Genomic DNA, 72,089 nt, shown 5'->3' with positions numbered 1-72,089 from the left:
GGAGAACCTACCCATCATCCAATATATTTGTCAATGGAAGCTTCTTGTATGCATTTCATAAGTAGGTCATGGTATAGTATAAACCCCACAAAAACATGTGGTGTCTTGTTGGTTGCATTCCTCAACAATTTATCCAACTGATTGTGATATCATTTTCCATGATAAGCTCTTTATGAATGAATTTTCTCGCAGTGCAATGATCAAGCCTATTACACGTTTGTTTTCTCCACAATTACATCCAAGGAAGGAAGCAATAATTTCCCCCAAATAGATTGTTGTTCATATACCCCCAATTTTTTCAGGCCTTGTTCATTCTTCTCCAACTATGGATATTTGAGATATCATTTTGTAAAAGCATCTTTAGAGTTGTTTTTCTAATAGGGAATTGTTAAGGCTAAGATGATAGACCATATATTTAAAAATTATTAGTATCTTTTTTAATAATAAGGAAATATTTTAGCATAAAGTTTAAACTTTGTAGACATATAGAGTCTAATACATATAATTCATGAGAACCACTTGTTAGATTCAAATCTCATGTAAATAATGCAACTTAGTATGGTCTATGTATCTTCAAAATTCATGCCCTTTCATACAAATTTGATCGAGTTGGGATTTCTACTAAAAAAATAATGGATTTCCAAAAGAGTCATATTTTGACATCACTATTATATGAGAATGACCAATACAAGAAAGAGGTGTTCTTATGCCAAATGGTAGCTATGAAGTAGGGCATGGACATTTATCAAAGCTTAAAAGAGAGGAGGAATTCATCACCTACTTAGTTACAATTGCCCCAATATACATGTATGAAAAATGCAGAAGCATTGATATAACATTTCTTAGTAAAATGACTTAATAAATTTTGATTATTTTAAATGTCATAATTGTGTCAAATGTACAAAACGGGTTTGGTAAAAAATCTATAGAAATTCTAGAATTTAATGGATATACAAAAGATATAAGAATATATAAGAGAATATAAATATATCTTTATTTAATTCAATTCTTGTGTGTGTGTGTGTGTGTGTGTGTGTGTGTGTGTGTGTGTGTGTGTGTGTGTGTGTGTGTGTGTGTGTGTGTGTGTGTGTCTAATTAAATAAAGATTGTTAAAATTTATCAGAATTGAATTAAATTAAAACTATGGACCTATTTCTATCTTTTACATTTCTTGGTGTACTCATTGCAGACTAAGGTGTGATTGCTAGTAATAAAGCAAATGTAAGATAGTGAGAAGACTAGTGTCAACCCGTCATGGCTAGAAGCCCCATACCTTCTATTGGCCATGCTTTATACTCGTGACTTTTTGTACCTTGAGGTAGTCATGACATGCGGAACATTGTTAGTGTCTTTTAAGTATTAAATGAGTATTTAAAAAGAATTTTTATTCCATACTTTTACCAATACTTATCCTTTTTATACTTACCTTTTTCTCATTTGCTAAAGTTTGAACAATATTTAATTTATATATTTTAAATTATTTTTTTATAAGAGAGTATAAATTCTTTCTAAAAAATTAATAAATTAAAATTATTCAAAAAAATAGTTTTTCTATAATATGTAGATATAAGGTTGAATGAAAATTGTTATTTTTAAATTAATAAATTTAGAAATTAGTTATGAAGAACTATGGAAAAAATTAATTAATTTAATTAGTAAATAAAAGTTAACTATTACAATTGAAATTTTTTGAGTTTTAGAATAATTTATTTAATATAGGATTATATATATATATATATATATATCTTTGATTGGTATAGGGTCAGAGCCTTTATATTATATTAGATGCTTAAAATAGTTGCAGAGTTCTCCATTGAAATGGGTACTGGAAGGAAAGAATGGAGTAAGAAAACCTCCAGTCTTGCCCAAGAATAAAGTCCTTTAGTATACAAATTTTAAAAGGGGCATATACCCCGATATATGAGATTTTGAGCATTTGCTACTAGAATTATACATTGACTATAATTACATTTCTTTCTAGATCTTTAAGCATATATTTCAGAATCAAGAACTTATTGATAAGCAAGGTGATATACTCCTTGCTTCAAGTATTCTTCCTTAGATAGTGCTTTGATACTTATCTCCATGCAAAAAACCTAACTTCCAATAGGGTGTTAGTAGCAAAAGCCTAAATGATTAAAAGAAAGAGAGAAAGTCATGAATTTATAGGAGGATAAACTAGGGTAACATAATTCATCTCTAACACATTACTTTGTGATCTAATTACTTGCTTTGTGGAGTTTGTTAATAATTAAATTTATTTCCTACTAATCTATGTTTACCATGTTATATACTAGCTACATTCATTTAGCTTAATTTGAAGCTTGAGCTGATCAACTAAGAAGTTTAAATAAGCCATACATTTTTGGTTGGAAATTTGGCTAAGTTATAAGGTTAAAAATAGCTCTTAGTTATTCAGCTTTACTTAGTTTTCACTAAGAATGAAAGGATTGGCAATGTGAAAATCTAGATGTTGAATAGGAGTGGATACTAGTTATAGATGTTGTGAATACAAAGACACTCTCAACTGAAATAGTTCATCAATTGAGTGAAGCTATTAAGAATCATTCTAATAAATGAATCAAAGGAAGGAACTGATGAAAACAAAGCATATTTCTAAAAACCACCTAGAAACATAAGTTTAATTTGTATTAGGTGTTAAAAGGTTACAATTTATACGCAACACCCAATTCTTACATAAGTGGATATATACTAGATATCTACAGGAGAGAACAACAAGAGGAGGGGAAAAAACAAGAATCCAAAGAGACCCTTGAAGACTAAGAAGCCACAGCCCTAATAACGAATAAGGCCCAAAATAGAGGATGTACCTAAAAATGCCCAAAAGGGAAAATAAACCATATAACAGTAAGGGCTCACAAAATAGAAAGATATATCTAGCTAGCGGCCGAGGGGAGAAAAATTTGGCATCTTATTGAAGACCCAAAACTTTTGGAGCTACTAATAACCTAGCAGTTAACATTCCTTCTTCCAAAATACCATGATAATTTCTGCTATATCTTTCGAGTTCTTAATCTTGAAGCTTGATGGGAATTTGAAGGTGCTCCTTTCCCTACTAGACTTGTCCTAATTAGGGAGGCAGAATTCCAAAGCTGCAAGGTTGTCAGAGTTTGACTCCTGGCTGAATGTAGGAATTGAAGATGTTTAGGTAATGTCAGAGCCAAGCCTTACTGTGGTCTTATATAATGCCTCTCCACCTGAGGAGAAAATTGAGAAAATTAATTAACAAAAAATAAATATGTACATTGTATAGAATTGAAAATTTATAATTATTTTATGTTTAAGGTTAATATTAGCATTACTTAGTAGTATAATATAAACTTTTAATTTTTACTTTTAAATTTAAATAATTTAAAAATTAGAAGAATTAAATTTGTTATTGTATGTAATTGGAGCTTTGAAATGATGTTATGGTTAATATTATTTAACACACTTTTTAACTTATTTATTATTTAATATTACTTTTATCTACTATTTTAATTTTAAATTTATTTGTTAATTAATTTTTAATAATAGTTATAGATATATATTGTTGGATATAATTGTTCAATTGTGTGTTGTCTTTGATGTTACACAAATTACATATCAGTTATCAGTTAGAGCCTACCAAGCTCAGATGGTCAGCAAGGAAAAAGACAAAGGTTACCGAGTTTAGAAGGTTAGCAAAAAAAGGTTTAGTGTCTACCGAGCATTTTTAGGCTTTACCTTGCATAGGTAGTTGCTACCGAGCTTTCAAGGTTTAGCAAAGGAAATTCAATTGTTACCAAGCTCACTCAGTCATCAAGAGAAAACAATGTAGGAAATAGGTGTTACCAAGCTCACTCAGTCATCAAGAGAAAATAGTGCAAGAAACAGTTCTAACCGAGCTTTCATGGATAGTGAAGGAAATCTAGTTCTTACTGAGTTAACTCGACAGCCAAAGGATTTTGTGGCTTTTGTAGTGTTAACCGAGTTAGGATGGTTAACTCAGGAAATTGTTTCTAGAAGCAGTATTTCTGAGCAGGGTGAGTCAGTGAAGGATTTCATTATTTTGTGAAATAAAGTTTATTAGTTTAATGTAATATTTGTAGCCGACCGATATATGGTTTATTGTAAATGTAACTTGTGAATGACCCGACTTGATAATCTGAATGGTATATACAAGAGGTCAAGTTGCGAATTCTAAGTGTGTGATGGATGTGAATGAGAGAAGAAGGACTAAGAATGAATTTTGAAGGATGATCAGAGATCATTGAGGAGTAGAAAAGCTATATTTAATCAAGAAGGATCTAATAGTACAAAATGGAGATCTGTTATCAGCAAATTTAGTTGCATCTTATTCAGGTCAATTCATTGTTACTTTCTAACCATTGTAGCAGTGATTTTAAATCTCTTAGCAGAGTTGGTTTAACCGTCATTTTATAAATCCTCTAACAAGGTGCTAGTTTAGTTGAATTGTTCTAAAGACCTCTAGCAAGGCCACTCCTAATAGTGTGATTAAATCTTCTAATAGGGTCACACCTAACAGTGTGTATTGTAACCTTTAATAGCATTGGCTCCTAATAGGGCTCATTTCAAAAGAGTGAAAAATTGGTAGCTAGTTACTTGGTGATTTTTCCCATATTAGGTTTCCACATTAAATTTTGTGTCTCTTGTGTTCATTTTATTTAACTTTTGCATGCATATTAATAATAATGAATGTTAGATGATCAGTAACTAATTAGTCTACTGAGTTACAACATTCTTACAGTGTTTACCAAGTATTAGCAGTAAATAAGTATTTAAGACATCTAAGGGATCTGTGGATTTATTTTTGAGGTAACTGATTCACCCCCCCTTGGCCCCCCCTCTCAGTTACTCCATCTATAATTCCAACAATTTGTATCAGAGCTTTTGGTTCTTGCTGGAAAAGATTTCAAGGATCTAAGCCAAAGGTCAAGATGTCTTATAAGAGGGAAATTACAAGACTTAACAGGGACAACTTCTTAGCATGGCAAGGATTGATGAGACTTCATCTAGCTTCCATTGGTGAGATAGAGCTAAACTACCTTGATGGAAAATATGCAAAACCTTCTGGTACATTATCTATCAATGATATTCCTGAAAAGAAGACTCACAACAACATGATGATAGATATAGCATCTGCTCTGAGTTATGAAGAATTTGATGACATCAAGGATTGCAAAACCAACTTTGAAATGTGGAACAAGATGGAAGAGACCTATGGAGGAGCTGATAATGTGAGAAGAGCCAAAGAAAAAAGTTTGAGAGGACAATTTGGTCAAATGAGGATGAGAGAGGATGAAAACATTACAAACTATGTTGAAAGAGATAAAGCATGTGTTAGTGCAATCAAAACATCTAGAGGAGATATCAAGGAGAAGACAGTTATAAGTAAAGATCTTAGAACTCTACTTCCCATTTATGCAATCAGAGTCTCTACAATTCAAGAAAAAAGATGTGAAGCAAATCATAAGATAAATATAGAGGCCATAGTTGGAAAATTGATTGCATTTGAGCTAGACAACTATGATAATTATGTTCCAGCTACCAAGAACATTGAATCAGCATTTGAAGCCAAGCTTTCACTCAAAGATAAAGGAAAAAAGTTAAAGGATCCTCAATCAGATAGTGATGAAGAATCTGAAATAGAGTTCAAATAGTGATCTTGAGGTGGTTGAAGCTCTGCTAGCAAAGAAATATTCAAGAGGCAAAGGAAACTACAAAGATAAGGTTCCACTAATCTATTTTTCTTGTGAATAAATTGGACATATTGTTGCTAGGTGCCCAAATAAGAAGAACAAGGATGAGAAGAAAGGTCACAAGGGCAATAGCAAGAAAGACTTCAAATCATTCAAGGATAAAGGTAAGAAAACATGTTTCATGGCTAAAGATTCTAATGATTTTGATGATGAAAAAGAAGATGAAATTGTTTACATAGCTATAAAGGATGAATCTAATAATGATGAAGAAATGGCACTCATTTCTCATGTGAGCAAAAATGATACATGGATCATAGATAGTGGTTGTTCTCATCACATGACTAGTGATAAAATTAAGTTTGAACACTTTGAAGACTATGACGGTGGTAGTGTAAGATTTGGTAACAATGAACCTTGTTGTATAAGAGAAGGAAGAATCTCACTAACCAAGGAACTTGTATGTGATAATTCATATTGGGTAGAAGGACTAAAGCATAATCTGCTGAGTGTGGCATAGCTACTCAATAATAGATTCAAAGTGGAATTTATGCATGGAAAGGCAAGACTGCTGGACGGCAAAGGAAAGTTGATTAGACCAGGCACTCAAACTAAAGGTAACTTGTTTTATCTTGAACTTGGTGAATGTTCATGTTTTATTTCTCAAGTTGAAGAAAGTTGGTTATGGCATAGGAGGTTGTGTCATGTAAACTTTGACAACTTGGTAAAAATAGGTAAATTTAAGAAAGTAAGAGGCATTCCCAACATAAAGAAACCTGAGGTTGGTCTATACAAGAATTGTCAAATTGGCAAGATGGGAAAAACTAGTTTTAAAAGCAAGAACTATCAGACTAAAGAAATTTTAGAAATTGTACATAGTAATTTATGTACACCTATTGGCATTGAAAGTTATACTAGTGAAAAATTATTCATTCTTTTTGTTGATGATTATTCAAGAACAATGACTATCATGTACCTAAGAGAGAAATTAGTAGCATTTGAAAAGTTCAAATCGTATTTGACCAAAGTGGAAAAGGAAACAGGCAAAAGACTAAAATGTTTAAGGTCTAACAAAGGTGGTGAATTTGTTTCACATGAATTCAATAACTTTTCCATTGAAAGAGGAATCAAAAGATAGGTTTCAGCACCAAGAACTCCTGAACAAAATGGAATAGCTAAAAGAAGGAACAAATCTATCATGGACTGTGCAAGAACCTTAATGATTGAGAAAAGCATTGCTATCAAATACTGGAAGGAAGCTATCAGCACTGCAATTCATACCTTGAACCAATTACAACTAAAAAAGGACTCATTCAAGACCCCCTATGAGTTATGGTATGGCTACAAACAAAATGTAAGTTACCTAAAAGTATTTGGAAGCAAATGTTACATTTTGAAAGAATCTAGAAAAGGTAAATTTATTGTAAAGGGTGATGAAGGAATATTTTTGAGATATTCTTGCAAAAGTAAAGCATATAGATGTTTGAATCTATCTACTCACAAAGTCATAGAAAGTGCACATGTGAAAGTTGATGAATTTGCAGAAAGAACTAAAGAAGAAAGCAAAAGGGAACCTAAAGACTATAGGAGATTTGTTTACATTGAACCTGATACAATGCCAAATATACCTATTAATCGAGAATCTTCAACTCTAGAGTCTTCAGTAATTGATTCATAGGAAGTTCAAACTGAGCTAATGCCTACCATATTGCAAGAACCCGAGTTGCAAATAGAAGCTACCAAATCAACATCTACTGAGCCTGAGAAACTAGATCCAGAACCAAAAGTTGAGACACAAAAGCATAACAATGCAAGCCATTCAAAAGGCAAGGAGCCTGTGTTAGCCAAGTATGTTAGGAAGCATCATGCACCAGAGTAGATCATTGGAGATAAATCAGAAGGAACAATGACAAGAAGTAAGTTGAAAGGCACTTGTTTACTTGCTGATTTTGAACCTAGAAATTTCAAAGATGCATTAGAAAATGAAAGTTAGATTGAAGCCATGAATGAAGAGATATAACAAATAGATAAAAAAAAAACATGTACTCTTGTACCTAGACCTAAAGACAAAAATGTAATTGGAACTAAGTGGGTATTCAAAAACAAGTTAAATGAAGATGGTAAGATGTCAAGGAACAAAGCTAGACTAGTATGCAAAGGATACTCTCAAGAAGAAGGTGTAGACTATGGAGAGACTTTTTCTCCTATTGCAAGATTGGAAGGTGTTAGAACCTTACTTGCATATGCTGCATACAAAGGATTCAAAGTTTATCAGATGGAAGTCAAGTCAACATTTCTCAATGGCATATTGGATGAAGAGGTTTACATTGAACAGCCTGAAGGTTTTGTTGATCCAAACAAGAAGGACATAGTCTAAAAACAACATAACGCATTATATAGTCTAAAACAAGCACCTAGAGCATGGTATGAAAGATTGCATAACTATCTTACTGAGATTGGTTTTCAAAGAACTAATGATAATAGTAGTTTGTACATAAAAGAAGGACCAGATAATAAGATTGTTTTAGTAGAGATATTTGTAGATGATACTTTGTTCACAGGAAATGATGATCTTTGCAAAGAATTTTTAGAATAAATGAGCAAGGGATTTGAAATTTCAATGTTTGGTGAAACCAAATTCTTTGTTGGTCTTCAAATCCAATAGTGTAAGAATGGCATCTACATAACTCAATCTAAATACATTAAGGAGATACTGAAAAAGTTAGGTATGGAAGACTGCAAACTAGTTGGGACTCCTATGTGTACTGGATTGAAACTTACCAAAGATGATGAATCAAAGAAAGTGGATCAGATATTGTATATATCCATGATTGGAAAGTTGTTGTATGTAGTGCATACAAGACTAGACATTGCCCTTTTAGTAGGAATTGTGGCAAGATTCTCGGCAAAACCAAAAGAAAATCACATGATGGCAATCAAAAGGATCATGAGATACTTGAAAGGAACTGAAGATTATGGATTATGGTATAAACTTGGAGGAAATCTAGATTTAAAAGTGTTCACTGATGCAGATTGGGAAGGGAATGTTGATGAAAGAAAGAGTACAAGTGGAGGAGCTTTCTTTCTTGGAAAGAAGTTGGTTTCTTGGACAAGTAAAAAGTAGTACTGTACATCCCAGTGCACAACAAAGGTTGAATATGTTGCAGCAGCAGTAAACTACTCAAACATTGTATGGTTCAAACAATTATTAGAAGGTATGAAGCAAGAAATCAAAGAACCTGATATAACAATGTATGGTTCAAAACAATGTAACTTGTGAATGAGCCGACTTGATAATCTGAATGTTAAATACAAGAGTTCAAGTTGTGAATTCTAAGGATGTGAATGAGAGAAGGACTAAGAGCAAATTTTGAAGGTTGATTAGAGATCATTGAGGAGCAGCAAAGCTATATTTAATCAAGAAGGATCTAATAGTACAGAATGGAGATCTATTATCAGCAAATTTAGTTGCATCGTATTCAGGTGAATTCATTATTACTTTCTAACCATTGTAGCAGTGATTTCAAATCTCTTAATAGAGTTGGTTTAATAGCCATTTTGTAAATCCTCTAACAAGGTGATAGTTTAGTTGAATTGTTCTAAAGACTTCTAGCAAGGCCACTCCTAACAGGGTGATTAAATCCTTTAACAGAGTCATAGCTAACAGTGTGTATTGTAACCTTTAACAGGGTTGGCTCCTAACAAGGCTTACTTCAAAAGAGTGAAAAATTGGTAGCTAGTTACTCGGCGGTTTTTCCCATATTGGGTTTCCACATTAAATCTAGTGTCACTTGTTTTCATTTTATTTAACTTTTGCATGCATATTAATAATAATGAATGCTAGATGATCAGTAACTAGTTAATCTACTGAGTTACAACATTATTATAGTGTTTATTGAGTATCAACAGTAAATAAGTATTTAAGACATCTAAGGGATTTGTGGATTTATTTTTGAAGTAACTGATTCACACCGCCGCCCCCCTCCCCCCTCCTCTTAGTTACTCCATCTATAATTCCAACTATATGTATGTATGTATGCATGTATGTATGTATGTATGTATGTATGTATGTATGTATGTATTTATGTATGTATGTATGTATTTATTTATTTATTAGAACTTTTCATTTAAGGTTGAAAATTAATTTTTGTTTATTAAGTAAAAAAATTGATGACATTTATTTATTTAATTTTATGTAATTTAAAAGTAACTATATGAAAATCTAAATTATATATTAAAATTTATTAATAGATTTAGATTTTATTTTGGTGTGACCTTATGAGTATAGCTAACACATTTTTCTTTTTCTAGTCAATGTATTCTCTTTATAATTTTTCATTTCATTTCATTCCATTTATTATTAATTTTTACATTCATTAATTCAAAAATTTAATCTTTTATTAATTCATCAATTGATTTAATAATAATGAATTTCAAATAAAAAATATAAACATATTTTAAAAGAGTTTATATTTTCTTAAATAATTAAACACACTATAAATAAAATTGTGCCCAAACTTTTATTAAATGTATTTTGTTATACAATATCTCATACTAAGAGAAGAACTAAGTATAGAAAATAGTTTGAAATAAAAAAATGAGGTACTCTTTTAAAAATTAAAGATGCTGACAATATTTCTTCATTTTGCACACCTATTGTGGTTGAGATCAGAGTAAAAAATATGATACATGGAAGGCATACCAATTTTGGGGACTAGCTATCCTCCAACAAAATCCCCATGGCCTAAGTGTTACATACCATCCATATCCATAAGTCTCGCTATGTCCCATAACACAACTGGAATGACAATGCTCATGGGTGTTAGATCCTTCAATGTGACACCTCTGATTTTCTTGATATCATCTTTTTTGGTGTCCTAGACTGTAGCAACTATCAATAACATGCTTAGTCCAAATAGTGTCATCCTAGCTATAGTTAGGTAGTTGCAGTCAAAGTTTCCCTAACTTTGACCAATAGATAACCCATGGCTAAGGTTTTTTGGAGTGAAAGTTTCCCCAAATATCCTCCTACAATATCTTCATTCTTATGCTGTCTATTTGTAAAAGTTGAACATATTTTTGACCTTCACCTAGTGCAAATACTAATGAGAAGAATGGTCCCAAGAAGAAAGTGAAGGAGCTTCAAATTAAAAAAATACTAGTGCCCAATTTGTCCATCGTGTCACTTCACCTTTGTCAGTAGGGTGTGATACTTCACCTTTGTTGATAGGGTTTCTTCTTCATTTTTATCTTAATATATTACTCTTGTAGTCACCACTTTGGGTATTTTATTTATCTCAATTCTTTGAGGAAAACACTAAAAAATATAGAAAAATGCCAAACAATACTAAAAGATAGAGCAAACAATTTTGATCTTCTACTTCACTAAATGAAGAATTTTCACTGAAAAATGTTTGCTGTGAGTACTGCACATAAGACTTGCTCAAATAAACTTGACTAGCAATAGTTTTTCCATAGACATCCCTAAGCCTCTACACGATTGTTTCCATACAAGCACCACAATCCATCAAAGACAAGTCCCCCTCGCACTGCACATATTGATGGACATACCCTATCTTTGAATCCCCTGAATTTGACAGACAGAAGCCATTTCTTCCGAAGTTCCACTTAATATGCCTTCAATCCATAAAAAAAAAATTCCATTTTTCAAAAGGGTATGCAGAGTACTATTTATTGGTATACCAGCACCAACAATTGTCTCATTAAAGATGTGTGTAAGAGATCTTCTTTGTAGATCCCTCAATTTTAAGTATTGAGCTAGTCTTTCATTGGCATTTTTTATAACTTTTATAGAGAGGAGGCAATGTCAAGAGAGGAATGAGAACAAACATAATTCTTCATCTTCTAGGTAATCTACTAATCAAATATTGGAAATCATGAATACTATCTACAACCTATATATATATATATATATATATATATATATATATCATATTTGATGATCTTTTCAAGTACGATTTTTTCTAGTTTAAAATGTAGGATTTACTTTTTTTAAATTTAGTACTATTTTATTAATCTTTTTACAGCAGTAGAATCAAGAAAAAGGTAGTATATATCATGCGTCAAAGATTTATAGGATCTAAAGAGGGGCACTAGATTCAGAGAATATAAACTTGTTGAAATTGGTTCTTCAATTTTTTTAATCTTGATTCTTGAAATGCACTTAAAATCTTGATCATCACAACATAGTCTATTGAGAATGGAATGAAGAAGCTAATCAAAGAGGGAGATTGTAAAGAGATATTGTTGAGAACATACAAGTATGACCAATATGCTTCAATCATTGTTTTTTCATTGATGTCAAACCTGCTATTTGCCAATAAGACAACTGCTTATATGATTTAAGTACTATTGCTTAGATGATTGATGAAGAGGATTTGATCAAAAGATGTAACAGTAGCACCTAGAGTAAAGGTTGAGTTATGATTATGTAATGAAGTGCAAGAATCAATTAAGATAGTGATGAGATGATGTATTAATAATCTACTTAAAGTTACAAAGGCTAGTTACACTAAGAAAGTTTAGAAGAACAAAAGTCCCACAACGTTTGTTTGTCAAGCTTAATTGACTGTATAGTAGGTTCCGAGAAAAGTCAATGTAAGTCAAGTAGAAAATTAATTAGAGCTGAGTAAAAGTTCATTCTAGTGTATGTCGAGTAGAATAGTGGATGTCAAGTAAAGTTTAGTTGATGTTGAGCACCAGTAAACTTTTTTTTGTGCCAAGTAATTTGTACAATGGGTGTTGAGCAATGCAGTATGTGTCAAGCATTAGAAGTAAGATAATGTCAAGTTGTTGCATTATTTAAAAGATTGTGAATTCGATGAATTTGAGTTGACAAGTTTGTTTTCTTGGATTATGTGAACTAGGTGGAAGATAAGGATGATGAGTTGTGGCACAAACTTCAAGGTAAACCATTTTTAGGTGAATTCAAAGTGGATTCTAGGAGAAGTTTATAGAAGAGATATGGAATTTGGGATAGATATATTGTACCCTACCTAATCTATCTGAACCCTAAATTGGATGATGGAGAATGAGCCAGAAACTATCTTAATTTTCTATTTATAGGAATCACTAGTCATGAAGCAAAGTTGTCATGTGTGAGAACCTAAGCAAGAAAATGAGTCAAGGGTTTTGCTTCATCAAGTGACCTAAGAGAAGACTACATTGCCAAGTTAAGAAAGATGGCTTAAGGATATATATGCTTGAAGGTTGAATAAGCTATCATAGCTACAAAGTATGAAGGCCAAGCATAATTGAGGTCTTAACAAAGATCTATATCCTACAAATGAAGTTGTAAGTTGTATGAGATCAAGCCTTACTTTTACTCTCTAACAATTGGATCAATCTAGGGTAAATCCTTTGGATTAAGGTTAACCTAATAGTCATTTGTAAATCTTTTGATTGGGTGACATTCAGAGTGAATGGTCTAAAGTTCTCTAACAAGGTTGACTCCTAATAGGGTGATTGAAATCCTTTAACAATATCACATTTAACAATGTGTGTTGTAACCTTTAATAGGGTTGGTCTTTCACAGGGCATCACTTCAGAAGAGTGAAAAGAGTAGCATGTCATTGGTGTTTTTTCCCAAATTGAGTTTCCAAGTTAATCATTGTGTCAAGTGTGTTGATGAATCCATTGTGTTTCATGTTTTTCATTTTTGAAAGTTGATTAGATAGTAACCTACAAGTTTTTAAGTGATTTCATAATCTTATGGATGCATGCATGATGAATGATGCTTTATGGGTTTACTAAGCTATGAAAATTTTTAATTATACATCTAGACCTTGGATAACTGATTCACCCCACCCCCACCCCACCTCCCCCATTATTCTAAAGTATTCCAACATAGTCAAGATGATATGATCCTTAGCATGAACATAATGATAATAAAGATGAATAAGTAGACACCACATAATGAATATTTAATAAGTTACCAAATCCTCTCCAACAACCATCAAATTCTAGTTCAATTATGTAGAAAGTCTGGTCCTTATCAAATTATCTCCAAATTCTCTTGCAAAGCTATGAATTTATTGCAAATTTTGTTAGAGGAACCCAAGAAAAATTTTCATGAACTTTGAAGAGTTTAATATCTATAGTTGGGCTGAATTTGGTCTCAAAATGGTTTTTTTGACTCTTTCAAAGTGTTTTTTGGTCCTCCCAACCCTATTGTGACCACTAAAAATACCAAAAAAATGTTTATATGTCATTTATGCATTTATGTATGAAAATTAAAAATTTCTTATAAAGACAATACAAATTGACAATAGATGACCTCTAAATTGATAATTATAGAGGAATGTCTTTAGAAAGATATTATATCTTTGAATCTAAGATTTCAAATTTGTATCTCAAATTTTGATATAGCCAAGTTAGAAATGCCCTAACCAATACAAAATAAAAACTTAGATAACTTCACTTATCTTTTAACAATTCATTTCATTCTCAAACTATCCCCTTGATATGGAAATATCTTCTATGCATGTGACGAAGCAAGTGTATCAAGTCATATGTATAGCTAAATGATGCAATTAATGTCCTATTAAACTAAAACATATATTTGGTGGTGTATTTTTCTAAGTTCCTTTACTATTAGTAGATTCACATATGGATTTATAATTTTTTGTATACACTCACATACATGTTTTTAAAAAAATGTATATTTTTGTATGTATGAACCCAAAATGAATCCAACCCCAAGCAAAAAATATATAGATGAATTTCAAACTAAATCTTGAACTTGCATCCATACTAGAATATGAACTGGCAACTTAGAATATTTCTAATGGCTAATAGCAATATAGCTTGGATACAAGAGGTTAGGCCATGGGCATCAATTGTTTAGTTGAATTTTCTCTGAAGTCTTGAAACATATCTTTCTTTCTTTACTATCATTCTCTTTCCTAATGATGCACAATAAAATATGATTTAAAAATATACTAAAAAACATGCATAATTAAATCTAGAAATTAAATTCCATATTAGTTTAGTCTTGTACAACCTTATAAAGGAAGATCTTTAGATCTTATTTCCTTGATAGTTTTCTGAGGATTTTTTCTAAAAAGAAAAAATATATAGAAAGCAAGAATAAAAAGTATTTACCTAAATGTCACCACCAATGATAATGCCCACGAGGAAGTTAGGCACAACACTAGATATGGCCATCATGAGACTTTCCACCACTCTAACACTTGCATATAGGCACAACAAAAAAAGACATAGTGGCTAAACCCATGACGTAGCCTAATGATGTAATAACAAACTGTCCCTGATATTATTTAAATTATATGTAAATATGGTGTCTGCGATAGATTATTGCCCACCATGAAATCCACAACTTTATAATACCCATTAATCCTTTCTCGCTAAAATACCTACATCAAACAATAAAAGTAACAATTTCATTTAGAATCATGAAATTTCCACAATCCATAATGATCTAGCTAAAGATAATTCCATTTAGTTCAACCAAGAGATGAAAACATCAAAGCTTCAATCTTTAGCACATGCACTTACATTCATATCTTCAACAAAATATGGGAAGCCTCCAATAGACATGAAAGTAACAAAGCCAAAAATGAAAGAAGCACTAGCTCCTCTAGCTTGACCACATGTTGTACAATTTTTTTAAGTGAAACATTTGAGTAGCACAAAAAATATGTCCATAATAATCTCATGGGTGACATGAAAATAAAGTCTCACTAGTATGAAATTATAGGATGTACCAAGATTTAAGTAGATGGTTCAAATACAAATTGTAAGAAAAATGTAGATGACAAGCCTGAGCCAATAATACCTAGCATCTCTACTCATATTAATAAATGACCTATGCATTAAAATGTAACACTGTATCAAGAAACTAGCTTGGATGCCCCTTGAATCCAACATCATTCCTCTCTTCAAACAAAAACCTCAAATCACAAAATGCTTCTATAAATTCATTTCCTTCAATATTAGAGTACTAAGATTCAAAACAAGGGAGCTTACAAATTGTGATATTTCATCTACTTTGGCCTATGTTGTTAGATTGTGGAGACTGCTTATGAAAGTACTGTACATACTCCATAATTTTTGGGGTTCAGAGTATCGCCCCAAAAATTAAAAAATTGGGCCTTATTTTATCAAGATTTTGGGCCAACATGTAATAATTAATTATAACCCTAAAATGGCATAAAATATTTGTATAAAAGGATTTAGGGTTAGGCATTTTATGATTATGTTGTGAGGCAAAATTGCTTCTTGTGGCGGTATTGAGTTGCAAGGGATTACATATTGTAATAAGGTTGTAATCACTAGATTGTAATAATATTGAACTTGTTGTTTGGTGGATGTGGCCCAGGGATTGGGTGAACCACATTAAATGTTGGTGCCTTGTGTTCATTTTTGTGTGATCTATTATTTTTCTATTATTGGTTATATTTGCATGTAGTTTTTATATCTATCCTTGGTTTAATCCTAACAAGTGGTATCACAACAAGCTTGTCTTTTAGTTATCCTCTGCAAGAAAGTCTCACGGTTGAGTGGGAGCGATGGCATGTGAGGGTAAGCTGAGGGTTGATAGGTTTAATGGGCAGAACTTCCAGTCATGGAAGATGCAAATGGAAGACTAGCTTTATCAGAAGGATTTATGGAAGTTGTTGGAAGGCAAAGCCAAGAATCAGGGATCTATGTCAAATGATGAATGGGATCTTTTGGATAGAAAGGCACTTGGAAGCATTCGGTTATGCCTGGCACCATCAGTTGCATTTAATATTACAAAAGCAAAGATGATAGAAGAGTTGATGAAAACCCTAGCGACACTATATGAAAAGCCCTCTACTTCAAACAAGGTATTTCTCATGAAGTGTTTATTTAATATGAAAATGGTAGAAGGTGGATCTGTTGCAGATCATTTAAATGAGTTTAATACTATTACTAGTTAGTTATCTTCTGTGGGTATCAATTTTGATGAAAAAATTAGGGCTCTCTTGATTTTGTGTTCTTTGCCTGAAAGCTGGAATGGCTTGGTAATGGCGGTGACTAATTCTATTCCTAGATCTAGTACCCTAAAATATGATGATGTGATCGATGTTGTTTTGAGTGAGGAAACTCGTAGGAAATCCTCAAGTGGATCTACATTAGAAAGTGCTTTGAATGCAAAAAGTAGGGGCAGAACGACTGAGAGAGAAATTAACTCTGGAAATCATGGAAAATCAAGAGGAAATTCAAAGGGGAAGAGGTCTCAATTGAGAGGACCAAAAAACTATTGGTACTGTGGGAAACTAGGTCATAAAAAGAAAGATTGCTGGAATTGAAAGAAAAATGAAGGAGATAAATCAGATGGAGACAAGGAGACAAATGTGGTAAGTAACAAATCTGATGAGGATGCTTTTCTTTTGTCTTTAGAGAGTGTTGATGATTCCTGGGTTTTAGATTCTGGTGCTTCATTTCATGCTACACCTCATAGAGGTTATTTCATTGATTATGTCCAAGGGGATTTTGGGCTTGTTTATTTGGGGGATAATGAACCCTGTTAGATTTTTGGAAAGGGAAAAATTAAGATTAAGTTGTAGAATGGGAGTCATTGGCTACTACATGAGGTAAGACATGTTCCAAGGCTGAGTAGGAATTTAATTTCAATAGCGCAACTCGGTGATGAGGGTTGTGTAATTACTTTTAATGATAAAAATTGGAAGGTTTCAAAAGGTTCCCTTGTAGTAGCAAAAGGTGTCAAAGTAGGCACCTTATATATTTTTATAGGTCATATTGTTCCTTCTACTTTGATTGTTTCAGAGAAAAATGAATGTTCAAGAAGAATTGTTACAGTTGAGCAGGGAGAACAAATAGCTACTGTAGATTCTGATACAACATTGTGGCACAACAGACTTGGGCACATCAGTGAGAAAGGTATGAAAGTACTTCATTCAAAGAAAGTTTTACCAAGTCTAAAATGTGTTAATATGGATTTCTGTGAAAGTTGTGTGTATGGAATACAAAAGAGAGTGAGTTTTGTAAAGACTAGGAAGGAAAACAAAAAGGAGAAATTAGAGCTTGTGCATACATATGTATGGGGACTAGCTCAAGTATCTTCCCTTAGTGGTTCTCATTATTATGTTACATTTATTGATGATGCAACTAGAAAAAGTATGGGTTTATTTCCTTAAACAAAAATCTGACGTATTTCAAACTTTTAAGAAATGGAAATGCTTGGTTGAAAATGAGACTGGTAAGAAATTAAAATGTCTCAGATCTGATAATGGTGGTGAGTATTGCATTCATCAATTTGAAGATTATTGCTCCACTAATGGTATTCATAGACAAAAAACTATTCCAAGGACTCCACAGGAAAATGGAGTGGCTAAATTCATGAACAGGATGTTGCATGATGGGTTGCCCTTACACATATGGGTAGAGGCTGTCAATACTTCATATTCAATGAGAAAGTGTTGTACAAAGATCTATTGTAGCAACATGAGAAGAAAGAAGATGATTATGTAGTGCTAGATGATACTCCAAAAGCTGATGTTCCAGCCATTCCTCATGATGTGCAACAACTGCAACAATAAATACCACACACACTGGTGAATGTTAGATGGTCAACGAGGAAAATTAGACCTCCACAAAGATTTTCTCCCTCTTTGTATTCTATTTTACTTACTAATGCTGGTGAACCTGAAAGTTATGATGAAGTTGTGCAAGTGGATACTAAGATTCAGTGGGAGTCTGCAATGAAAGATGAAATTGACTCTTTGCTAAAGAATAAGACATGGGATTTGTGCAAGTTTCCTATAGGTAAAAAGGCTTTACAAAATAAGTGGGTTTATAGGTTGAAAGAAGAGGAAGGAGGTAAGAAAAGATTTAAGGCTAGGTTAGTTGTAAAAGGATTTTCATAGAAAAAGGGAATTGATTTTGATAAGATATTTTCTCCTGTTGTTAAAATGACTTCTATCCATACTGTTTTAAGTCTTGTGGCTATTGCAAATTTGCATTTAGAGTAGCTGGATGTTAAAACATCCTTCCTTCATGATGATTTGGATGAAGAAATATATATTGCTTAGCCACGGGGATTTGAGCTCAAAGGTAAGGAGAACTTAGTGTGCAAATTAAAGAAAAGTTTATATGGCTTGAAGCAAGCACCTCGGCAATGGTATCTAAAATTTGATAGGTTTATGCATGAGCATGGCTATAACAGGTGTCATTCAAATTGTTTTGTTTATTTTAAGAGGTTGGATGATGGTAGCTACATTATTTTATGCTTATATGTTGATGATATGCTTGTAGCTAGGTCTAACATGGATCATATTAAGGCGTTGAAATGTCAGTTAGCACATGCATTTTCTATGAAGGATTTGGGGGCAGCAAAACAAATAGTTGGTATGAAGATTGGCAAAGATAGGAAGCATAGAACATTGACGCTATCTCAGGCTGATTATTTTGAGAAGGTGTTGCAATGTTTCTCTATGGAGAATGCTAAAGTTGTTAGCACACTTTTACCTGGTCATTTAAAATTGACTAAGGAGATGTGTTCTCAGACACATGAAGAGTAGGATAAGATGTCCAAGGTACCCTATGCTTCAACTATAGGAAGCTTGATGTATGATATGGTGTACACTAGGCCAAATATTGCCCATGTCGTGGGAGTCGTTAGTAGGTATATGAGTCATCTAAGATTTGAGCATTGGAATGTTGTCAAGTGGATTCTCAGATATTTGCAAGGAACATCCAATAAGTGTTTACACTTTGAGGGCTCTACTACTAATTTAAATGGCTATTTTGACTCAAATTTCATAGGGGATATTGATACCAAGCGGAGTACTACAGGTTATGTCTTTATTGTTAGTGGGGTAGCCCTGACCTGGGTTTCTAGGTTACAAAAGATTAATGCTCTATCCACTACAGAGGTAGATTATGTTGTTGCTACAGAGGCAGCCAAGGAGATGATATGGGTTTAGTTCTTCTTGGAAGAATTGGGACATCCTCAGAAGGATAATTATTTGTTCATAGATAGTTAGAGTGTCATTGACCTTGCTAAGAATTCAGCTCTACATTCTAAGACCAAACACATACAGTTGTGGTACCACTTCATTCGGTCAGTTTTGGAGGATGGACAATTAAAGCTGGAGAAGATACATGCAAATGCCAATCTAGTAGATATGTTGACAAAGGTTGTAACAAGGGAGAAGTTGAACTCCTCTTCAACTTCGGTTTCTCTTCTAGACTGACCATGAATAAGAGAACAATAAAGTCCAGGGTGGTTTGATCTAGTGGGAGCCCCATGTGGTAGTGGTATTGCTACAAGATCAATCTCCAAGTGGGAGATTGTCATTTAGTGTGGAGCCTAATCAGTCCCCAAGTGGGAGATTGTAAGATTGTGGTGACTGATAAGGAAATTACTGTACATACTCCATAATTTTTGGGGTTTGGGGCATCATCCCAAACAAAAAAAACAATTGGGCCCTATTTTATCGAGATTTTGGGCTGACATGTAATTATTAATTATAACCCTAAAATGGCATAAAATACTTGTATAAAAGGGTTTAGGGTTAGGTATTTAATGATTATGTTATGATGCAAAATTGCTTCTTGCAGTGGTATTGAGTTGTAAGCGATTACGGACTGTAATCAGGTTGTAATCATTGGATTGTAATAATATTGGACTTGTTGTTTGGTGGACATAGCCCAGGGATTGGGTGAACCACGTTAAATGTTGGTGCCTTGTGTTCATTTTTGTGTGATCTATTATTTTTCTATTATTGGTTATATTTGCATGTAATTTTTATTTTTGTCCATGGTTTAATCCTAACATGTGCTACCTAATGATGCTTAGAGTGTAGGTACTTATCCACGAGAGTTTGGGTAGCTTGGCTCTTTGTGATTTTGTTGAAAGGGTCATTTGATCAGTCGATCTAATCACATGAACATAAGCTCAGTCTTCATGAAACAAATATCTTTCAATGAATTCTAAGATTCACAACATCAAATTAAGATCTAGGATGTAGAAAGTACCTGCAGTCTCATTAATCCTTTTAGTGTAGCTTTGCTTTGTCAAAATTTGAGTTAATACATCTCAGAACATGATCAAATGGGTTCTGGAAAGGTGGGAAAGGAAATCCTACTTGCTCAAAAAACTACAAATATCACAAGAATTCTTATTTTTGAGAATCCATGAATCCAATTCAAATTAGTATTCAATACCACAAGAATCATCCATCAATGTAGCAATTTTTTTAATGGAGAATTGTCATATGAAGGGTATTAAATAAGCACATTCCATCTAGGGAAAAATTATATTTAAAAATAGTATTTCTAGCTGTATAAAGCTATTGTATTTGTTTCTATTTTTTATGCTCAAACCTTACCTAGGTGACCACTCTACAGGTTTGAGTGTTCTCTAGATGCTTTTTTCTTGTTAATATGTGTGCTATTATTTCATTAAGTAGTTTTTATTTATATGATACAAATAATTTTTAGATAATATTAAGAGTATTTACTTATGTAACGTAAGTATGTATATAAAGAACAACCTTAATAATATGACTGTTGACCATCATAGATAATACTTGTTGGTGTAATTAAATATTCACTAATTACACTTACTTAAGCTTACTTAGGATAAAGCATTGCATAGTAGTTTGTGATTGAGACACGTAGGAGTTTGTATCTCAATTAAACACATGGTGTAGGAGAATTCCACTCTAGGTGGTCATAGTTGTTATCTCATTCCACCTTTAGTGCACATATCACATTATCATCCTCATCATCACACATACTTCATTGCATAATGGAGGATGATCCACCTTTCATGGACATGTGATTCCACCTTGTGTGGGTGATAGCTTATCTTCTCCTTATCATTGTCTCTTATCACCTCTCCTATATAAGGAGGCCTATTATGTACATTTAAAATCAATCCATTGGATGTCAATCAAGTCCATTATCAATAATAGCACTCTTGCATCTTCATGCAATTGTGTTGCCAATCTCTTGTGGAAGTTATCTTGGTCTTTCATTTGATCTTGGGGGTGTTGTAGAGTCACCTAAAACTCTAACAATACTATTAGATTATTGTGATTCATTTCAAATAGTTTACAGAATTGACATTCATCTTTTCATATTCAATGAAAAGGAAATATAGTTTAATAAATGAGGCAAGCCATTGTACAGTGTAGAGTGGGCCTTGTAGATCTAGCAGTAGAGAAACATTTAATATCTATTGAATGTATCTATCAACAACCTTATATGTCAATAGAAATTTCCAAAAAATTCATTTGTGATAGAAATACTTCCATCAAATTATTCTTCAACTACACTCTAATCCAACTTTAACTCTACAACTTCATCAAATCTTGTTTCTGGACTAGTAACAATAACATCAATATTCTCAAATACAACAACCTACCATCTAACTAAGCTTGCTGACAATAACTCTAGTATTATTAAATATGGCAACCAACCATTATAGAAAAGTAATCTTACCTTGTATGCATGAGATGTCAGGCCAAAGTAAATAGTTTTCCCTCTAGAGAACAAGTAGAGACTATCAAAGAGTTCAAACACCTCACTACTTGGTTGATGAACTGAAGCTATAATAGTATGCACATCCTTGGCCAAATTCTTAATGTTTGGGTAATAAAAAATGTAGATGCATTGTAATTAACAATTCATCACATATCAATACATGTAGTTTTGAATTAGTGATAATCAATAGTCTACCCAATTAGTCATAACCACTAGTAGTTAGTATTTTGTGGTCTACAAAGAATAACATATTCATTGATAGAGTATTATGTGGTCTATGAGGAACAAGAAAAAATCATTAAAACCCTCTCTAATGTTATTCTAGATTTAGGATATGCCACTAATTAAGAATTAGAGTGACTAATTTTTACTTGTCTAAACCACTTGTTGGTTCATCCAGAAACATCAACCTTGGCCTCATGAGGATTTCCGAGCTAGTGCTAACTCTTCTCTTTTCTCCACCACTGATTCCCCTCAAATGCCAATTTCCAATAGGAGTGTTGGCATATTATTGAAGACCCATTTCAACAAGCGTAGACTCCACTAGTGCTGATTTCTCTAACTAGGGAATCTTATCTAGGAGTCTTAAATGAGTAGAGTATGTTATAGCTCCCTCATGGTCAAGGTCTCAATCAAAGTATCATCTTGAGTTACATATGCCTACAACCAAACATAGGAGAGAGAAAAGTATTTAACATCAAACATCAACAATTTACCCAAAAGTAACTTGGCCCCTCTTAAGTACTATTAAGGAGAAACCTATGATTAAATCATAATGCTATACTAGAGGAGAAATTTTTCTTTTGGTTGTTCAGCTTGATAGATCAAGATTGAAGTGCATTAATTTCCAATCTACCTAATTTCCACACAAAAATAAAATATTGTAAAAGGTATCATCAATAGTATGATATGCAACAAAATTCCATCAAGAGTGCAGCTCCATATAGATAGATATAAAAGATTGGAGAATATGAAGCAATAATTTCTACTATGTTCTGTTAAAAGACCAGCATCCCAAAATTGTTAGAATTTTTAGGGTGCTAAATGTATCAGGAAGTTGTGTTTAGTAATAGTCCTGTTATATTATTGCAAATTGTATAAGATGTTAAAATTAAGTGAGAAATTAAAAGAAATCATTGATTCACCTCAAGCACCCTACATACAAGAAAGAGAAAAGCCATCAGTGGTGGGAAAGAGGTGCTCTATGGAAAGGAAAGAGAAAATATGAGAAAGATTTTGGTAAGATGTAGTGGTTTGAAAGCACCCAAAAAATATATTATCATCTAAGTATAGAGAACAATGTTGAAAAGGTTTAATTCTTTATATTTCCTTTCTTAGCAGAGAAAACTTGTGTAGATGATTTCTCCCAGGTTTGGAAGAGATGGCCATGTGAGTGTGACAATTAAAGTCATTATAATTTACAGTCATTTTAACATCATATAGTTTGAATGAATGGTGTGTGAATAGTTGCATTGACTTACACTTAATTTTAGATACAAAGCGAGAAACCTAGAGTGGTGGATTTTCCATCAAGGGAAGTAGTGCGAGATGTTGTAATTCATAAGTGTGATACTAATGTTGCAGGTGACACATCCCTCAGTTGTAGTGAGGTTCAAATTTTGTATTCATTGTTGATTTATGATGTAGTACATAGGAAGATGGCACTCATATGTATTATAGTTACATGCTATAAGTATTTTTTGTATGGTAATATTTATATTTGTGTTATTGTCCCCTCTATGGATGGGAGGGGCAATACAGAATTGAAAAGTCCACCCAAAGGAGGATATATTACTACCTTTTTAGAAGTTGTTTTGTTGATGGGGGAAACTAGTTTTGGGACATTGCAAGGATGACCCTACATAGGTTGCAAATTCACAATCTCTCATTTATTGAGGCACCTTGTTATGGGTGACCTTTTGTAAGGAATAGAAATTGACATCATTATGAGTCAAAATCAATAGGATAAGTCTTTAGAGGATGAGAAGTTTCGATTACTAGATGAGGATAAGGTTCGATGCCCAAAGAAGGCATTTATAGCAATGTATATGCAAACTGTACAAGGTTTCATTAGTTGAATTACTTCTAGAAGAGGGTCTAGCCAAGATTGAAGAGGAAATGCATTACTATGAGAGTGATAAGTTGAGGAAGGAGAGATTGAAAGGGTTGTAGCATTAGTGAAGAGAATAGAGATCATGGTATGATCAATTTGATATAATAGCTTGTTCTTTATGCAAACATGTGAACCACTTTACAATAAGCTACTAATATTCATGAAATGTTCCACTAATAGATCACTCCATATTTAGCTACTACAGGTTCTATGGATGGTGTTTTTGAAAAATCAACATATGCACCAGCTTCTAACTCAATTGTAGGTGATAAGAGTTGCATGCAATGATCTTGTGCATGATGGTATAAGTATGATAGAGGTAAAATTATATTTGTAAGTGCTAAAATAATTATTGACTTTGAGGATAATATAAGGGGGATCCCTTCTATCACTAGAAGTGAGAGGGTGGAGGTAATGAGGAACATAAAATGTTATTTCTCCAGTTTTGTAAGATCAAATAACATTATAATTCTTTTTTATTTTCACTAGTCATGTGTTTAGTGGTTGTGAACATTTTGGTTTGATATCTTAAAACTGGAATGAATGATTTATTATATGCTAAACATCAGCCATGAAAGACACTATTGCAATAGTAGTTGAGTGTGAAGATAAGAATGTGTTTTCTCTCCCAGCTTCTGCATGTGATTGTGTTAAATTGACATTGGTGAAATGTAGGAGTGACAGTAAGTCTATGTTAGGAAAGCACACACAAGAAATGTTGGTTGATGAAAATGAGATTGAAGTTTGGGTAAGTAGTATGTGGTTGGTCCAGGAAATGTGTTATCTAGAAAATATGTTATTGTTATTTTGAATTCCATTATAACCCACTCTTAATGGTAATGGTGGTGTTCACGGGTGTGAGGACAACAACTTGTAGTTGAAAATCTTGAAGAAGTAGCATGTTTAAATTTAATTTATTGATTGGTAGAGACCTTAGTGTACGGAGTGTTGATAGTAGAATCCATGTGACTTAATACCTATATTATTTGGTTATATGTAATGCAAATCAATAGTGGTGGTGTTTCCTTTAATACTCCATCCATGATGGAGGCCCTAGTTGGAGATGTACATAATGTATTTTGGATTATTGCCCAAAGGAATATTGGTTTAGAGTGAATGTAATTTGAGAAAGCATTTTTCTACTTTTTGTGGGTTGGCACATAGCAACGAGAGATGTTGTGATGTATCATGATTCTTTGGTTGAGAAATTCATAAGGCAAGTTGGATTTATAAGCTCTCACCCATTAGACAATGGAAAACCTACACCTTTGGAAATGGGCATGGAAAGTCAAATAGATGAACAGGATAAGTTGTAGAGTCCTCATTGATTAGTAAAAGTGACAAATGTATCATTTCTTTCTATTTGTAAGTAGCAATATGATCATAATTGGGATAGACAACCTAGGTTTCCTCCAAGAATATTTTACAATTGCAGGGAGTAGATGATGATGAGGGAGGAAAAGAGGAAGTGGTTTAATCTTATGCTATTGATCATGATGTAGACCTATGATGTTAGGGTATATTGGTAGGTAAAGGTATCATCAAAGGTGTGGAAAGTGATGTGATGTGTCATAGTAAACCACATTCTGTAGGGGCTGAAAAAGTCAAAATTGTAGAGGTTCTTGACCCAACTACTAGGCTTCCATACCCTCATTCTTTTTCTAAAGTTTTAAGTAACTTGTTAAATTCATTTGAAGCATGGAACATCTATGACCTATCCTCTAATATAGATTTGGAGTAGCATAAGGTATTAGTGTCTCTCTTTTGTTTTTGTCCAAGCTTATAGTTTATTTATGTCTACATATATTGATGTCATTTATTTGGAGGGTACACCCATCAAACTTGTGTGCATAATGTTAGGGTAAAGTGTAGGACACACTGAAGGTGGCCAAAGAATCCAACAATCCCCTTCCTATCCCTAAAATATGTAGCCTCAGAATTCACATGTTAAGTATTACCCCTCCAATGGTGCACAAGGATCCCAAGAGGCATTGTAGATTTTATGAAATAATTTGTTGTGTTTCCCAAAAAAAACAAGGGAGGATGGGTAAACCAATTTCAAAACATTATGTATTGCTTTATATGCCATCATAACTAGCAATGGTCTCCAATTATTTTGTTGAATACTGTACACAACATTGTTAGTAGGGTTACTAAGTATTGTTGATGCAATTAGTCAAAATCTACCCTTCTTCAATGAAATTGGAACTGATGCTTATTCCAAATGTGCAATCATTTCCTTTATATTTGTTAAATTCTCTACTAATTTAAGTCTTTATTTCCAATTCAGTTGGAGCATTCAAACTAGTTTTTTTTATTTATGCATGTTGATTTGTTGTGCTTTGTTGTTAATGTATGTCAAGGGAAATCTAAAATTGTCTGGCATATTTGTCATAATTGGTTGTTATCATATTATGGTCTTTCTATGGTCTAATTCTACTTTATATATAATTATTGTCTTTTTAGTTGTGTTTAGTCTATTGGTGACAACTAAATAGGATTAGCTATTTTTTATAGAGTATTATTTCAATTTATTATGTATCCAATGTTTATTTCAAATGTATAGTAACTTTTATGATAAATTGTTGAATACTTTTCTTCAATTTGATGGATGTTTTAATAAATTGGAGATGATTTGATCTTATCACTGTATTACGTTGATACTCCTACTTCCACTGAATGATATTGACAAGGTATTCTTCTATTTTATGGGACCTTTTGTATTCATTCTATTCACAAAATGCAAATTTTGTTTTTATTTGTAAGGGATCTTTTATTAAACTCTCTTATTGAAATGTATGCATGGTTCTTATATGTTGATGCAATCATGGGCAGTCCCAAAGATGTCTGCAAAAAGGAAGCTCCTGATCAATCACCATCTGATATCCCCATGATTACAACTATAGGGTTTTCAATGTTTTCTACTTCTAGGAAGCATGGAAAGATGAATGACTCATCGACTGGGAAGCAATATCAAAGTTTAGATGAAGTACCTCCATTGGGTGTATAAGATACTGATGGTGTGGTGGGGCCAACCAATAGTCATAACAATGGGGATAATGTAGTCTTAGACAATCCCACATAGATGACAACTTCAATAGCTCACTTCAAGGGAAACACAATCAGCTTCAAGGGAAATGTATATCTTTTTTGTTAAATAATTTGGCTACATGTGAAGCAGATTACAAGTTCCTAAAGTTGTAGAATGCTAAATTGGAGATGAAAAACAAAGAGCCCATCATGTTGCTTATAGAGGTTAAGGAGAAAAATATGGAGTACTATTATCAACTACATGAACAACAACTGATCGATCACAGTCTGGAGGATTCACTTGTTGTGAACAAGAAGATGTTCTCTAACTCAACCCATATGTACAATGACATGTTAGATGTCTTGAGAGGTTATACTAAATGGTGGAAGGCAAAGTACATTAATGTGGCTAGTTTTCCTTCTGATAGAGGGAAACAACCAACTTTAACCCCATCTTCAATGAACAAATGTGAAGGTGCATGAAAATGTGGTTAGATGTGATGGCACTAAAAATGCATTCTTGTTTTGAGTACCATTCCAAAAGTTTGAGTCACTTTGAGCCCTATAAATGCATTTTCACGCTTATGTACTCGACCATTGTTTCAAGGCCTAAGAGGTATTTTATGTTTTTAACACCTTTCATTTAGCATATCTATACATCTTATAATGATAAACTGGCATTTTGAATCATTCTGTGAAGTTCCATTTTGAGTAATGTTTAGTTTTACATTTTTGCCTATGTCAAACAATGACAAGAGGCCTAGTTTACATTTAAATATCTTGTACCCAGTAATGTTTCATGACTCACTGCTTTGGGATTATTTAGTATGTATACCAGTAAACCTACGTTTAAATTTTTGAGTCATTTTGATATGTTTTTTCTAGGTTTTGAATCCCTCAAATTTGGCTACTTATCTTTATCATGTTAATGCATATTTCTCAAAAATCTAAGAAGCCCCATTTGACCGATTATAGCTTTGACCTAGTTGACTCTATAGAGAAAATTCCATTTGCATTGCATTCTAGTGGTCACATACTTGTTGTGCTCTAGATTTGAGCTTATGAAGAATCTATTTGATTAGTTTTCAAAACATGACTCCCAATGCAATTTATAACTTTTTACTGGTGCCATAAAATGTAGATTGGTCAGTACCCCTGTTTGGGATGTTATAACTCTAAATACATAATAGATGAGATCAAATGTTTTGTACCACTTCATTCTACCCCAAAAATACTTCAAGTGTGCTAGTTTGTAAATCTTGAATCCATCTGCACACTTTCCTAGGTCCATTCCATTTGTGAAAAACACTTTTCTACTGATGTTTCGTCCTACAATTCTGAGTAGCCCACTTCGTGCACTTGCCAAATGTGTCCTATTATTTAGCATGAATCCAAATCATAGAATTATATTCCCTTCATGGAAATGAACTATACCCCTAGTTTTCAAGCCCTCAAGTATCTATTTGCCCTATTTTTGAAGCTCAAACCAAACATACTTTCTAGTTTTCTAACATATTTATTTGTAGGCAATTTTCATGTAGGCAAATTTGTCGGTCACTATCTTTTGATGTAGGTGTTGTCATGACATGAGATCAGATAGGATGCAAGAATTTGGAACAAAGTACCAACATGTCATCTTTTATAGCCCAGTTATTTGTTTATGTCAATTTTTAAACCCATCTTTCAAGCTTTCTTGTCAGCAAATCACAATTGGTGAAAGTAGGGTAAATGGGTTTCTAAATGATTTTTTCATTTCTCGAGTCTAATTTTGGTCAGTATCAAAGTCTCAATGGATTAATGTGAAATTTTAATTGTTTGAAAATGAATTTTTTTTTAGTTAGTCCCACTTTGGGGCCTGACTAATTACATCAAATTGATGAAATTGTGCATAGATTGAAGATGCCTAGGTTGCAATTGGTGAACACAAGGTGTTCCCATTTTTGTGACTATGAATGTGTATAGTATTTTTATTTCTTCTCCATCATGATAAATGTAGTGGTTTTTTCTTAAAAGAAAGGTTTTTACTTTCTCATATCAAGACTTACAAAATGATGGGGGTTCTAGTGAATAAAAGAGGGACTTGGCATAGGGCCCATGGAGATGCAAAATGACACCAAAGACTCATTAAAGTCACCCTCTTATATAAATAAGTTAGGTGAATATGATGACATTGGTGGTGAAAAGAAGGAAATAGATGTAGCTAACCACTATTTGGTATCCCAGACAAATCAATCAATGTGTAGGAAGTTATCTTCCATTGTACAAGTGGAGAATTTTGATTTGGAATTTTTGATCAAGAGGGTGAAAAAATCTCATATCCATAATAAATGGATTTTTGAATCATGACTAAAGATGCTTACAAAGTGAAGCTTAACAATTATAAAGCACAATATGGGACCATACAAATTGATATCTATCAAGAAAAGTGGTCTCAGCCATAATGATTTGTGGCTTGTCATTATGTCCAAGGAGGTGCTTCCCATTTTGAATGAAGAGACCTTCCATGTGAAAAGGAATCAATGCCCATAGCAAGAGATTGGAAGCCACATTACATCCATAGCATATAATTCCTATGGGAGGTAGAACATCCATGATAGGTGCAAGATGGTAGAGTTCTATGGCTAAGGAAGTAATCCACCAGTGTTGAAGGATGTCCATATCCCATGATTAAGGAGAGGAGAAAAGCTCCACACAACCAAAAAATATAGGGCACTCATGTGGAAAATGGTGGAGAAGAACATGGCTCCACCTTGTACTCTACAAATGAGAAAACTCCCACACCTAGAACTTGAGGAATAGAGCATTCCATTGCAAGAAGTACACGATGAAAATCTAAAGAGGGTGTTGACCTTTGTTGTCATCTCCACTATTGCAAATGCTCTCTCCCTAGCTGCACACAATAGAGCACTTCCATAGCTAAGAGCTATAAGATCTCCCATAGCAAAAAAGAGTAGAGCAGCCCACTACATGGAAGGTATACAATGTAGAAGGAAGGAGAAGACCACAACTAGTGTTGAAGATGATCAAAGCTAGAGCCAAGTCCACAATGGAAGAAAAGTTCATGGTAGAGGGAATCTGCAATAATGAAGTAGAAGAGTGGTCTAAAAAAGAGTAGGGTAATTCACAACAAAAGGAAATTTAGAGAGATTATCCCACATGTGTCCAAGGATAAAACATTGTTAATATTTTAAAATATAAGCACTCAAATGTCAATGTGTCTTCAAAGACATGTATTTTCAAAAAGATAGGCATAGCAAATGTGTGATGGAACCCACCCACCTAGTTGAACAATGTAGTCAATGAAAATTTTGACTCTCCAAGCCTTGATAAGGCTAGTCAGAAGATCGAAAGAACCAAGTTTTGAGGCCACAATCTCACAACAAATCATAAGATTAGAGATGGAGAATGAAGAATCTCTAATACTATGATTGTTGTGAGATTGGGGCATGAAATTTAAAGTTTCACAATGTTCTAATTGTTGCAAGATTGGAAGTCCCAAGAGTAAGGCGAAAGATATTATGAAAATGGTGAGTTTGTGAGTTTGTCATATGGTTAGGAAGATAATATGATTTGATCATAATATTTTAGACTCATAGATTTCAAATGTTTCAAATATTTCAAATGCATGAAAAGATGTTGGGCTAGCCCAAGCAGTAGACTAATGGAGAATCGACAAGTGCCATCTAGTGATAAGGGGAAAATGGATAAAGGATAAAATAAAAGATTTAAATCAGATTTCTCCAATCTGTACACTCAAATTTCTAAAGTCCAAAGTTTTAAATAAATAGAATGATATTATATAGTTTATACTATGTATTATACTATTGGAATCGACAAGAAGTATACTTTTCATTTTTGTAATCAATTTCTACAAAGGTCTTAAGGGACATGAGCTACAAATCCTTAGTTTAAATGTTGATTTGATGTTTCCTGATGAAGTAATGTTAAGATTAGATCAGATTTTGATGTGATCAAGTGCCCTAAGTAGCCATAAAGGTAGAATTGAATGTAAAGTGGACAGCTGGAAGTAATGAATGTTTTACTGGTAGAAATAGTTGACGTCAAGCAAAATCAGATTGAGGATTCTTGTACCTTTGATGCATGTTTGATTTCTTCTTCAAGTGAGAATTTTGGTGATTAATTTAAAAGATATATTAGATATTTCTATGAGCAACATTTATGGTTTTGATTTTCCAGAATAGTAAAAAGATCGGTTTCTACAACCATCAAGAAGAAGAAGTTTCAACATGACACTTTTCAAAATCAGATTTCATATCTAGAAGACTTCTTCTCTTCTTGTCTATATACCTCTCCTCAATTATTTTGGTAAAGGTTCTAGTTTTGGATTTTTTCATTGTTGTATGACCACTCTATTGGTTCTAGCCTATTTTAAATTTCCTCCACAATCATGATTCCACATTTCCTCAGTTTTCCTCTATTATGAATAGCATCAGTTATATTTATTTTGAAACATTCTAATTAATATAGTCATTCTTTTGTGTATCCTCTAAGTTTGTACATATGTATCATGTATTGATTTCAAGGAATGAATACAAAGTTTTATTAGAAACTTTACTTTGAAGTTCATCTCCTTTTCTATGAGTTTTGTAGTTTTCTATGATATATGCCCAAAGTGCACATTATCCATTAGTAGCTTGTGTTGAAGTTGTATGTCATTGTGTGCCTTCTTGTTGGGTCAAGAACCTGAGTAATTTTCTTGATATGCCATTGATAGAACTATAGGGGTTATAGGAGGATTTGATGAGTACAAACTTTATTTGAAGATTGATGTCTATTTGCAAGTCAAATAGATAGATCAAATGTCTAGATATATGAGTATACTTTAGGTGTCCATGTGTATGTTAAGGTTTAGTTGACACCCAATGGATAAGGGATTGGTTAGCTTAGAGGTTGTATGTTCTCTATTTTTGTGTACCTAGGTTATATTGAGATCCAAATCTATAATTGAATATCAATTTACCATTTTATGTACTAAGAACTAAAAGTGTTGGTCATTACTTATTTGCATCTAGTTTTTGGTTATAGTTAGCTACTATATCCAAGAATTTTATCAACAAATCATAGAAGAACATTGACCATTTTTGCTATAGGAGATAGTCTTACAGAGATGAGTATCAAGTTAATAAGATCAATCCCTAAGGTTTTCCCACCTTGGCCCTGCAGAGCTTAAAGTGAAGTGAGTCCTGATGACTCTATTAATATTGGCCTAGAACTAAGATTTAGCCCTACTAATTATAGGATTTAGCTCATCCTTAGGCTTGTCCTTGTCTTATGCTTCCTGGTATCAAGTTTTAACCCACTTGATATGTTCCTTACCAGTAAGAACTCCAACAAGATGAACACATGTAATTGAATATTTTGAGCCACATGTGGTTGTTGTTCATTTCAATGTCAAATCCCAGTTGTAGCAAATAATGTCATATGAACCCAATGTTTCAATATATAAAATAATGTCTTCTAGAAAAAAGGAGACTATTGGCACTTACATTTTACAATTTGGTACTTTGATAATTAATATCTGAAATATATTTTGTACACTGTTAATGTTTATAAATCATTACAAATCCACTATAGTCATCAATATGTTAATGGAATTGCATTGTTATATACATATTGCTGCTCTTATTTTCCAATGACTAAATGCAATAAATGTCATGGATGCATTGAAGTTTTTTCTCATTAAGTAAATCTTTCATATCAGATGACTTTCAATTGTAATGTCATGATTTGTAATTTATTTAATTGAGGTGCATTGTTTCTCATTTCCTTTCATATACTATGTAATGCAAGAAAAATAATGAATGGATGTAATAAATTTCAAATGAAGTATTTCTTTTCTATGAAATTGGTATTTTTTTCTATGAAATTGGTATGTGTTACTTTTTTTTTTCTCCGATTGGTTGAATACTTGAATATAGACTTTATTTTCCTTTTTTTTTGTAGTTGGTTGAATACTTGAATGTAGATGTTATTGAATGATAACATTTATTTCAATTAGATGTTATCAACATACAATAAAGGAAAGTATTACTTTGTGGGGAGAAACCATATCAGAATTGATTCAACAATACCTTTAGAAGAAACTATTGAAATTGAGCAACTAATCCTTACCAATAAATAGGAAGTATACCAAATTCATAAGTAGACTTTTAATTTTTAAATGCATTTTCTATATGCAACTTCTATGTACATGGTTGACAATGGGATGCATTCCATTTTTGTTCCTCTAATAATAGAAAAGACATAATGTCAACAATCTCGACATATATTGCAAAAAACCATCATTACTACCCTTTCAATCTGCTAAGAATAGATACATTATATAGATGTTTGGCATAGTCATCATCCTTGTAAACATACACATATTTTGCTGACACTTGCATTGAAAATTCCTGTGGGGCCATTCTTTCCATTATCATTGACACGTGATCAATGATGTCATATGTGGTTTTCAATTTTGAGAGACCGTCTGAGAAACTATTAGCAAACAGTGACCTCTATTTCTGTACTAGCATTGGCAAAACATCTTCAAGGATGATGGGCAATACATGTGTAACATCACACTAGAGTTTCATAATATCAAAGCATAACTTCTTAGCCCATTCTCCATGTTGTTTCAAGATGTCATATCCAAACCATTCACACCCTAAGTTTACAGGATCATTTATCTTCAAGTCTTCTTTAATTCTAACCTTTAATCTCTCATTCTCTCATAGAGCTTCAAAAGTGCCCGAGTAAAGGACCCAATACTTGTCCACCATCTTCATTAACTTGTGACATCTTTTTTCTACAACTATAGTTGCCAAGTCATCCAACTGATCGCGTCTTTTTGTAGGTATGCTATCTAGTTTATGTGCTTTATTGTGCTAGAAACTTCCATCCTCCATTCCATCCATATCTCTCTATACCTAATCATGGTCTACTATTTCAAAAATAAATCCTTTGCATTTCCCTCCCTCCAACATAATAGCTTTTTTTTTCTATGCTTCATTTTTAGTCTCTAAATTTTCAAACAATGATCTATACTTATTCATCATTCTAAATAACTCACCTACCTGAGCCTGGTTCTTCATTGCAATAGTGACATTCACTGATGCCTTGTGTCTTGGGTATGTTATGCTTAGTTTATGGATGTTTAGTTGACACAAATATTCATTACTATCTAGAACAATTGGTCTTTCATCTATGTCATATGATTCCTACAGTAATAAAGCTTTCTAGTATAGAATCCTTTGGTTTACAACCTTTTACTCCATCTTTGTGTTTTTCATAAAATTCATGCACTACTGCACATTGAAAATGGTAACCCTGGTATATCAGAACTGCAACATTGTTTATTAGTTCCTTGGCCTTATGTGGAGTTGTGTCCTCAAGTTCCTTTTGCACCTTATGCTATAATATTTTCTCTACCATTTCACTATCCAACTTATTTGAAGTTTCGCTTAACTGTCTTCTTCTGTATTGAAATAATAAATATCTAAACTCATTGGAATATATGAAATCATCATTACATATGAACTAGTTATGTTCAAATTCCCTAATATCAAATGATCATACTATATAGAGGGGCTCTAGGCTTAGTTCTCCAATGACAATGTTCCCTTAAATAGGTCAACATTCACCACAATTGTCCTCTCTTTTTGCTATGTGCTCTACCTATATGTGTTATTGATGTGATAGATTAGCAATGGAAATTGCTTATTCTTGTAGCAAACCATCAGGAACACTACTCAAAATCTTGTGTTTCTCTTATAACAATTTGAAAGCTTTACAAAGTGGATCTACAATACCAGTGAGAAGATCTATCTTAATCTTCCCTTTTCTTAATTTCCACTCAAAAGCTCTCTCCACATTTTTGTACATCTTCTTTATGTTTACAACTTCATACCTTTCCAAATTCCTTATTATATCAACAATCAATACTGCCCTATGTTCAATAGGAAGTAATTTCTAAGAAGCCCTTGCCCTTGCTATATATCCCTCTATATCAAATTCTCTCCTTGACTCACCCTAACTTAGTCCATATCAGCTAAGTTTCTCACTAATAAAATCAAAACTCTATAATGTCTTAGCCACAAAATCCCCAGATGGCATTGTGCCAGGCAAGAATGGTTGCTTGATCTTTGAAGTCAAGTGTTGTGTATTGGAGACTGTCATTTATTGGACAATTTCTAGATATGTGATTTGATCAAGTAATATGAGGAGAGGTTGTGAGGGCATCCTTCATAACCATATACTCTAATTCTAGTGAAATTGTGAAATGCATACCAATCACCCCAATTTTGGTCTACTGGGCTTTGGTCAAGACACTGTTCAAGCATCAAGAACATTTTTATCTCTAGCGATAGGGTATGATTGTACTCCCCCTTTAACAACTTTATAAGTGGTTTCACAAAGTGCTCTTGAAAATATAAGTAGTCTAAAACTAGGCATCTCTAATCCCAAACCTTTAGCTATAACTCTATAGGCTACCTAAACCCCTAAACATCATACTACTAAACTGGTAGTCCTTCTTCCCAAGTACTATTCTCTTGGTTGAAGAAGAGAAACATATGTATCAAAAAAGAGTAATGCTTGAAACATAACTTAGACAAATATTTTTTCAATACAAGCTTATTAGCAACAAATGTTCCAAAATCAAAATTCTTAGACCAGTTTGATTGAATGATAATTACAACAATCATCAATGAAATATCCATTAATAGGGGGCATCAATTCCAAATACTAGTCCAACTAACATATAAGTATACTATAGGTGAGGGTGTAACATATTCATATCAAATGGTGGACTATAATTGCTCTCTAATATGGCTCTTGCACCTCCAATCTTTGGGCAATGGACTAGCAATAGAGAAACCTTGTAGAAGCTCTTTATATAAAAATAATCTTGTCTTAATTTTGGTATATTCAAAATTGTTTCATGACCTGTCTCCAATTGAAAATATTTCTCAACTTTAGGTTTCATAATGGTAATTATTACTTTACTAGATAGGGATTTTACTTTCTTCACTTCTGGATAATATATATTTATAATTTCTCACAACAGGTCAGTATTCACAAATACATTTGGAATGACGAGTTTGCCTATCTTCATTGTCCATCCTTGACAAATTGCTCATCTTTCCAATCTTTTGTTGTAATGAAATGAAAAAAATTCATATCCCATACTCATTTTCCATACATCCCTAGCCTCCCCACACCTATCTTCAACTCCCACCTCCCTTGCTTTCACTCTTTTGTAATTTTAAGAAGATAGTGGTAGCTAGTCCAATAGATCTTGTTTCAAATACCTCCCCTCTACTTTATGCCTCTTATGTTTGTGTTGATCATTGGACTACAACATTCAAATATCATTTTTCTTCTTTTCTATTCACTTTCTAGGTGATAAAGGTTCTATTTTTAATTTTTTCCGACTTAATCTGCAAAAAAAATAATGTTCATGTATAGATTCAAATCTCATGCCAAAAATACTCTGTTCATTTGTTTTTAGTGACATCAATTAAGAATTCTTAACACTCATTCCATAAAACATGAGTGGTCTCATATGAAACCCTCAGTTTAGTTTATTTCTTAAATCTTGAGTGGAAGGTGTAACTCACTTATGAGTAGAAGGCATAACTCACCTAGAAGTTGTGGTTCCAAAATCCATTTATGCAACTTCCACAATTATGGTCAACCCTAATTCTATGAAACCCTATCTTTTGCTCTCAGTATCTTTCTTTGATGCCCTACCTCACTCAAAATTATAGGTTTGAAAGAATTTAAGGTTACTTATCACAGTAAACACCTTCAATCAAGAAAAGGAAAATGTGATAGTTAATGACATTTATTTTGCTACATCAGAAACCTCAATCGATAGAAATTTTCTTTCCTGGTTTGATGTTTCTTTTTTATCACATATTTGTGGATCCCAAACTTTATTGTTATACTTATATTTTTTGTTGAATGTGAAAATAAAAGGTTTTGCACCTTCACAACCACAAATAATTGAATGTTCAAATAGGCTGCAAACAAGCAATTTATTATAAATTTGTAAAATGTTTCTAGGCAGTTTGAGTATTATCAAAAATGCATTATAGTTTCATCCATTTTTGCATACTATTATCAACTAGTTAGGTATTTTTTCAAATCCACTCATCCATATTTTAATTATGTAATGCAATAAGACTATACAAAATTTGTTATGTCTTTTCAGGAAGCACAGGGTTTAGGGTTTATGAGTATTATTGAAACCGCATTACAATTTCATGCATATTTTGATATTGTTAATGACTCATAATATCAAAAATGCATAATAACCTAAATCTATGTAATTTTTAGTGCTTTTCTATTTGCACTCAGTCCAGCCAGTCTTTGTGTCAATTTTGTGATGTATTCATTTGCTTATCTAAGAATACAAGTAAACATTGAATGATAAGTTGTCATGTTTTGAAGTATTTCTAAGTTTACATTAGTATTGTATGATTTTCAAGGAGAATTAAGTTCAGAATGGTTAAGGCACTAATAATCAATTCAGATGCAAAATGATATGTTCATGTGGTTACACAAAGCACATTTAAAATGAAATCAATATTTACCTTTTTGTATAGCAATGTGAACTAACTGTAGCAAACTTGTGAACCTCATAAATTGACTGCTTTGCACCTTCACAATAGTTTGGGATCTAACATTTATTCTACATCTAATGTTGCAATGCCTTTATCCTTAATTTTCTCACCTCTTCACAACTCCTAGATGTACATCTTTCTTAATCATGTGACTTTATGACTACTAACTTGATTGTCTTATCATTTATCGCAACCTCACATCCATGATTCTTAACCATAGTCCTAACCCTGCGAATGAGCAGACAAAGTGTTTCATAACTTCACCACCTTAACCTTGGGTTACCCTTAACTACATGTGAACATGTGAATACCATTAAACCTAATTTCTATTCTCCATTGCAACCTCACAACTTGAGATATTAAAGATTTCTTTCGATGGAGTGATATGACTTTAATTTATCTACTTTTATTCAACAAGACACATGTTCAATATAAATAGTAAATTTGTAACAATTCATTCTTTTCTATAACATTAATGTATTGTAAATTTGTTAAATGTTTTGGGTAGTTCAAGTATTATCAAAAATACATTACAATTTCATCCATAAAAGTAGTTTTAATAGTCATGTCTGAGCTAGACAAAAGGAACATGAGCTAGATGTATGAAGATATTAAAAAGCACAGATTTTGCCAGCTTTTCGAGAATTGATAGATTTTCAAGAATGTCGACCTTAAATAACATTAATGCCACACTCCCTTATAGATTTTTTTAAAAGACATGGTCCTTTTCTAAGTGAATTTTAAGTTACACACTGATTTCCAATAATTTTTCAGCATTTAGTGTATTGGTCTGATTTTCCATTTGCACAAAATATTGTTAAAAACATATGTGAAAATCATGAAATAGTTTTGTTTTCCCTGGTTAGGGTTTTTGAAATTTGTTAACCCTTTTGAAAAACCCTAGGTCAAAATCTTTCATTTTTTATGACTAGTTGAAGCCCTTTCAAAATTGAATTTACAGATTTAAAATAGGGATATGTGAATTTTTCTTGATATATTTTATAGAATTGACAAAATTACTTGTAGAAATGGCTCAGAGAGAAGGAGAATTAATTGCACAAGCAATAATTGAAGAACCAATTGCATGTTAGTTGAAAGAATCCCTAGGAATGTTAGAAAGGTTGTTAAACTTAAAATGTGTTGTGATGTTAGAAAGCAATTGACACATGATTGGGCAAGTGTCTTTTTATTTGAAGAGTATGCTATTATAAGGGTTTATGGATGCCCTCAACCACCCCCTATGTTACCATAATGTCCTTGAGAGGCTAGGGTTTGTAGAAGTATTTTGGCAGTTGATTTCCTTGAATAGAGAATACTTAGGCAAAGGTGTCAAGAAGGTAACCTTCCTGTGTAGATGCACCAATGTATGAGATTTTTAGATTGGTAAAAATGCTATTGAATAAACCAATGAATTTTTTAGAGACTATAAACTTCCAACTAGGCTAGCTAGAACCTATGACCCATTCAATCTAATTAGACATGCCGTAAAATGTATAAGAGGATATAATTTGCCTCCTACAAAACCTATGTAGGAAGAAGATGTTGATCCGGAGGATAAAAATCAACTAAATTTAAATGTCCCCAGTGCTCCAAAAATCAACATCATTACAAAGTGTTTCCAATTCTAACTCCAATGCAACTTGAATGGGCAAGATCAAAGCTTAGATGCCAAAATTATGGTTGGTCAAAGATTGGTCAAAATAGGTACAAAGGTCATAAAAAGGTGAAAAAATAATCATCTCAAAAGTGGTCAATAATGGATTTCAAATTGAAGATCTTATCAACATCTTTCCAACTACATTCATTTCATTGAAAAAGGAGTTCATATGTTGAAGTTATGCACATTTGAGTTGGGAAGAAAAATACAAATATTGATGACATCATCATGACATCAACAAAGTGACATGGCAACTTCAAACAATCACAATTGACATGTGGCTCTTGGGAGATGGATTTCATTTCCCAAAAGATTGAACTATGAGATTGGAACTCAAAACCACCTTGAACAAATCTCCCACTTAACCATTACACCATCCAATACGATTGAATTTTTTTAGGTGGACACCTTATTTAACTCTGAATATACTACAAATGTGGGAAAATGAGGGCCAATGGGATTTGAACCCTAACCACAAGCTTCCCAAAATGTAGGGATGCCATCAAATTCTCATAGGATATTTGTAGGATTTAGACTATATGACTCATGGTTAACCTGTCAACCTTATTAAATAAGATTATTGGTTAAAACTATCCCCAAATTTGGTGTGAAATCATAACCAAAAAGTGATAAAGGGGTAAATTCAAAGATGAAGTTGGTTATGGGGGATTTTTTTTTTTAATCATTTATTATAGCCTAATAATGGGTAATTTGATGTATAAAATGGGGTAGTAGCCTTTGGAAATTCATCTAGGTGGTGAGAAGGAGATTATGATTTTTGGAGACTTGGTGATTATTCCTACGCATTGGAGATTAATGTTGTAATTGTGCTTGAAGAGAATTATTTCAAAATACTTGTAATTGATTTTGGAGCTAATCAAATTGGTCCCTCTATTGGATAGGACTTAGAGACATAGTTTGACTAGGGGACAAGCTCTGTTATCAATTGTGTTTTGTCTTCTATCTCTCTTCTCTCTTTTTTTAGTCATTATCTTATTATGCTTTGTTCATTTTAGCATTTAATTCATGTTAATTCGTTAAATAATTCTTTGAATTAACTTTATGTAATTATGTTAAGCAATACTCTATAATTGTCCTAGATCCTAATCATATTAGATGTCATAGCTAATAGGATTAATGAAGATGTATGCAGGGAGAGGATGATTAAGTATAGGGATTTTATCAGTTTTGAATATGAGATGAAAAAGGAAAATCCAACATTCAAAGATTTTTATCTTACTGAAGACTACTGTTCCAAATTGGATAAATGTGTGGAATATTTTGATGAGTTAGCATCCCAAGTTCTAAAGGTAATTAGAAAAAAGATTGACCTTGAGTATTCAAACGATGAGATTATTGTTGAGATCTCTAATGATAAGGACCAACTAGAGGAATATTTGGCTAAAGAAGATATTCCTAAGAGTTCTGAGTGGGCATAGCAGAGAAGAAAAAGACAAAAAGTAGTTGAACTTCTAGAGAAATCCTAGCCCCCTACAATTCACCAGTAATATTAATCTCTTCAAAATAGATTGATCTTTCTTGTTTTTTGATCTGATCTAACAAAAAAGAGGAACTAAGTTCCCAACTAGGAAAAAGAAACATTCCACTTCTCATTACCAATGCTCTTGCTTCTTCAACTATGAGATTTTCACTATTTAGATCATAATCCTACAACCTCTAAATCAATTTTGCAACTTTCTCAAGTGAATCTTGAGGCTACAATTGTAGGGAAAGTCAATTCTATTTTACTTTATAGCAGAAAGTGTTCAATGTTCTTCTATGATTTACAAAGTAGCTAGCTATAACTAAGAAGATATTGCAAATAAGTAACCATCGGCAAAGTTTAGTTCTTCATTACATGAAATGGTAAATTAATTGTTTGTATTTTGTGTGTTCAACAACTATATGAATCATCAATTTGCAACTTAAAAATTAATGACCAGTGTCTTAGCCATTTTTATAGAGTCAAAATCAGCAACTCGGACCTATTTAATCAACTTGTAACTAAATTTGTAAATATTAAGCTTTGAGTTTCATACTTATCATATCATTTTTATAAACCCTAAACCCTATCATTTACAAAAAACAATTACTTAATTCTTTGAACTAACAACAATTAGTAAGAGATACACTATTCATTCAAATTGAATTAGATTGAAAGAAACTTATTCATTTCAACCTCATGATCACAAATATAAAAGGAAGGAGACAAAAATCAAAGACACAGATATATAAGGTTTTCCTTTCTATATTGATTTCCCTTTGTAAAATGAATACAATACTAATAAAAACTCAAAAGTATAACTCAAAACTAGATAGCTAATACTTAATATTCATTGTATTCTGGAGTATACAAAATTGATTACATTCATATAGTTACAAAAACTAGACGGACTAAAAAATAGGCATAAAACATGAAAAATTCTACAAAATACCAAGCACCACTCCACATCTTGGGAATCCTTATATAGAGGATCCAATAAGCTTTAGATGGGAGGGTAGGTGTCAAAAACTATCTAGTCAAAAAACTAAAGGCAAAAATCCTCTAAAAGTTTACATTAATACATTCTTTGTAGTTGGAGAATAGAAAGTAGCTGCAAAAGTAGATGTCATTTATGGAAAGAGCCTTTGCTTTAACCATTTTGTCTTCTTCTATCTTCCTTTTTCTTTTTGTAGCAAGCTCAATAACATTTCTATCTAATAATCTTCCTAAGAAGGTAGAGCCTTAATGTCTGCTATTAATTCCCATATGATTATATTTGATTCAATATTAGGCCAAGTGGCATTTCTGATTGTATCTAAATCCTCTAAGAACTTGGTCCACTTGGAATTAGATATGGCTTTCACCTCAACAATCACCTTGGACATATCTAGCTCCATTTTGAAAAGCATATCAATCATATCATAGACAACAATAGGACTTGCTTCATTATTACAAAAAAATAGGAGCCTGGGATGATCAAGAATATTTTTAAAAGATGATGACCACTCTATCTAGTCCTATATCTTGCCTTCATTATCTAGAATTATAGGTATAAAATTTTGTGTCAAAGCAGCAATTGTCTTCATCTTGTTTTGAACTAGCTGCATCTTACCTCCAAAGAAATCATTTAACTCTCTCAACTTATGAATTATTTTTCTTGTGTCTACAATGGTTATCTTTGGTAGACCTTATTTTTTTTGAAGCATCATAATTATATCATCAAAGAATTGAATATAGGGGCTCCATGTGCCAAATAGCAAAGATAACAAAGCAAGTGCCTGTGCACATTTTTCTTCTACCCCTTCTAATGCAAGGTAATTTCCATGCACATTCTAAGAAACTACCCTTACTGCATTCATCTTATGAATCAAAAAATTCTTCATAGCTCTAATCTTTGCATGCTTGCTAGCTTCTAGTTTCTCTTCATCAATTTCTATAGCATGGCCTAATATTTCCCCTGTCTCATGTGTCTAGCACTCTAGTTGCACATCCTTGTCATAGATCTCGATAATGTCTATAACCCTTTTCTTCAAATCAGCTAATTCCATTTCAAGTTTGATGGTCCTTTTTTCTAGAACATATGTTTTCTATTGGAAATATAGAGGAGTAATTTATATGGGAGGGGTGAATCAGTTACTACAAAAATAAATTCCAAATAGCTTAGATGTCAGTACAAAACAAACTCTGAAAGCTTAATACTATTGATGCTCGGCAAACACATATAAAATGTTGTAACTCGATAAATACTGAATATGCTTGGTAATGAATTAGTTTTTGTAGATCTTAAGATGTTATTAGTGATTATCATTATTTTAACTTAATTGCAAGCATAAAAGAAATAGCATGAACACATTTGACACCAAGATTTAACATGGAAACCCAATTTGGGAAAAAGACCAATTGCAACTAGTTACTGATTTTCACTCATCTGAAGTAAACCTTGTTAAAGGTTACAAAACAACTATTAGGTGTGACCCTATTAAAGGATTTAATCACCCTATTAGGAGTGGCCTTTTTAGAGGTCTTTAGAAAATTCAATTGAACTACCACCTTGTTAGAAGATTTACAAATAGTTGTTAAGCCAACTCTATGAAGAGATTTAGATCACTACTACAATGGTTAGAGAGTAACAATGAGATGACCTAATTTAGATACAATTGAATTGTAGATTATAGATCTTTTTTTTGGCTTGTACTTGATCCTTCCTAATCAAATTTATCCTTTTAGCTCCTCAAACACATCCTTCTTATCTTTAGATTTGCTTCCTCAAAGCAATTCTCAAATCTTCAATATTTTTCTTTCCACACACGTTATCTCACAACTTGACCTTATACTCATATCCTTTCTATTGTCAAGTTGGCTAGAATCAATAGATAAATTAATTAAGCTTGATATGCCAAAATAGGAAAAGCCTTCATTAGCCAACCCAACTCGGTAAACACTAACTCATTAATTATTTCCCTATGCTAACCAATAGAAGTTTGGTTAATACTACAAACTTTGCAAAGATCCTTTGGTATCTGAGTGATCTTAGTTAACACTAATTTCATCCAACATTTTCTTCATTAACTGAGTCAACTTGGTTAACACTCATCTTCTATAGACTTTCTTTCAATGCCCAAGTGAACTTAGTAGACAGTATCTTTTGAATAGGAATGCTTAGTAGACACAAAAAACTATCTTCACTATCTAAGTGAGCTTGGCATAGACTAACTAATAATGATATGACATTTTTGTAACATCAAAGACAACACACAATTGATCTATTGTGTCCAAAAATCTCCCTCTTTGGCATTGATGGCAACACAACATGTCATAACATAATGAAATCTTGAGAACATATCCTTAGATTCATTTAGAGAACTCCCTTGTTAGTGTGAATTCTTCAATTTTTCCCTCTATCAAAAAACTTTTTTCTACAACAACTTTTGCCAAGTTCATTCTCCCTCTTTGATATCTCTCCATAAAATTTCTCCCTCTTTGTAATAACAAAAATTTCTATGAGATATTACCTCTTTGAAAACACATGCAAAAGACAATAGTTCTAATAGTATCAATGTACTTTAAGTACTAATTCATTGCAATATGCCCTTGTCAATATTGCATCAACTGATTGATCTTCAACTTGCTCTAATTGATGCATCACTAAACTTCATTTAGTGAGCTTCAGAATTGGGAATTGCCCCTAGCTTACCTCTTAGATACAAAAAAGCATCCTTAGGTAATGTCTTGGTGAATATGTCTATAATTAGTTATTTTGTATTTACATATTCCAATATAACTTCTATATCCTACACTAATTCTCTTAAGAAGTGATATTGTATAGCAATGTGCTTTGTTTTGGAATGCATCACTAGGTTCTTAGATATATTGATTGCACTGGTGTTATCACAATAAATGACTGTTGGAATCATGATATATTTGTCATTAGTGCAAACACTTATTCAATTCTGAATGCTTATCTAGCTCATCACATATACCAAGCATTCAGTGGTTACCTTATAAGTTTATCAGGTAAATAGTTCTTACCGAGCATTCAGTGGTTACCTCATAAGATCAGTAGGTAAACAATTCTTACTGAGCATTCCAGAGGATACCAAGTGAATGAGAAGTTTCGTAGTGTTTATCAAATGAAAAAAGGTAAACAAAGGACTCAATGTTCACTGAGAAAAGCAAGGTAAATGAAGAACTCAATGTTCACCGAGCAAAGCAAGGTAAATGAAGAACTTAGTGTTCACCGAGAAAAGCAAGGTAAATGACGAAGTTAGTTTCTACTGAGTGACACTATATCTACCGAGTCACCAATGGTTACTGAGTTCCAAGCAGTGTTGTGTGGCTAGTATAAATCGAGCCTCTACTTCTACCGAGTGCATGACGATGCTGAGTAATGTAGTGGATGTCAAGTATCAGAAGGTCATTGAGTCATCTTGAGGAACCCAAGTTTTCTACTATTTGGCCGACTTAGTAATGTTTTGTTCACTTATGTTTTGGCCGACCTTGCAGTTGTAAATAATGGAATGGTATATTGTAATGTATGATATCATTTGTAGTATGGTATGGTGTGTATGGAAAAGATATAAAGGAAGAGATTAATGTTCGCATGTAAAGAGGATATTGAAAATCAGCAACAGAATAAAAGGAATATAGCAAGGTCAACATAGGAGCAAAAAAGTTATATCTATCACATCAGGTGATCAATGCAAAAAGGATCTTATCAGCAAATAGTTGTAAGTAGATCCATTGCTTCATCCTAATAGGTGAATCAATTTATAAATCCTTCAATAGGGTAGACTTAACATTCTTTTTGTAAATCTCCTAACCGAGTGCATACTTTACTGTATGTTTGTAAATCCTCTAACAAGGTGGATCTAGCAGTCCTACTTGCTCCTAATAGGGCAGATCACCAGAAGTGATCATTGTAAGCCTTAACAGGCCAACTTTATATTGTAGTATTGAAGTTTTGTGGGCATCATCCCCACCCCAGTTTTACTTTCCATTTGGAACGTTTCTGGGTCACCAAATCTCTATGTCCATGTGCAATAAATGTTTGATCTTTCATTTATGTAGTAGATTAGATGAATGAATGATGAATGGCTAAAATTCTTAAGTGTTTGAAAGTTTTACAAGTTATTGATTCACCCCTCGCCTCTCAGTAACCTATCTTATCCTAAATATTTCCAACAATGACTACTAGATTTTCTGTTTCTATCTTCATTCCTTCTAACAATTGTTTGAACCAAACAATGTTAGAACAATTACCTATTGCTACCACATATTCTACTTTTGCTATTGATTGAGGGATACAATTTTGTTTCTTACTTGTCCAAGACACTAGTCTTTTACCAAGAAAGAATGCTCCACCACTAGTGCTTTTTTTGTCATCAAGACTTCCTGCCCAGTTAGCATCAATAAACACCTTCAAGTCCAGATTGCCTTCGAATTTGTACCATAAGCCATAGTCTTTAATACCTTTCAGAAATCTCATGATTCTCTTTATTGCCATCATGTGATTTTCTCTAGGATTTGTTGAGAATCTTGCCACCATACCAATTGCTAATGCAAATTCAAGCCTTGTATGCACTACATACTACAATTTTCCAATCATTGATCTGTATGTGGTTTGATCTACTTTTTTGGAATCATCATTCTTAGAGAGCTTATGTCTGGTAGACATAGAGGTTCCAATTGGTCTTGAATCCTCCTTTCCAAATTTCTTTAGTATCTTCTTAATGTATTTGGATTGAGTGATGTAGATACCATCTTTCTTTTATGGAATCTATAATCCAATAAAGAATTTTATCTCTCCAAACATAGACATTTCAAATTCCTTGCTCATTTCTTTTGAAAATATCTTGCACAAGTCATCATTTCCTATGAATAATGTTTCATCAAAAAATATTTTAGGCAACACAATCTTCATTCTGGTCCTTCTTTGATATATAGACTATTGTTATCATTTGTTCTTTGAAAACCAATCTGTATCAAATAGTTATGTAGTCTTTCATACTAAGCTTTGGGAGCTTGCTTGAGACCATATAATTTCTTATGTAATTTGTAGACCATGTCTCTTTTGTTAGGATCTACAAAACCCTCTAGTTGTTCAATGTAGACTTTCTCATCAAGAATTCCATTCAAGAATGCAGATTTAACATCCATTTGATGCACTTTAAATCCTCTATGAGTTGCATATAAAAATAAAGTTCTAACACCTTTTAATAATTTAATAGGAGAAAAGGTCTCACAATAATCAATAACTTCTTGAGAATAACCTTTACATACCAATCTTTCTTTTATTCTAGACACTTTTCGATCTTCATTTAGCTTGTTTCTAAATACCCACTTTGTGCCAATTACATTTTTATCCTTGGGTCTAGGGACAAGAGTCCAAGTTTCATTATTATCTATCTATTCTATCTCTTCATTCATTAATTCAACCCAAATTTCATTATTTAATGCATCTTTACTATTTCTTCGTTCAAATTTAGCAAGTAAACATGTACCTTTCAATTTTCTTCTTACCATTGTTCCATTAGATTTGTCTCCAATGATCTGATCAGGTGCACGATGTCTTTTGACATATCTTACTAACACAAGTGCTTTGGATTTGGTATGAGTTCCATTATTTTCATCATGAACTTTAGTATCAGGCTTGAGTTTCACTGTCTCTGACTCAATTCCTTTAGACTATGACTTAGTTTGAACTAGCTTGGTAGCTTCTGACTACAACTCAGGTCCTTTAGACTATGACTCAGTTTGCACTTCCTACAACTTGGTAACTATTGGAGATTTTGGGGACTCAAGAGGTGAAGTTTCCTTTCTTTCAAATAGATTTGGTAGGATATTAGGTTCATAGTAGACAGATCTTTTGTAATCCTCTAGCTCTTTGTAGCTTTCTTCTTCACTCCTTTCTGTAAACTCATTAATTCTCACATGTGCACTTTATATGATTTTATGAGTAGACAAATTCAAACATTTGTAAGCTTTACTTCTGTAGGAGTATCCTAGAAATATTCCTTCATCACCTTTTACATCAAATTTTCCTTTTTTAGACTCTTTCAAGATATAACATTTGCTGCCAAATACTTTCAAATAACTCACATTAGGTTTGTAGCCATACTATAGTTCATAGGGAATTTTCTTTGAGTATTCCAAGCATGAACTCTAGTGCTAATAGCTTCCTTCAAGTATTTGATTACAACATTCTTTTCTATCATCAATGTTCTTGCACAATCCATGATGGATCTATTTCTTCTTTCAGCTATACCATTTTGCTGAGGTGTACTAGAGGCTGGTACTTTTCTCTTAATTCCCCTTTCAATGCAAAAATTATTGAATTTATTGGAGATGAATTCACCACCTCTATCTAATCTTAAATATTTCAATCTCTTTCCAATTTCTTTTTCTACTCTTGCCAGATATCATTTGAATTTTTCAAAAGTTTCTAATTTTTCTTTTAGATACATTACAGTCATCATTCTAGAATAATCATCAACAAACAGAATGAAAAACTTTTCTCTGTATATAAGCAATGTTAGTATGCTAATAGAAACCAAATTTAAATAAAGCTTCTACAAACTAAACAAAATTTATAAACTTCAAGATAGACTTTGATGAACTCTCAATTGAGAATATGAGCCATTAATGGACTCTCTCAATGAGAAGCTCTCTTGTTGAGTAGCTTTGTCTAAATAGATAGGATGTATGCTCAAGCTTATGCTTCAAAAAGGGCTTCAAATGGAGTTTGAATTTGGGTGTGAGTGTATGGTTTTGATGTAAAATGACTTCTTAAAATGGCATTATGACTTTACTTCATGGATTGTGTTGTTTTGCAAATGGAAAGGATCCAATTTATAGACAAGAGGCTTGAGGGATTGAGGGCTAAGATGCAAAGATGGGAAAAAGCTCATGGAGGGCTCAGATTGCATGAGAGGAGAGTGCATGGATTGTGCTTCCTTACAGCCAATCAGGGAGTGACACATGTCACAGGGTGAGAGGATGGAGGAAATGGGAAGGATGAGTCAACAAAGGAGGCTCAAGGGATAAAATCTTCATAAAGACCCTCATAATGGCTTGTAAGAGCAATAAAAGGGCTTGGAAGAGTCATTTATGGCCTAGTGGGCTTCATAAAGTTTTATGGTTGGGATATTTTGAGGGAGATGAGAGGAATTTTGACTTGGGCTTGATTAGGAAGGTTTTAAGCTTGCTTAGGCTCGTGCAAATGATTAGAGGATGGATTAGGATGGTTTAGGATTAGCTTAGGGATAGGCAAGTGGATGGCATTTAATGAGGGTGGGTGAAGGAGGAGATATTTGTTAACTTTGGCTTGGGTAGTAAGTTTTACCCCATGTTTAGGGAATGTGACAAGGTTAGGAGGGGATTAGGATTAGGTTTAAAGACATCTTCTAGAAGAGTCTAGACTTTGGATGAGGATAAAGACTTTCTAGAATAGTCTAGAACTTCCTAGGATGAGGATGAAGACTTTCTAGAAGAGTCTAGAACTTCTTAGGATGAGGATAAATTAGATTTTAGGAAATAAATAAAGTTTTATTTATTTCAAGGGTTTGGGTTGAGGAGATATTTATTAAAACTTTTTTAATAAACATGAGGATTAATATTTAATCTTAATTAAATATTTTGAGTTGGAATTAGGGGTAGGAAATGATGGGATTAGCCTTTAATCAAAATTAAAGAAGGATTAGAAGATTTTGGAAGAGGTTAGTGGTCTTAAGGAAATTGGCCAAGTTTTGGGCAAAAAATAAATTTTTTATTTATTTTGAGTTTTTTGGTCAATTTATTAATTAAATAATTAATAAATAAAGAAATAATGTTTAAATAAGATTTAAACATTTTTGGGAGGGATTCCTTAATTAAATATTTTTAATTAAGATAAAAGGATTTAATGGCATAAAAATAAATTAATTAATTAAATAATTAATTAATTAATAAATGATGATGTCATCAGGAATTTTTCAGAAAATAAAATTACTTTATTTTCTAAAGGTTTTTAGGTGTCTACATTTTGCCCCTCTTTGATGTGATGCCACAAGTGGCATGGCATCAAAGATAAGAAAATAAGATGCCCAAGGCTAGAGTAGAAGAGGAGAGAATGGACTGCAAGATGTCCCCTTAAGAAGGCGATAGGGAGAGAAAGCGAGGCTCGACAACTTTTTGAAAAGTACAAGAATTCAAGATGAGCAAGAAGACTCAGATTGGCTTAAGAGAAGAGGTTTAGTTAGCTCAAACTCTCACTATGGGAGAATGATAAAGGGAGAATCAGAGGCACAAGAGGAAGCAAGCTTAAGTTCTTAGGGATTGCAAAGGATGAAGGAGCAGAGCACTATAAAAGGAATCCAGGATGGGGAGATGGATGAGGGGATTATAAAGCTGATGCAACAGGATTTCAAAGAGTCAGATTGGCAGAAGATGGGTTTCGGAGATCCCTAGGACTAGGATTGTGGATCTCTAAAGATGAGGCTTGGTGGATCCCTAAGACTAGGATTGTGGATCTCTAAAGCTAAAGGTGAGGAGTGATTCAAAGAGATACTGATGCATAAGCTAGGCTAGGAGAGATGGATGCTAGATATGGATGGGGGATAATGGAGATGAAGGAAAACCATTGAAGCTTTTTGAGCAGGGGGATACTTCAAAGAGAAGTACCATCATGTAGTTGAGCACTAGATTTGCTATGGACTGTTGGTTAATTTCCAAGGTTACCAAGAACATCAAGGCCTTTTCACCAACTATCCAAAGGATTGATGAACTAACTCAAAACAAACACACAAAGATTGCCCCAATATCACACATGAATCCCAAAGGAAGCAGTGTGGAAACGACACTAGGTAACCCACAAGCAAAAAAGAAAACAAGCAAAAGAATGATCAAGACCTTATGCTCTGATTGCCCCATTCGCAATATACCATGATATGGAAGATCGTGGCAACCTTGAGGAGGGAACAAGGAGATTGCTTGGAAAAGATATTTCAAGACCCAATAGGGAAGAGTCCAAATCTAAAGAAAGCGAAAACCCAAAAGAGAACCATTTTCCAATGAGATGGGTAGGATGAGGTACTAACGGACCAAGATCAGACATGAGGAAAGCTATATCCTTCAAGGACCTATCAAAGAGCACCTAAGCTGGTGGATTTGGATGAGTGATGTGTCTAGCAAGCTGAACTAAGAAAGATAACACTTTGGTGATAGGAAATCTAGCTAAAGGATGCATTGGAATAGCTAACCAAGATGTGTGATGGGTGCAAGATGCTGATCAAGGACGAACTGACACAAACGTTGGATAGATACAATGGTACTAAGCTAAAGAGGATGTACAAGCTGATGGACCAAGATATGTTACAAATGTACAAGTTTGTTCATGTTTTGTTTTTTGTGAGATGGAAATGTTTGTGAAGGATGGGATGTCTATAATAGGTGATAGGTGGATAGGTAGATGCTTTGCGAAAAGCTTAAGTGAAAATGGGGTTTTGTGTGTGCACGTGATAGTATACAAGCTAGGATACAAGATTATTTATAGGCTGGAATATGGTACAAACTTTGGACAAGATTTGGATATACAAGGTATGGTACAAGATTTGCAAGGTATAATACAAGCTTTGGTACAAGATTTTACAAGCTGAGGTACAAGATTTTACAAGCTGTACAGGAGGTATTTACAAGCTCCATTAGATTTTGGATATTTGGTTGGAACACCAAGGGAACAAGCAGGTATTTTATGGGATGGTCGGTGAATGGATGAGGGATAGGATAGTGATAGATAATGGATTAGTCTTAGTACACAAGGTGCCTGAATTACCACGTTTTCACCAAGGTACCTATCCAAGGCGTTTGAATTGCCAAGTTTTCACCATTGGACGCTTATTTCTCTTTACTATTTTTTTTTGTATTTTTGAAAAGCTAGGTATACCAAGGATCTTCAAGCATATAACTTCTTGAGATGAATGATGTTAGTAGGATCATTCAAGAGTTCTCCTTCCGGTGTAGATCGCTGATAGGCTCCGGAGCCAAAAGAAGTAGTGACAACATAAGGACCAAGTCATGTAGGTTCAAACTTGCCTTTCTTTTCTCAATTTTCTTGGACTTTCATGTTTTCTTTGAGAACCATGTCACCTGGCTGAAAGTGTCGTGGAAGTACCTTCTTGTTGAAATTCCTTTTGAGACGAGTTTGATAGACTGTGAGATGACCATAGGCTTGTTGTTGCTTCTCTTCTAAGAGATCTAGCTGGGTGAGCTGAGCTACTCTGTATTCTTCATCTGATATTTTCCCTTGCAAAGATATGTGCAAGGAGGGAAGTTCAAGCTCTATAGGTAGTACCACTTTGGCACCATAGTCTAGGGAGTATGGAGTTGTGCCTGTGGATGTATGGAAGGAAATTTGATAGGGCCATAGGGCTGGATTTATTTGTAGGTGCCAATCACGGCTAGAATCATTGACAACTTTCTTTACGATTTTGAGGAGGGTTTTGTTAGTTGCCTCTACCTAGCTGTTACCTTGTGGGAAATATCGGCTAGAAAAGCGGTGATGGATGCGGACGGAAGTGCATAATTCTTCCATGTTGAGATTTTCAAAGTTACCTCTGTGATCGGTGAAGATGGTGGATGGGATGCCGAAGTGGCAAACAATGTGGTACAAGATGAACTTGGAGACCTGAACTCCTATAGCTGAGACTAGGGGGACTGCTTCCACCCATTTAGTGAAATAGTCTATAGCTGTTATTATCATTTATGTCCATCAAATGAGAGGGGTGTAATAGTTTCAACTAGATCAAGGCCCCAACAAGCGAAAGGCCAAGGTGGTGCAATAGGTTGTAGATCCTATGCTAGAGCGTGCACAAGATTTGCATGCTATTGACATGGGAGACACTTTCTGGCAAAGTCACAGGAGTCTTCTTTAATGGTAGGCCAATAGTAGCCTTCTCTAAGGATTTTTCACACTAGGACAATACCACTCGTGTGGGCACCGCAAAGTCCAGAGTGTACTTCCTTTAACACCATCGTGGCCTCATTTTGGTCTAAACATCAAGAGAGAGTATCGTGATAACCCCGACGATATAGGGTATTGGCTATGATAACATAGCGGGATGATTTTTTGATGAGGTTCTAGCATTGGGTACGTGTGAGGTGAGGGGATATGATACCATCGTTAAGGTAAGCATGAATCTCATGGTACCAAGGGGATTGGGGACCAACCAAGATACAAACACGGTTTGAATCCTCATTCGCATAGGCGGGTGTGAGGAGCTGCTCCACTAAAAACTCATACTGTGTAGCTGCTTGGGGAATTTCCAAGAGCAAGCCTATAGTAGCCATAGCATCTGCTGCTTTGTTCTATATTTGAAGCACTCGTGTAAACTAAAACCTTGTAAAATGTTGGGTTAGCTGATCAACTAGCTCTTTGTAGGGTAATAGCTTTTCATCTTTGGTTTGATATTCATTTAGGGCTTGCTTGATGATGAGCTGAGAATCGCCAAAGATTTGTAGCTCAACAATGTTCCATTCTACAACTATCTTTAATCCTGCTATGAGGGCCTCATATTCAGCTATATTGTTGGTGCTAGGGAATTGTAGCTTGAAGGCTTTTGGAATGTAATCTCCTTGAGGTGTGACCAACAATATTCCTAACCCTGATCCATAAGATGTGTATGAGCCATCAAAATAAAGTTTCCATGGGGGTTATTCTTCAATTAGACAGATATGCTCATCTGGAAATTCTTTGATCAATGGATAAGCATCTATTAGAGGTGCATCAGCTAGGTGATCTGCTATAGCTTGCCCTTTGATTTCCTTTCTATCCACATACTGGATGTCAAATTCGCTAAGGAGCATAACCCATTTGGCCAAACGGCCTATAAGTGCTATTCTAGAGAGCATATACTTGAGAGGGTCAATCTTGGAGACTAGTTGGATGGTATGACTTAGCATGTAATGGCGAAGCTTTTGAGTTGAGAAAACAACTACCAAACAAGCTTTTTCCATAGGAGTGTAATTGAGTTCATAACCAACTAGGGTTCTACTGATGTAGTAGATGGCTCTTTCTCTGTTGTAGTCATCGAGCTGTGCTAGAAGTGCCCCTAGAGCAGTAGGTGTTGCTGATATGTACAAAATCAAGGGATGACCAGGAACTGGTGGAAGCAAGATAAGGGGATTGATGAGATACTACTTGAGATGGTTGAAGCTGTGCTAACAAAAAGGATCCCACTTGAAGTTCTCATCCTTCTTCAATAAATTTGAAAATGGTGTACACTTATCTGCAAGCTGGGAGATGAAGCATCAAACAGATTGAAGCTTTCCATAAAGAGAACGAAGTTGTCATAGTGTCTGGGGAGGAGGCATGTCTAAGATAGCCTTGACCTTCTTGGGGTCAATCTCTATACCTTGTTTAGAAACTATAAAGCCTAGAAGCTTGCCAGATGTGACCCCAAAGACAAATTTCTTGGGATTCAGCATGAGATGATATTTGGCTAACCTATCAAAGACTTTCTCCAGGTTAGCAAGATGATCCGTGAAGATATGAGACTTGACCAAGATATCATCCACATAATCCTCCAAAATGCTATGGATGAGATCATGAAAAATGGTTGTCATAGCTCTTTGATAGGTAGCCCTAGCATTCTTTAGGCCAAAAGGCATCATGTTGTAGCAAAAGGTTCTCCAAGGGGTAGTGAATGTTGTCTTATGCTGATCCTCTTCTACAATCTTGATTTGATTATACCCAGAAAATCCATCCATGAGGGACAAAATTTCATGTCTAGCTATAAGATCTACATTCATATCTATGTTGGGCAAGGGAAAATCATCTTTTGGACAAGCTTTTTTAAGATCTCTGAAATCAGTGTAGATTTTGATGTCACTAGAAGGCTTAGTGATGGGGACCATGTTGGAGATCCAATCTGAATAGTTGATAGGTCAGATAACCTTAGAAGCTAACATTCTTTCTAACTTAGCTTTGACCAATAATGCCACCTTGGGGTGCATTTTTCTAAGCTTTTGTTTGACGGGCTTGATCTGTGGATTGACTGCAAGATGATGAACTAAAAGCTTTGGATCAAGCCCTGGCATGTCCTGATATGACCATGCAAATTGTCCAATGTTCTCTCTTAAGACCTCAAAGAGGAGATCAGCTTGGTCTTGTAATAGGGATGCAGCAATGTGAACAAGCCTAGGGATCTCTGAAGAACCGATGTTGACTTCCCTAGTATCCTCAATTAGAATAGAAGATATCTCCGATCGATTATCTTGAGGAGGTAATGCTAAATCCTCATGTTCTGCTTGTGGCTCTAGATGTTCTTGCTGAGGGGTTCTCTTCACTACCTTAGCTAGTCTCAGATTCACCTTAGTTTCAGTTTTGGGTGTATCGGAACTAGGTTGGGGATTTTCTCCAAAATACCCCTTGCGATCTAGCTTGTAGATATAGGCAGAATCTGGCTTTGTTTTCTTGTGAGGTGTTTCAGCTCCCATGAATCTCAGAAGCACTTCCTCTGATGTGAACTCATCAATGTGTATGATGATTGGTTGGTCCCAATCTATGAGTTGTGGATGGGCAAGTGGTAGGTCAATGAGGTGGATGGATAGCTCTTGGAGAACAGAGTCTCTGAGGGAGATTTGGTCTAGGATATCATCGTAGGCTCTCTTTTCAACTTCCTCAGGAATGTCTTCAATTTCGACAAGGTCACAGTGAATGTTCAAAAAAGCGTGACTGTCTATATTGGTGCCCTCAGTTGTGGGTATGCCAAAGCCAATACCTGACTTCGATTCCCACTTGTGTACATCGATGGGGCACTGCATGCCTCTTTCTTCTAGTCCTAGACCACCACCTTGATAGTTCCATTTATCAGTGATGAGCTTATGTTCTTGGGGATACTTCTGGATGAAGTGATCAAGGCATGCCTAATTCCTTTGAGGTGCATCCTTATGTAACCAATTGTTGATATCTGGAGTGAGCTCCTCATGAAGAGGGATTTTCAAGGATACAAAGGTTGTTAGGCCAAACTGTTTGTATCAAGGAGGTGGAATCTCCTTAGCTTTGTGATATGTCGGTCATCCATGGGCATGTGGATCAAGTGGGAGTGCCTCGATAGCAAATGCATCCAACAAACTATACTCTCCACAGCCCTTGTTATTGATCTTCACGGTAGACAGGGTAGAGGCAAGGATATTTTTTGGGTCATTACAAGTGTGGGATGAGTTGGCGATGGATGTACCAATATCAATTCTAGGGCAATGGTTTGTATATGAAGCTTCAACCGTATTGCAGTAAGCAAAGGGTTCTGGATCAGCATGGATGGTTACCTCAGTGCCTTGATGCAAAAATTTGACACACTGACAATAAGTAGATGGAACGGCTTTCATGGCATGAATCCATGGGCGACCGAGGAGGATGTTGAATGGTAGGTTTAGATCAATAACATGGCAGAGTGTTTCTTGGATGACTGGCCCAACCTTGATTGGCAGAAAAATAGTTCCTTCTGTGGTTCTTTCCAAGTTGTCATAAGCTTTGATGGTGATAACCTCACTGATGATATCTGCCTCAGTATACCTAGCTTGTTTTATGAATTTTAGGGTGCAAATATTCAAGGCTGATCCATTATCTATCATTACTCTTTTCACAACAAAATTGGATACCATGATGGCTATGTGAAGCAGAAGGGTGTGATCTAGCTCGACAACGGGTATGTCGGTGGGTTTGAACGATAGGGCACATGAGGATGAAAGGTGTCCAACAAGATTACGAAAATCAGTAGCATTGATATTAGAAGGGACACGAGATTCTATGAGAGCACTATCAAGGATGTTCTTGTACACAGGACTAGTGTGAAGAAGGTCTAAAATGGAGATTTGGGTTGGCATGTTCCCAAGGTGTTCCAAGATATTGTACTGGCTTTTTTATGGAGCTAATGGTGCTAGTGAAATGGGTGGGCCTACGATGTCAAATCGGGCTCTTCGAGTGGTGACTGCACACTCATTGTTTGGTCCTTGGATATTGATAACATTGACAGAAGGCTCTTTCTCGGATATACAACTGATAAGGCTACCATAGTCTATATAGGATGAAGTGTGGTCATTGTTCTTCCCATGTTGTTGGTTTGGCTGACGGTTGTTGGTGTTGTTGTTGCTGGTTTGGATAGGTGCTTTTCCAAAATTTTGATTGTTGTGTGGAGGAAAAGCATTTTGATAGATCTATAAGCCTACATTGGGAGAGGTTTGGGCACCAACAATGATTTCCTTTCGATCAATGAGGTCCTGCACATAGTCTTTCAGTTTCGTGCATCTGAGGGTAGTGTGACCTTTTACCCTATGAAATTTGTAGTACTCATTGTCTTTGTACCATTTAGATTTGGATTGGCTTGGGTCAATTTGCTGGGTAGGAGGAAATATGATGAGGTTTTCCTTGACTAATTTCTCAAAAATGACATCCAATGGCTCACCAAGGGGTGTATAGTTTCTAGGTGTAGGTTGGAATCTGGGCTTTTGTCCTGCAGCTACATTGATGGCATTAGCTTGATTGCTAGACCTTTGAAAGTTTGCTCTTGGATTATGGTTTTGATAGCTGTGGTTATTCTTCCATTGGTAGTTGATAGCTTGCTAATTGTTTGGTTGATAGGGTGGATTGGACTGGTTGTGAGAAGGATCAACAATATTCACATGTCTAGTGTAAGTGATGCAATCTATTGCAACATGCTTGTTTTTGTTCCAATACCTAGACTTGTCATTGGAATGTGATTGATTTTGGTTGGCCTCCTTGTAAATCTTGACCACACCATCTTTAATGAGTCCTTGCTCAAGGATCATTCCTTTCTCTTTGATATCTTTGTAGGTCTGCAAACAGTTCATGGTCATGTGGTGAGCCAAGCTAGGATGGGCATTATCAATAAATATTTTCACCAAATGGTGCTATGGCATGGTGCAAGATATGCAGGTGGTAAGGGTTTGCCATCTTTGTAGATATTTGGGAAGGCTTTCTCCACCTTTTTGCTTGGTGTGGACAAGATCAACTACTGATAGCTCGGTTTCAACAAGATGGGCATATTGGGTTACAAATGCCTCAGATAATTCAGCAAAATTTTTAATTGTGCCATAGGGGATTCTATAAAACCATTCAAGAGCTGGTCCGGCCAAGCTTTTGGGAAAGAGATGGAAGAGGAAGACATCATCATATGCCACTTCTTGGAAATGCATGTAAAATTCTTTGATATGTGTGACAGGGTCTCCTTTTCCTCTAAATTTGTCAAAATTGGGTGTCTCAAAATGCTTGGGGAATGGTGTCATGGTAATGGCTCTTTTAAATGGGTAAGGGCACTTATTCTCAAACTTGAAAGTTTTTGGATCATTTCCCTCTTGGATGTTCTTCAAAGTTGTTTTCATGGCTTCCCATTCTAAATTAATGGGTGATGGTTGGGGTGCCCCCAATGTAGGAGTGCCTTGAGGTAGGTATGCAGTAGATGGGGCCACTGAATATGGATGGCCGTAAGGGATTTTCTGATAGGGATTGTACATTATTTGGGAAGCTGCATGGTGGATCACGGTTTGCTGAGGGGGAGGTGGCACATAGTGCTACATGTGCTGCGAGGCTTGCTGTTGATATGGGATTTGAGGTTGGGATTGAGGAACATAAGCTGGCTGTGGGATAAATGAATTGCTTTGTGGAGGTAAGGTATAAGATGGTTGTGAAGATTGGGGAAAGGATCAGGGGGCTTGTAGGGTTTGACCAAGGTATGTGGGCTGCACCCCCATTTGGGATGGTACCTGCAAATTATTGGTGGTTGGCTGGATTGGTGGGTTACCTCCTAGAAGTGGCATTGAAAATTAGTTGGTAATAGGAGGTAATGGATTAGTTGGTGGTGGGAATTGAAAGCTAGGAAATGGAATTGATGGGGTTTGATAGCTTGGTGGCTGGATTTGGAAGCTTGGTAGAGTGGTGGCGGGAGCTTGGGTCACTTGAGAGATGGGCAGAACATTGGTAGTAGCTTGTGTGGTTTGATAGCTTTGTGGAGTGAGGGTAGTAGCTTGTGGATTTGTGGCTAATGGCACTGAGCTCCCAAGACCTAATGGAAATGATGGGATTGTGCTTTGGGTTGTGGTGAACAAGCTGGGGGTGATGAAAGGTTGATTACTTGGCCCCATGGGAGGCATCCCTATTGTATATTGCTGAGGTTGGCCAAAGATGCTAGCATTGATTTGGGAGATGGGTGGATTTGGAAGGCTGAGTTGGGGAGCAGCAGTAGCAATAGTGTAGGGCGTGAATGGTGAGGTGTTTTGGGTAAAGGGGGTTTGAAGTGGAGAGGTATGAACCAAGGATGCAGTGGTGGTGGCTGGGTTGGCTTGCAGCATGGAGATTTCAACTTGGATGGATGATGGTATGTTTGGGTCTGTTGGATCATATGGATTGGCTGGAGGCTCTTCTTTTGGCATATATTGAGGATAATTTGGATCATAAGAGCCTATGGGTGGTGGCAGCTACCCAAAAAATGGGTGAGATGGATCTGATAATGGAGGGGGTCTTCCAAAGTCAAAGGTTCCTACATTGTCCCTTTGAAAATTAGCCATGATTGTCTCTTTGTTCTTGTCTATAATGGCATTTACCAATACTACATTTCCTGGTTGGTTCATGAAAGCTTCAAATGTTAGTAGATGATGGCATAGCTTTCTCTAGGCTAAAGGATGGCTGAGTGGTCAAGGGGGGTGAGGCTGTTCGATCCAAATGATAGGGCTCCATTGTTTCTTTCTTCTTGGCTAAGCGAGTGACAGGTGGCATGAAAAATGCTCCTAGGGATGAGATTCAACAAATGCTGGTGGATGCAAAAGGGAGGAAGGCTTTTCTATGCAAATGATTTCCTAGGTTGAGGCAAAACTATATGACAAAACCTAAGGAGGATTGGGTTGGGGATTCTAACTTCAAATATATGTTACCAAAGCACAAAAGGTCTGCTTTCCTATGTGCAAGCTTGGTGGTGATTGTGTCAACTTAAGGATAGACTAATGATCCTTTAGGAAGAACACGAGATTGACCACTTGTGGATCCCAACCTTTAGCTCAAGGTGATGAGGGATAACAAGTGGCAAAGCTAGATTACCCTAGACAAAGCTTTGTCAAAGGGATAACCTTGGTGAGATTGGTGGTTTTGAAAGATTTTAGGAATGGCAAACTTTTAGCAAGGTGATAACAATTTTTGAAGGCTTGGATGTGAAGATTTTGGATTGCTGGCTAGATGGTTTGGTCCTAAATGAGATGGATGAGCTAGTAATGCTTAAGGGGATAACCTAAGATGGCTGACTTTTCTACAAAGATGACTCTAAGGTGAAGCTTATCCAAGAAGGTGTGGAGAAACAAGGGTTTCTAATCATAGAAATCATGCCTAGTTGGTAAAGCATAAGCAGGATTAACTCCTAGATGTTGGCTAAATTTGATGGTGCACTCTAACCAAGCCTCTTGAAGTGCTTCGTTGGCAGCTTTATCCTCTGCTTTGTGGAGTTTGGAAATTCGAGGACTTGGTGTTAGTTCCTTTCTCTTGGCTGAAAGTTCTTGGTATGCCTAAGATGGTTTGAGTTTAACTTTGTGGAACTTCTGTTTGGGTTTGGGTTGCTCTGACATCAATTCTTGAATCTGCTTGGCTTTGAGAGACCTCGGTTATTTTGCATCAACTTGTTCAACTTCTGGAATAAGCAGTGACTATGCTAAGTGTACCCTAAACTAGGATTGACCAAGTTTGGCAAACATTCATTCAACAAATAAAAAAGCAAGCAATAGATAGCAACAACCAGATAGAAGTTTTTGATTCTCAGAATGTGATACTTGCACTGAGGAGTGTGTATGTTTTACAAATTTTTTGATCAGTCACTTCAAACACATTAACACTCTAGATGGTTGTCTACAAGGCTAACAGTTGGTTTAGCTAGGGAGTCCTTGATATACCCAAAGGTACGTGAGGCCCAAATCCATAGATTAAACCAACAAGATGTCACACAGCCGAGAGGAGCGGTAACCCACTTCTCTTCTTTCACTTCTCAAGGGTATAAAGTTCCTTGAGGCTTAGCCCAAGTGACAAAAATCTTGATTCCAGAGAGGTGTCTTTCGATTCACCTCCTGATTCTTATACTCCACCAGAACGCTGGAGTTGAGGTCGTCCAAGGGGTGATGAAATCCCCAAGTAGGGCTCCTATAAAGAAACAAGGTTTTGGATCCTAATCTTATGCACCCAAGATGGCCTCAAAAGATGACAAGGGGAGAGAAGACTTGGATGACCTTGGGCTAAAAAAAAAACATGCTTGTTCTTTTACCAACTGACTCTTATGTGTGCTAATCTAAACTTTGCAAGCACTCATGTTTAAGAGACAATGTTGAATTCCAACTTGAAGCGCCAACGAAAGTAAATCGATCAAAGAATGCAAACAAGAAGAAGAGTTAGGGTCAACAAAAGCAAACTCACACGCCCAGAGGCCCTCCACATCAAGTATCAATTAATTTCCTTTAAAGCATTCAAGAGTTGGTGTGATTTTGTTTTAAGCCCAAAGCAAAGATGTGTGAGACTCGATTTGTCAAGCATGTACCCGGAGGCCCTCCACGTCAATAGTTGTTCAATTTTAGTGCCCAAACTTGAAGTGTGATCGATTTAATCTAGATTTTTGGTCATTTAAAAATTTCGATAAGCAAACGTTCAAAGACCAAGTGAGTGAGTTAGAATGTGGAACATTTAACACCTTTTTCAAGTAGACCCATCCCCATAAATGGCGCTGAGATTGCAACCAATGGTTGAATTGATGGGTGATTAGAAAAGAGGTGAGTCCAAGGAACTACTCAAATTGATTTTTGCAAATTTGTATTTAACTTAACAAAGTTTCTTAAATGTCCAAAAATCAAACCTTATCTAAATTGTATGTGGAAAAGAGATTTTTTTTGTTCAATTTTAGAAGCTCCAAATGACGTGTTTGATATTGCAATGGTTAATTGATCCTTGGCATTCAAGATTGGATTTCTTGTTTTAATCATGCATTCAAGGAAAATTTGATTTTAATCCATGGCATTCAAGAGTGTGTTTAGCAACATGCATTCAAACACAAGTGATTAAACATTCAAGTTTTTTTCCTTTGAGCATTCAAGATTGAGATTTTGTGTGTTGTTTTAAGAACTTTGAAGTGCTTTGTTTTAACCTTAGATCATTCAAGATTGTTTTGGACTCAAAAGTGAAAATGACTCTTTGGACTTTGGTTTTCATTCAAAATTTTGTGTTCTAGTTTTCATATTTTAAGCCCAAAAATGATATTCCTAGATTGTTTTGATGCATGAAAAACCTAATAAACATTCAAGATTTTGCAACAAGACATTTTTTTGGAACAAATAACACAGCTTTTAGGACAATTTTTGGCAACCATTTAGGACTCTTAGTTTTCATGAGATTTTTAAAAAAAATTTAAAATATTTGCAAATGAGGTTCATTTTATCCTTGATTGATGCTTTGAGTTTGATTTAGATTTTAGTGTGCACTTAGTGTTAATTTTGAACCTTTTGAAATGGAAACTTGAAGTTCTTTTAAATTTTTAGAAATGAAGTGTTCCTAATTTTGCATGAATGCATCTAAAACCTTGATGTTGCAAGAATGCAAATGATTGAATTAGTTTAGTTTCACTTGTTAAAAGGCTTTTTTTTTTTTTTTAGGGGTTCATTTTAAGCACTAAAAAGAAGTGTGTATGATTTTTCTTCCTTCAAAAAAAATGGACAAGATCTCCCACAAGAACAAGAAGAAGTAGTAGATGGAATAAGAAGAATATAGACAAGAAGAGGAAGAAGAATTCCAAGTGCTTTGTCCACCTATAAGCTTGAAAAATCTGCAAACACTATGAGATAGATTATGAGTTCCTTTGTCTTTTTCATGCTCATGTGGACCTACAAAACCAATTTATACAATCCTATCAATCACAAAAACAAACAAAATTAGCCAAAATTAGCAAATGACATACAAAACTTGACTAAAAAAGCTAATGAAGATGACCCATGCGGGGTCCCACCGGGCGTGCCAAAATGTATATGAGCAATGTTAGTATGCTAATAGAAACCAAATTTAAATAAAGCTTCTACAAACTAAAAAAATTTTATAAACTTCAAGATAGACTTTGATGAACTCTCAATTGAGAATATGAGCCATTAATGGACTCTCTCAATGAGAAGCTCTCTTGTTGAGTAGCTTTTTCTAAATAGATAGGATGTATGCTCAAGCTTATGCTTCAAAAAGGGCTTCAAATGGAGTTGGAATTTGGGTGTGAGTGTATGGTTTTGATGTAAAATGACTTCTTAAAATGGCATTATGACTTTACTTCATGAATTGTGTTGTTTTTCAAAGGAGAAGGATCCAATTTATAGGCAAGAGGCTTGAGGGATTGAGGGCTAAGATGCAAAGATGGGAAAAAGCTCATGGAGGGCTTAGATTGCATGAGAGGAGAGCACATGGATTGTGCTTCCTTACAGCCAATCACGGAGTGACACATGTCACAGGGTGAGAGGATGGAGGAAAGGGGAAGGATGAGTCAACAAAGGAGACTCAAGGGATAAAATCTTCATAAAGACCCTCATAATGGCTTGTAAGAGTAATAAAAGGGCTTGGAAGAGTCATTTATGGCCTAGTGGGCTTCATAAAGTTTTATGGTTGGGATATTTTGAGGGAGATGAGGGGAATTTCGACTTGGGCTTGATTAGGAAGGTTTTAAGCTTGCTTAGGCTTGTGCAAATGATTAGAGGATGGATTAGGATGGTTTAGGATTAGCTTAGGGATAGGCAAGTGGATGGCATTCAATGAGGGTGGGTGAAGGAGGAGATATTTGTTAACTTTAGCTTGGGTTAGTAAGTTTTAACCCATGTTTAGGGAATGTGACAAGGTTAGGAGGGGATTAGGATTAGGTTTAAAGACATCTTCTAGAAGAGTCTAGATTTTGGATGAGGATAAAGACTTTCTAGAATAGTCTAGAACTTCCTAGGATGATGATGAAGACTTTCTAGAAGAGTCTATAACTTCTTAGGATGAGGATAAATTAGATTTTAGGAAATAAATAAAGTTTTATTTATTTCAAGGGTTTGGGTTGAGGAGATATTTATTAAAACTTTTTTAATAAACATGAGGATTAATATTTAATCTTAATTAAATATTTTGAGTTGGGATTAGGGGTAAGAAATGATGGGATTAGCCTTTAATCAAAATTAAAGAAGGATTAGAAGATTTTGGAAGAGGTTAGTGGTCTTAAGGAAATTGGCAAGTTTTGGGCAAAAAATAAATTTTTTATTTATTTTGGGTTTTTTGTTCAATTTATTAATTAAATAATTAATAAATAAGGAAATAATGTTTAAATAAGATTTAAACATTTTTGGGAGGGATTCCTTAATTAAATATTTTTAATTAAGATAAAGGTATTTAATGGCATAAAAATAAATAAATTAATTAAATAATTAATTAATTAATAAATGATGATGTCGTCAGGAATTTTTCAGAAAATAAAAATACTTTATTTTCTAAAGGTTTTTAGGTGTCTACATTCTCCACTATAATTCTCTATTCCAATGGATCCACATAAGTGAGTATGTACAATTTCTAAGACTTCATCTGAATGATAGTTTTTTCTTTTGAAACCAGTCTTTCCCATCTTACCAATTTGACAATTCTTGCATAAACCCATATCAGGTTTCTTTAAACTAGGAATGCTTCTTACTCTTTTATGTTTTCTTATCTTAATCAGATTATCAAAGTTTACATGACATAGTCTTTTGTGCCATAACTAGCTTTCTTCTACCTGAGCAATAAAACATGAACATTCACTGAGATCAAGCTAAAATAGATTACCTTTTGTTTGCTTGCTAGATCCAACCAGATTTTCTTTATCATTTGGTATTTTTGCCTTGCCATTCATGAATTCTACCTTATTTCCAATGTTTTTCAACTATGCCACACTCAGTAGATTATGCTTTAGTCCTTCAACCCAATAGGCATTATCACATATAAGTTCATTGGTTAATGAGATATGAGCTTTTCCTTTTATGTAACAAGGTTCATCATTTCCAAATCTTACACTGCCTCCATCATAATGTTTAAAATGTTCAAATTTTGTTTTATCTCCAATCATATGGTGTGAACATCCACTGTCAATCATCCATGTATCAATTTTTCTAACATGAGATATAAGTGCCATCTTATCTCCTTTATCATGAAACTCATCTTTAACAACAATATACACCATTTCATCTTCACCATTATTAGAATCTTTAGCCATAAAACAAGTTTTCTTACATTTTTCCTTGTAGTTCTTGTGATTTTTGAATTCCTTCATGCCTTTGTGCTTGAGGTTTATCTTTCATCCTTGCTTTCTCTATTAGGACACCTAGCAGCAATATGACCAACTTCTTCACAAGAAAAGTAAATTAGAGGAATTTTACCTTTATACTTTCCTCTGCCTTTGGAATATTTCTTTGTGAGTAGGGATTCAACAATTTCAAGATCACTATTAAAACTTTCTTTAGTTTCTTCCTCACTTCCTGATTGATTGGCCTTTGATTTCTTACTATTTTCCTTAAGTGAGAGTTTGGCTTCAAATGCAAGCTAAATATTCTTGGAAATAGGAATATAGTTATCATAGTTGTTTAATTCAAAAGTTGTTAGTCTTCCACCTAGAGCATCCAAGGTTAATTTGTTATTTGGATCACATAGCATTTCTTCAATAGAAGACACTCTAATTGCATAGATAGGAAGAAGAGTTTTGAGTACTTTGCTTACAATAGTTATCTCCTGAATGTCTCCTATAGATGTGTTGATTACACTTACACTAGCCTTGATTATTTCTAAATATTTTGCAATATTCTCATCTTCATTTGATCAAATTTTCCTCTAAGACGTTTTTCTTTGACTCTTCATACATTGTCATCTCCTCCATAGATATCTTTCAATTTGGTCCACATTTCATGAGTAGTTTTATAGTCTTTTACCTCATCAAATTCAACGTAACTAAGAGCATATGAAATATCAATCATCATGATATTATGATTCTTCTTTTTAACAATATCTTCAACTGATAATGTTCCAGTGGGAGTTTTGTATTTAGTATCAAGATATGTGCAACCTAAATCATTGATAGTAGCTAGATGTAACCTCATAAGTCCTTTCCATGTTGCAAAATTGTCTCTATTCAACTTGGGAATTTCTCTTTTGTAAGACATCTTGATCTTTAGCTTAGGTCCCTAAAACCTTCTCTACAAGCACCAAAATACCTCTGGTACTGATTGGTTGAAATATAGAGGAGTAACTAAGAGGGGAGGGGTGAATCAGTTACTATAGAAATAAATCTTAGATCCCTTAGATGTCAGTACAAAATAAACTCTAAAAGCTGATTACTGTTGATGCTTGACAAACACATATAAAATGTTGTAACTCGGTAAATATTGAATATGCTCAGTAATGAATTAGCTTTTGAAAATATTATGATGTTATCAATGATTATCATTACTTTAACTTAATTGCAAGCATAAAAGAAATAACATGAACACATTTGACACCAAGATTTAATGTGGAAAACTAATTTGGGAAAACCACCAATTGCAACTAATTACTAATTTTCACTCTTCTGAAGTGAGCCTTGTTAGGAGCCAACCCTCTTAAAGGTTACAAAACACATTGTTAGGTGTGACCTTATTAAAATATTTAATCACCCTATTAGGAGTGGCCTTGTTAGAGGTCTTTAGACAATTCAAAAAAACTACCACCTTGTTAGAGGATTTACAAATAGTTGTTAAGCCAACTCTGTTAAGAGATTTAGATTACTGCTATAATGATTAGAGAGTAACAATGAGTTGACCTAATTTAGATACAACTAAATTGTAGATTATAGATCTCTATTTTGTTTTGTACTTGATCTTTCCTAATCAAATATATCCTTTCAACTCGTCAAACACATCCTTATCTTCAGATTTGCTTCCTCAGAGCAATTCTCAAATCTTTAATATTGTTCTTTCCCCACACCTTATCACACATCTTGACCTTACACTTATATCCTTTCTATTGTCAAGTTGGATAGAATAAAACTTAGAATAATTAACATTTATCATCTCAGTTGGTTGGAATCAATAGATAAATTAATTAAGCTTGATATGCCAAAATAGGAAAATCCTTCATTAGTCAACCCAGCTCGGTAAACACTATCTCAGTAACGATTTCCCTATTTTAACCAATAGAAGTTCAATTAACAATGCAAGATTTGAAAAGATCTTTTGGTAACTGAGTGATCTCGGTTAACATTGATTCCATCCAAAATTTCCTTCATTAATTGAGTAATCATGATTAACACTCATCTTTTGCAGAATTTCCTTCAATGCCTGAGTGAACTTGGTAGACACTGTCTTCTGAACAAGAAGACTCGGTATAGATAGAAAACTATCTTCACTATTCGAGTGAGCTTGACATATATTGACTAATAATGATATCACATTTGTGTAACATCAAAGACAACACATAATTAATCAATTATATCCAACATTTTCTTTATTTCCTCTTCATGGCTCCTCTTTGTTCTTAGATATCTCTCATATATTTGTTCTAATTGAGCTTGAAGGGTATCCATTTTGTTTTTACTCATTAGTCCAACTAAAGTATGCAATCCAAGAATCTAATCACTGGAGGTAGATTGAACATGCTATAAAATAATATTTCCCCTAGGGATTTTTTGATTTCCATCTGAGTAGGCTTATCATGCTTAGGAGCCATACTCCAAATTTCCATTGTTTGAGCATCTATATTATAGCTTGACCCCCTCAATTCTCCATATTGATTCTCATCTTCAAATGAGATTGTTTTGTCCTATCTCCTCATTTAATCTAGCAAAAAGGATGAACTAAGATCCCATCCTCGAAAAAGAATCATACCACACCTCATTATTAGTTCCCTTGCCTCCTCAACAATGAGGCTCTCAATAGCAGGGTCATATTTTTATAGCCTTTTGATTGGTCAATTAGCTACCTCTTTAGAATCCCCTAGCTTCATTTGTAAGGCAAGTTCATTTTATTTTACTTTAAATAGAAAACTTTTGAACTCATCAGTTTTTATAAAATTATCATATTTCATGATTTCACAAGCCTCTATAATTCTATCATCTATCATTTAAGCTTCCAACAACAACTTCTTTTCTCTTTCCTAATCCTCAGAAGCTTGAGATATTAAATATCTCCTCGTTATGTCATCAAAGTACTTACTACCTCTTGGCAGGATTTGAAGGGCCTTTTGTTGGGCTTTTTCAGGTAATTCAACTATTTTTTGCTTCTTATGCCTCTATTCTGCCCACTCAGAACTCTCAAGAATATCTTCCTCAACCTCTTCTTCTTCAACTCGACCCTCATCATTAGATACTTCAACTACAATCTGATCATCTAAGTACTTAGGGTCAATCCTTTTTCTAATTGCCTCTAGAACTTAGGCTACTAATTCATCAAAATTTGTCACACATTTTTCTAGTTTTGAACAATGATCCTCATCAAGATAAAAACCCTTGAAACTTTTATCTGCCTTTTTCATCTCATACTCAAAACCAACTATATATATATATATATTTAACTATTCTTTATCTACACACATCTTCATTTAGCTTAGCGACATTGAAATCCTCTTCCCACATGGGTTTTTAGGAGCTAGCTTATATCCTCTCATGCTCTTTAGGGAATGTCTAACCACTTGAAAGGATCATAAGTCCTATCTGGCATAGTTGGCAGTTTATATTTTTTCAAGAATTCATTTCTTCCCTCAAAGGAATTCTTGCCAATCTCAAAATCTCCCACCTTGGTGCATCTACAAAGGAACGTTCCTTTCTTAACATCTTTGCCTAAATATTCTCTATTTAAAGAAATTAGTTTCTAGAATACCTCCACAATCCTTAATCTTTCAAGTCCATATTTAGGTAAAATATTGGATGGTTGAGGACATCCAAAAACCCTAGTAACAGTATATTCTTCAAATAAAAAGACACTACCCCAATCATGAGATAATTGCTTCCCAACATCAAAGCACATTTTAGGTTTAACAACCTTTCTTAAACTTATGGGGATTCTTTCAATTATCAACCCTATCATTTTTAAGATTGGATAAACAAAATCATTATAAAAAGCAATCACATTAGAATAAGGGTAAAACATTTGCCATGCTCTTTTCCACCTTTGTACTAGCAATCTCTCTCCCCAATCTTAAGCAGACTTGAAGAAACTCTAATCAAATATGTCTAAGTTCTTGAATAGGATCAGGTGTATGAGTAGAGAATAATGGTGGAATTTGAAATTCACCAAGTCACCTTGTTGAGTAGCAGTGATCTCCTTCTAAATACTCTCAATTATATTATCTGCAAAATCATAACCTATATTATTATTTGCATCTTCAATATTCAAGGCCATAATATAATGTCCTCCTAGTGCTTCCATAGTTCCATCCAAACCTAAGACTTTGTTGATTCCAAATATAGTGTTTTGAAAATATCTTTGGAAGAATTCCTAATGCATATGATTGTCAAGAACCTTCTTCTTTGGAATGTTTCCTACATTCTTCTTTACAAGTGGAATATGCCTGGTCATGTTTCGATCCATATAGAAATTTTAGTGACACTTGAAATTCTTATTTAATTTCTCCACCTCTATGGGCATTGACATAGGTCTTCCCAAGTTGAAAACTTCTATAAATGTCTCCTTGTCTAGGGATAAGAAAATACTTCTATCCTTCCTATGAGGTGTCTTGTTGATAGGGTTATAACATCTGATTAGGGCTTACCAAGTTGACATCTACAAACACTTCAAGCATAATTAATTTGAATAAGTTACTTACCAATGGGTTAAAAATTGAAACATCTAATGCTCTATTCCTATAGAAAAACCAAAACAATTCATACCCATTTCTATCAGGAAATTTCGTATCTCTACACAATACATATGGGTCTTTGAATATCAAATCATCTACTTTTTGTGCATTGGTTGAACTAGGAAAAATGTGAATCCACTCATCTACAAATATGCTTGGAACCTTTCTTCATGCATCTAGTTGCTCAATTATTGCTTGCACAATTAACTCTTCCTCCCTCTGAGCCATTTCTACAAGAAAACTAGTTAATTATGTATTTCGAAAGCTAAAAAATCACTTAGATATCACTATGCACTTGAAAATTGCTTAAAAAAATAAAATAACTTAAGGAAATGGTAATGAAAATTCTCTCACTCTTTAGACTTTATCAATTTTTATAATAAGGGCATGGCTTTAATTGGCATTTAAGAGTGGCACACTTGAAAACCTATCAATTTCTCAAAGAAGTAGCCAAATCTACACTTTTTCATACATCTAGCTCATCACATTCTTATCTAGCTCAAACTTAGTCATTAAAAAAGTCATTTTATGCCTCAAGAATTACAACCATGATTATGCAACTAGCAATTTACTTCTTAGTACTTCACAGCTTTGCAATGGTTTAGCAAAATACCTATACAAACCATGTGATGTCGTGCTCATTGTTTTATCTAGCCATTATTTCTTCATCATAGCTTGAAGACTATCTTAACCACATAACTATGTGATTATCTACTTATGTCAAGTTTTTATGCCATGTGTCATAAACCAATCCACCTGTCTACTATTTGGTTTTACCATCTCGGCATATTTGTATATGTGTCTTCCCTTCACTGCCTCACAACCTTAGAAGACTATAGCTGGATTTCAGATGTGAACATGCAATTTACCTTTATATTTACTACTTTCCTCTATTTTGCATTGTTAACACTTTGAATTAATTGATTTTCTTTAATCTAATGGTCCCAAAAACTTCAGCCTAATGTCCACACTAGTAGCCCTTGACCAATTAGAAACCATCTTCATGCCATACCATTCTAACACCTAACTTTCACATCACCAGGCTCAATCCACATGGTGGCATGTCACACCTCTACAACCTTTAACCATGGTTTCAATATAACTCTAATGACCATGCAATCCAAAGTAATTCACCATTTTGCAATTCAAACCAAAGGTTAGACTAAACCTCATTTAAACTAGTGACCAAAGATTTTTCACAAACTCTTAAGCCTCATCGCAGAATCGTAGCTAAGTTTGATACAACATATTATTGAGGCAATCGCAAGATCAAGTCCATCTTGACTACTTCACTCAATTGTGGTCAAATAAAAACTTAACTATCAACCCACCTCAACTCAGTGATCAAAGAGAAAAGACTTGATTCATCAAGTCACCCCATTTATTGGTGCAATTTGATAAGGAATCTCAACCATGTGACTAACCATAGTCACATGGTTGCATACTTAAAACATGTGAGCCATTATTAGAAACAAGAAATTTTAACATAAAATTCCAATCTTTTGAGGTATTTCAAAATTTAAAATTTGAAACGTGTGGGCCTAAAAATAAGGGTTGTCCTAGCGTAAACTATTTTCATGAAAATCTCATAGAAAACCTAGGTGCCTAGCATAGATAATAAATTTAAAAATAAGGTTTTCACTGGGGGATAAAACATATTGTAACTAATCCAAACTAATGAATGGTTTAGAACAATTTAATAACATAATTTGCATAAAAGGTCTAATTGAAAGTGAGGGCTAATGACAGCTAACACTTTATGTGTCATAGCTCAAGTTTTGTTGGTTAGGCTCTCTCTAGCAATCGATAAGGCACTAATCATCAATTCAGATGCAAAATGATATGTTCATGTGGTTACACAAAGTACATTTAAAATCAAATCAATATTTACTTTTTTGTATAGCAATACGACCAAACTGCAGTGACCTTGCAAACCTCATAAACTAACTACTTCACACCTTCACAATGGTTTTGGATCTAACATTTATTTTACATGGCATGCTATGATGGCTTTATCCTTAACTATCTTGTCTCTTTGCAACTACCAAACGTACATCTTTCTTAACTATGTGATGTTGCAACTTCTAACTTGATTGA

General features: G+C 34.2%; 1 pseudogene; it reads right to left on the bottom strand.

The window, feature by feature from the left end:
* Positions 1-14,822: 14,822 nt before the first annotated feature.
* On the bottom strand, positions 14,823-34,454 carry LOC149561800 (ABC transporter G family member 11-like; annotated as a pseudogene).
* Positions 34,455-72,089: the final 37,635 nt, after the last annotated feature.

This window comes from Cupressus sempervirens, chromosome 4 (genome assembly GCF_028749045.1).
Source record: "Cupressus sempervirens isolate cs-2001-9-10 chromosome 4, ASM2874904v1, whole genome shotgun sequence".
Classification (NCBI taxonomy): Eukaryota; Viridiplantae; Streptophyta; class Pinopsida; order Cupressales; family Cupressaceae; genus Cupressus; species Cupressus sempervirens.
This window is presented reverse-complemented; position numbering and strand designations above follow the sequence as displayed.